We start from the raw sequence: 72,089 nt of genomic DNA, 5'->3' as shown, positions 1-72,089 counted from the left end.
CTCACCTGAACCGTAAAATTTTAATTTATGTATTCGATTCGAGGACATTCTAGAAGTATCCACAAATATCATGAATTATTGTGCTGGAATGTTCTGTTACTGTATATATACCGTACGTGTTCTTGCAGGAGTCAGTTCGCTCCGCTCTCTTGTATGTGCAAGTGCTGAATAAACCTTCGTTAAGTGAAGTTAGTGTTCGTCATTCATATAATTACACCTTCTTCTACGTGACATTATTCTGGTGGAAGCGCTGGGTATTGGAACTTGTGATAGCGCACTTTAGCGACGACACAGTGGCTCCCATCAGGCCACAACAGAGCCGTCGTTAACGTGGTGAGGAACCCGAGTTCGAGCCATATTCAGCAGATCGCAAACTATCGGAGACAGAACAAGACGACGTTACGATGACAGTAACTGTGTGCCACCACATGAGACATCCTTCTGGGTTCTCTGGTGACTATGGCGAAGATCCAAACAAGTGGCTGAAAATATATGACCATATAGCCAAATTTAACAAAAGGAATGACACTGTTTGTTTGGTTAACGTATTTTTCTACTTGGAGGGCACTGTCAAGCAATGGTATGAAAACAACGAGGAGAAGTTCACAAGCTGGGAAGTATTCCAGGCGGAACTGCGCAAGTATTTCGGCCACACACAACGACAGAAGTGTAAGGCTGAAGATAAATTAAAGTGCAGGGAACAGCATCCAGGAGAAACTACAGCATCCTACATTCAAGACGTCTTCGAGCTGTGTAAAATAGTGGATCCTAGAATGAAGGAGGAATATAAGGTTGCACATCTGATGAGGGCGTTGCTGAGGACATGTATCAAGCCTTACTCCTGAAGGAGATTTCGACAGCAGACGATTTCATAAAATGGTGCCAGTGTATCGAGACAATGCATCAAAAAGAATTACACGCAAGAAGTTTGAACGGCTTCCAAACGTCGTATCGATGTCTGATGGAGGAAGAAACTGATTTCACAAGTGTTCTTCGTCAGATAGTGAGAGAGGAAGTACAGAAGCGAACACGGCGAACAGAAAACCTGGACGCTTCAAGATGTCATAGGGGAGGAAGTGGAACAGACATTGAACCCAATCTCTCGTCCCTCATTTCCCTTTAAAACGGTGAACAAGTCGAGACCCAGGCGAAGTTACGTTCCTACAATCCCACATGAGGAATCTGTTTGGGCACCAAGAAAGACTGACGTCTGGAGGACCCAGGATAACCAACCAGTATGTTTCCACTGCGGACGACCGGGACACGTGGTGCGCTTTTGTCGAGAAAGGCGGCGGATATTTAATGACGCCCGCGCCAGAAGACAACAGACCGATCTTAGCTGACGCCAGCTCTGGGACGACGAAGAAGAACAAGAAGATGAGGACGACGTAGGTCACCATTGCCGCAAGCTAGACGCTGGAGAGAACGCTCCCCAACATGCCAATCAAGGTCTCCATTGCCGTTTAGAAGCTTCAGCCGATCACCTAGTCGCTGCAACCTGGAAAACTAAAGGGTGCGACTTTCCTTGGAGGTGAGGCCGCCGATGAGAAAAATCCTCCGCTTTCGATCAGTACAAAAATGATAGGAAACTTACGTCGATATCCGCATGGTTGGTCGACCAGCCCAAGCTCTTGTGGACTCTGGAGCATCATATTCAGTCATTTCGGAGAACTACCATCGCCATAGACAACCCTTAGAATCCATCGTCTTGCAAGTGTGTAGTCATGACGTCATTCTCGGATGGGACTTTTTGAAAGCTTCTCAGGCAATTATAGATTGTGGTCGGTCGAAGATTATGCTAGACGAGATGAGATACTGTGGACAGGAAGATGTGCATCCGAGTGTGTGGAGACTATGTGTGCTGGATGAAGTGATCATTCCTGCAGTCAGCACTAGAAAGGTAACTGTCATATGTCATGCCATCCATCAACCCATGGATCTTGTAGTGGAATGTAAGAGAAGCACCACTGAAGAATAACTTGGTCATCTCAGCCTCTGTCATCTCGTTTAAGAACGGATTCGGTGAATTGTGGATAGTTAACTTTCGCCAAGAACCGCAGATCCTTCCAAGACGCATGTGTGTAGCAAACGCTAAGCCGTTAATTGCAGAACAGCTGAGCGTCATAGAAACCTCCCATGCCGAGTCTGCCGGCGAAATTAGCACTGCCACTACGAGACAAGATCTAGCTCAACTATCACCAGATCTCACTAAGGAACAACAGAAGAATCTACTTGCCATTTTTCAAGAGTTCTCTGAATGCTTCAATCCACAGGTGAAGAGCAAATTAGACAAATCGACGGTGAAGCACCGGATCAGCACTGGAGGCCATCAGCCATTAAGCCAGAGAGCATACCGTGTGTCAGGAACGGAACGTCGATTAATTCGCGACGAGGTAGAGAAAATGATGAAGAACGACATCATCCAGCCTTCGCAGAGCCCACGGCCGCCACCAGTGGTTCTCGTCAGGAAGAAGGATGGCAGTTGGAGTTTTTGTGTTGATTACAGGAAGATTAATAAGATAACTAAAAAGGACGTTGACACTCTTCCACGAATTGACGCTACACTAGATTGTCTGAAGGGGACTAAGTTTTTCTCAACCATGGACATATACTCGGGATACCGACAAATCGAAGTAGATGAGGCTGATCGTGAGAGAACTGCAGTCATCACCCCTGAGGGCCTGTATAAATTTAAGGTAATGCCGTTTGGTTTGCGTAATGCACCAGCATTTGTGTTGATTACAGGAAGATTAATAAGATAACTAAAAAGGACGTTGACACTCTTCCACGAATTGACGCTACACTAGATTGTCTGAAGGGGGCTAAGTTTTTCTCAACCATGGACATATACTCGGGATACCGACAAATCGAAGTAGATGAGGCTGATCGTGAGAGAACTGCAGTCATCACCCCTGAGGGCCTGTATAAATTTAAGGTAATGCCGTTTGGTTTGCGTAATGCACCAGCAGCTTTTGAACGGATGATGGATAATCTTCTACGTCACCTGAAGTGGACGATGTGTCTTTGTTATTTAGATGACATTATAGTGTTTTCAGAGACATATGATGAACACATAAAACGACAGAGGGCCGTTCTTAAGTGTCTCCAAAAGGCGGACTGAAACTTAATCCAAGATAGTGTCTGTTTGGAGCAAAATAAATCAAAACACTTGGACACCTTGTGTCAAACGAGGGAATGCGGCCAGACCCAGAAAAGGTGATAGCTATAACGGAATTTCCTATTCCTAAAAGTATTGGAGATGTGAGAAGCTTCCTCGGATTATGTTCTTATTACTGTCGTTTTATGAAAGACTTCTGTATCAAATCCAGGCCACTCCAACAGTTGTTAAAAGCCGATGATAAATTTATCTGGGGTGGTGCTCAACAAGATTCTTTCGATGTGCTGCGAAAAGCTCTGACGACTGACCCTGTACTTAGTCTGTATGATGAGAGAGCACCTACAGAACTACACACAGATGCAAGTGGGTATGGGATCGGTGCTGTTCTGGTGCAGATTTCGGATGGAAAAGAAAAGATTATAGCCTATGCTTCTAGGACACTTACAAAAGCCGAGAGAAACTACTCAACTACAGAAAGAGAATGTCTTGCTGTGATCTGCGCAATGTGCAAATTTCGACAGTATCTCTATGGAAGGCCATTCATAGTTGTTACAGACCTTCATTCACTTCGTTGGTTGACAGGTCTTAAGGATCCAACAGAACGACTCCCCAGGTGGACACTACGTCTTCGAGAGTATGACATTACCATAGTGTACAAAAGTGGAAGGAAACACCAAGATGCCGACTGTTTCTCAAGAAATCCTGTGCAAAACCATCAAGACTTTAATGAAGATAGTGACTGTCTCGCTGCACTCCAGGATCTCTCCGCTGAGCAGAAGGACCAAAGATATCTCAAATTACGCTTGCCTTAAATCGGTCACAGGATGTGAAAGCACAATTTAAGATAGTTAATGGATTACTTTGCAAGAAAAACTTTGATCCATTTGAAAAGAGGTGGCTACCAGTGATTCCTAAACACATTCGCTTAGATGTTCTACAGAAATTCCATGACACACCTGAGGCCCGACATTTAGGATTTTTTTAAGACATATGATAGGATCTGCCAGAGATTTTTCTGGCCAGGTTTATTTGGGAGTGTCCGTCACTATGTGTCGCACTGTCGAGAGTGCCAGAGGAGGAAGGCAGTTCCTCAGAAACCATCTGGCCGACTCATACCAATTCCACCAGCCGAAATCCTTTTGCAGCGTGTTGGGATTGACGTCCTCGGACGATTTCCAACGTCTGCTAGTGGCCATAGATGGATTATTGTTTGTACTGATTATCTGAGACGTTATGCCATTACAAAATCTGTGAAAACAGCCGAAGAATTCGACGTAGCCAAACTCATCGTGGAAGACATTGTATTAAAACACGGTGCCTCAAGGTCGTTAATTACGGATCGAGGGAAAGTTTTCAATCAAATCTTGTGACAGAGATAAACCGTCGGTGCAACATTAGTCATCACATGACGACGGCCTACCATCCTCAAACTAACAGGCTTACTGAACGCCTTAATAAGACCGTGGCCGACATGATATCAATGTTCGTCAGTGTTGAGCAGAGCAACTGGGATGAGGTGCTACCTTGCGTGATGTTTGCCTACAACACCGCCAAACAAGACATCACTGGAACTACGCCATTTTTCCTGGTGCATGAGCGTGAAGCGTCTACGACGATGGACACTGTGTTGCCGTTACATTCTGATGACGGTGACGACGACTACAGGCGTTAACCAGAGCTGAGGAAGCTCGACAGTTAGTTCGACTGCGCACGCTGCAGGCGCAAGAAAACGATCGCCGAAGGTATGACGCAAGCCATCGCCCTGTTTACCAGCCTGGTGACCTCCTCTTCATCTTCACTCCTGTTCGGAAGGTTGGTCTCTCTGAGAAGCTCCTCAGGCGCTACTTTGGACCTTGTAAGGTTGTAAGGCAGTTGTCTGACGTTACTTATGAAGTTGAAGATTTCGACCCCAACGCAAGATGACGAAAGACCAGAGATACGGTCCATGTCCTTCGAATGAGGCCCTATAAGGATCCTGCAACCCAGGGTAAATTCGAAGGTCCAGCGACAGGCAACAAGCGGAAAGGCGATGAAGAGCGTAGCGGCAAAGGAAGTTCTAAGAAGATCACCGCCAGGGCGAACATCAAGCATCGGGAGTCGGAGTATGCAGGACTGAGACTCGTTCCCGGACTGGGACGACGTAACAATGAGATGCTGTTCTCTTAAGGAGGGAACAATGTCGCATAAGAAGCTCAGTGGTATCGTCACTGTGGTGTAGCGGCTATGATACTAGCCTGGTTCATGGTTGGTCGGGAATTCAAAACTCATGTGAATTGTTAAATCTTAATTCCTTTATTCGGTTCGAGGACATTCTTGTAGTATCCACAAATATCATGAATCATTGTACTGAAATGTTCTGTAACTGTATACATACCGTATGTGTTCTGGCAGGAGGCAGTTGGCTCCGTGCTCTTGTATGTGCAAGTGCTGAATAAACATTCGTGTAGTGAAGTTAGTGTTCATCATTCATCTAATTACACCTTCTTCTATGTGACAATACAGTATATTCAACACTATGGGAAATATGATGCATAAAGAAGGCGAGAACACTTGTCTTCAAAGTTTTGAGACTGTTGGTACACAACAACTCACTTTATTCAAATGTCCGCAGAACATCTAGTTTGGAATAGCTGCTTCTCGTTCCGTTAGCGAGAGATAACATCTTCAAGTACCTTGAACCTCTCTAATAAGATTTCGGACCCTAGCCAGTTTTCTGAATTTCTTCTCTGCTATATTAAACCCAAAGCAGAGATGATGAGAAATCAGTCATCCAGCTTATAGAACTTTTCTAAGTGCAAAAGGTAGTTAAACTTGAGTTTCTCTCAGCTTGCATGTAGTGTGGAGAACTCACATATTAGTCATAGCCCCAACACCGTATGTTTATGTAAGATATGGATAACGCTTACATACAGTTTTGAATCTGATGCTCTTGAAGGAATGCCAGATCACATAGTATTGCAGTAGCACTTCCGACACAAAATGTAGCAGAAAGAGGTAGAAGGCACCATGTTAAGACTCGTCCAAGTTTTCCAAGTGATTTATTGTTTCCAACTACAGTGCCGTGTTCCCCTCAGTCTGCGTCACCAGGTCCTGCAATGATGAGGATGCTACCTCAGCGACCCATGAAGCACTCTGCTAATGTGTCGGCCTTGTATGGCCGCGGTGATATGACGACGTCAGAGCTGCGCCGGCAGCCGACTCAGCAGCCTTTATTCTGCACTGCCTCAGTGCTGCCCACTAACAACTGCAAGGTGGTATGCACTGTGCATCCTCGACAGTGTGGCGACAACAAGCGCCCGCGATCTGGCAGCTGAATCTGCAGCCCTCGCCCTGGATGTCTCCAGTGCGTGTCAGGTGCCAAGACGACTACCTGTGGTAGCAAGCTGTGGAGTGGCCCGCCGTTGGCTGGCTAAGGAGCCCATGTCGGCCTAAGAGGGTCGAACCAGCGGCCCACTGTGGACTGGAACGCTGGCGCCCCATCTGCTGCTGTGTGTAGGCGGTGGTGTGACAGCCCCCGCCGTCCAGGAGAACTGCCACACTTGGAACCCCCGTGTTGGCCTCGGGGGGGTCAAATCAGTGACCCGACATGGACTGGAATGCTGGCGCCCCATCTGCTGCTCTGTATAGTCGGTGGTGTGACATGCGCCGCCGTCCAGGAGAACTGCCACACTTGGAACCCTCGTGTTGGCCTTAGTGGGTCGAACCAGTGACCCGACATGGACTGGAATGCTGGCCCCCCATCTGCTGCTGTGTGTAGCTGGTGGTGCGACAGCCCCCGCCGTCCAGGAGAACTGCCACACGTGGAACCCCCGTGTCGGCCTCAGAGGGTCGAACCAGTGACCCGACATAGACTGGAATGCTGGCTCCCCATCTGCTGCTGTGTGTAGCCGGTGATGTGACATGCGCTGCCGTCCAGGAGAACTGCCACACTTGGAACCCCTGTGTTGGCCTCAGAGGGTCGAATCAGTGACCTGACATGTTCTGGAATGCTGGCCCTCATCTGCTGCTGTGTGTAGCTGGTGGTGTGACAGCCCCCACCGTCCAGGAGAACTGCCACACTTGGAACCCCTGTGTTGGCCTCAGAGGGTCGAACCAGTGATCTGACATGGACTGGAATGCTGGCGCCCCATCTGCTGCTGTGTGTAGCTGGTGGTTTGACACGCGCCAGGAGATCTGGCACACTTGAATGTTTTGTTAGTGAACCGGCACCTATTTATATGCGGCTGTGCACGTCTGTTTTGCTAAACGCGCCACTCCACGTCACGTACTCGTAACAGTTACGTTGGCCAGTGGGCCCCTTCTGTCTGTGACATGCGCCATGCAAACTGCTGCGTCTACTTTTTCCGGCGGTTCTACGCCCCTGTGTCCTCTATTTTATTTCACAAATGTTAGTGAGCGTAACTCACTGTAAACAGGCCCATGCCTGGCTGTAATTTGCGCGCTCAGAAATGTTGCACCAAAACTGACTTTTCTTATGCCAAACGGTAGTGCCGCAACAGTATCTGAGCGATCTATACAGTGTGTTTCTTTTAACTCGAGGCAACTAAATATCTCGAAAACGATGCATTGTACGAAAAAAGATGGAAAGTTAACTTAAGTAAAGGGAACATCTCTCAGTGCTACGACTGGCCACCACCTAACCACGGCTCCTATATGAGCAGGCTCCACTTTGTATTTACAAGTAATAACCCCCACTGTCATTGCATATTCGGATTCTGCGCCAAAAAATAAGTACAGTTTACTCAAACCATTGTTGTCCATTCGTGGCAGATGGCGCTGTAATCGACGAACGCAGATGTCTGCAGTTAAGAACCGACGCATTTGATTCCACATTTCATTTACGATGTTAACATAAATCTTTGTGTTATAACTCTTGATAGTGATGTTCAATCGTTGCTTGAGTGCTGCAAATGTGATTTTACCTTGCAAATAACATGGCTAGACATTGAAATTTCTAGCAAATAAGCTGCTTATACGGCAATATAGTCTCCTGGTTCCTACCGTATTAATTGTGTAAGTCTCCTAACCATCGGAATGCTTGATTTCGGTGGTCGCCCTCGAACCCGGCCATCAGAATGACTGATTTCTGTGTGTGTTCCCATCCAACTCTCGCGCTGGCCGCTAGGCGACTGCCAGCGAAATACTAACCACAACCATTGTAGTAAGGTCAAATGTCCGTGAAGTGATAGTGACAGGCGCACCTTCCATGGACGCACAACGTCTCCGTACCACTCCTCTCTGGGGTTTGATTTGACACAGCTGGTGTAATGGATGTTGTATCTGTTGCAGAGAAGATCGAAATAATTTTAATTTATCGCGAGGCTGCAAGAAGCGCCCCAGTAGTGGAAGCAAGTGGACTCAAGCATGTCAGTGGTGAGAAGCAAGGAGACTCGCCCAAAACAAGCACCCCAATGGCGAGAGACAAGCGGACTCACCGATATCTAGCATCCCAATGGGAACAGAAAACTATTACACCCACGTTGTTGTTCCTTGATCACGATAAACGTAGTTTCTAACTAGACATTGAAACAGCAAACCATATTGTAAAGTAAATGAAATACGCAACACTAAAGTAAATTTCGAACATAAACACCAACAGTTAGAACGCAAAGGTTTACACTTACATTGTAAATGAAATGCAGAATCAAATGCCTCTGTTGTTAATTGAGAAAACAGGCACACTTGATATTTGTCTATTACAGCGCCATCTGCCACGAATGGAAAACAGTGGTTTGAGTAAACCGTACATATTTTTTGTAGTGTTGACAGATTGCCAACACTACGCACATTATTTAAGGGAGGCGGCCATTAAGCAAGCAGGTGGACTTGATGGTCTGAAACAGGATACTTCATAAAAGCTATAAAGAAAAGTACGTAGCTGCTGGAATACTTAACTTTAATCCACCATTTGTATACAGCGTTCTTGATGAGACATTTCATACGATAACTATCAAACTATCAATTGCTATGTAAGGCTAATGGCGCCTTGCTAGGTCGTAGCCATGGACTTAGCTGAAGGCTATTCTAACTATCTGCTCGGCTAATGAGCGATGCTTCGTCCATGTAGTCGCTAGCAAAGTCGTCCGTACAACTAGGGCGAGTGCTAGTCCGTATCTCGAGACCTGCCTTGTGGTGGCGCTCGGTCTGCAATCACACAGTGGCGACACGCGGGTCCGACATGTACTAATGGACCGCGGCAGATTTAAAACTACCACCTAGCAAGTGTGGTGGCTGGCGGTGACACCACATTCCTTCCCCGCAAATCGGCGAACGGTCGTGTTATAAAGCTTCCGCCCGCCGTGGGGAGGACCCCATGTTGACGTATGCGATGAGGTGGGGAGAATAAACAACAGGCGAGGCTGTGCCACCCGCACCCGGCCATTCGGTCCGAGGGGATCTAGGAAACACCTGAAAACCTAGTCCAGGGTGCACGTCAACATGCGGTGTATGCGCCCGTAAAGAGACAGGAGGGGCCGAAGGGTCGACCTCCATTGCGTCGGGGTACCCGACGCGCGAAGACGCCATGTGGTCCGGAGCGGGCAAGAGTTCCATGGCGGAGGACGGCTGGTCACGGCGGCGCGTGACCCAGGGAGGCGCTTGGCGGCTGCAGCGAAGCGTCCACTGCGGACGGCGCCGGCTGGAGGACAGGCGGCGGCGGCGGCGGCTGCGGCGGCGCGTCGCCATGGGGCAAAATGGAAGGCATCGTCGGTAACACCTGGGGATGAGGCGAGCCAGTAGATGGGTCCCCAGGGCGCTGACCGGACGGCACCATCGCTGATAGCAGACGGGGAGCGGCAGAACCCGTGCGACGACAGAGGCGCAGCTGATTGAGATGCCGACGCACCTCACCAGAGGCCCCCAAAACCAAATACATCGCGCGGCCGAGGCAGCGAAGAATGCGCCCTGCGAGCCAACGCCGTGAACCTCAATAGTTGCGATAGAATATAACGTCGCCTAGAGCAAAAGCAGAAGTCTGCCGCTGCACAGGAACCTGATGCGGCGGGTGCAGCAAAGACATCAAAGTTCGATGAGGACGACCGTGGAGCAACTCAGCCGGCGAGCGACCATCTCGGGGCTGAGAGCGATACGATGACAAAAAGAGCAACAACCCGTCCTCCCGAGAATGCGACTCTTTCAACTTCAACATCTGTGACTTGAAAGTCCGGACCAATCGTTCAGTGGCACCGTTTGACTGAGGCGAAAACGGCGCGGATGTCAGATGTTGAATACCATTGGCCTGGCAGAATGACTGAAATTCTGCGGACATGAATTGTGGGCCATTGTCGGAAACAATAGTCTGCGGAAGACCTTCAATGCAAAAGATAGCAGACAACGCGTGGATGGTGGCAGTTGACGTCGTGGAAGACATCCGGACAACAAAAGGAAAATTACTGAAGGCATCTACCAGAACCAACCATCGAGCATTCCAGAATGGACCAGCAAAATCGATGTGCAAGCGTTGCCAAGGGGAAGTGGCTTTTGGCCATGGAAAGACTTTCCGCAGCGGTGCGGATTGTTGTTCGGCACACGCCATGCAAGAAGAACACATATTCGTAATCGCAGCATCGATTCCGAACCAAGTACAGTGCTGACGAGCAAGTTGTTTCGTTCGCACTATACCCCAATGTCCTTGGTGAAGAAGCCGTAAAACAGAGGACTGTAACGAACGTGGGACCACGACTCTGGACTGATCATTATCAGAACGCAACAACAAAACACCACGTTGAACAAAAAGTCTCTCCTTGTGAGCAAAAAATCGGCGAACCAACGGATCCTCGATCCGAGACTTTAACAAAGGCCATTGCGTAGCAACAAAACGCAAAACGGTAGCAAGGACAGGGTCAGCAACTGTGGCTGTAGCTACACGACGAAAATCAATCGGAAACGAGTCGACCACTTCATCGGTCTCCGAATCAATGAACATGCAAGCAAGTTCGGAAGAATCGAATGCTCTATCCTCAGCAACAGGCAAGTATTTGAAAGCAACGCTGATGTCAACTGGCGAAAAGCGCGTTCGCATTCCGTCGTCCAGACGAACGTAACACCCGTACAGCGTAAGCGATGAAGCGGAGCTGAAATGGAAGAGGCATTGTGCACATTCACTCACACCTTGTGATTCTAAATCGTGAAATGTTCTTGCGACCTCATCACGCAATGCGTGAGGAACATTGTGCGCTCTGAAAAATTTCGGTTGCGCGTTTAATTTCAGTTCCAAATATGCTTCATAGTTCTTAGCGCAACCAAGGCCCGGTGCAAAAATGTCTGCAAAAACTTCACACAGACGAGAAACACTGTCTGAAGGCACAGTCTGATTCACTGAGAGGACCTGATTTACTATAGACATGTTAAACAACTGAAATAAATCTAAACCAAACAAGTTCACTGCAGAAGAAGAACGAAGAACGTAAAATGAAACAAGTTTTGTTTGTCCCTTGTATGTTGCAAGAAGAGTGCACTGTCCTAACACAGGGATAAGCTGTCCTGAATAACTTTTTAACTGAACATTTGCGGCACGCAACGGAGATTTGCCCAGTTGTTTGTACGTGTCGTGATTGAGCAATGAAACGGCAGCTCCGGTATCGAGCTGGAATGGTATGACCGTGCCATTAAAGTCCAAATCTACAAAAAGTTTACTGTCCTGCCGACGACAAGAGCGACTGTCTCGTGCAATTTGAACTGATACAGGTACAGCATCACTTGCTAATTGACGTGATTGCTGGCGACGTCGACGCACACTTGTTGTGGGACGAACACAGTCACTGTTAGAGAAAGTGGCTCTGGACGAAGTGGAATTAACTACATGAATGTCCATGGGCGAAGGTTCACGAGCCTGAGTATTCTTGGTTCGATTCCGGCGCGAAGCAAAGGGCCGGGAATGATTGTGATTGTCTGATCTGAGCTTTTTCTGGCAAACACTTTGAACATGTCCTTTCTTATTACAGTAAAAACAAATAGCTTGGCGTGATGGGCAATTTTCACGCGAATGTCTAGTAGCACACCGCGGGCATGATTTCACTGCATTTGTATGCTGTCGCGGCACACCTGGTTTAGAGCGTGGCGGCAGCTGCGCGGACGTGCGCGAGGGCAGTTTGCGGGGCCGTGCAGCGCGCCCGGCGGGCCGGTTAATGTTACACACAGCTGGCGAAGTTGCAAATGATTCCTCAGCAAAGTCAAGCGTGTCTTGTCTATCCAATATGTCTATCACTTGTTGAAGGGAGGGATTAACTAGTTTCAAAATCTGTTCCCGTATGCGAACATCAGAAACGTTCTGTGCTATTGCATCACGTACCATTGTATCTGAATAAGGGAGTCGACAGTCACACTCAAAAGCACAATCCCTTGTAAGGCCTTGCAATGTTGCAACCCACTCCCTATTAGTTTGACCGGCCGTACGTTTTGTATGAAAGAAAGTATACCTTTTTGCAACGACATTAACTGTTTCTTTGAAATAGGCGTCCAATGCCGACAAAATTTCTTCGTAGGACAGAGTTGCTACATCGCGTCGGGGAAACAATTTCACTATCACACGGTAGGTGGACACACCGACACAGGATAATAAGTGAGGCTGCCGCTCATTACCTTGAATTCTGTAGGCGGCGAGATGAAATCCAAATTGGCCTGACCACTCAGTCCATGTCTCCTGAGCTGGGTCGTAGGGCCTAAAAGGCGGTGCAACTGCGAGGTGTGGCTGCGGCAGCGGTGAAGCGGCGGCTGCCGCATCGTGTTGCAGTGCACATTGACCCTGGACGAGCTGTCCAAGGGCATCCAATAACGCCTGCGTCTGCTGATTCTGCAAGCGATAAAATTCGGACAGTACATCGGGAGATTGTGGCGAAGCTATGACACAAGTAAATCAATCAAAGAGAAAGAAGGCGGTTTGTAACGTCGGCGCCATACATTAGAGCAATACGAACGCGAAATCCTCTTTTTATCCCATCCTCGTCGCCATTTTTTGGCGTAAATTTGAATATGTAATAAAAATGGGGGTTCCCATTTGAAAATACATTGTTGACCACACTCACGCAGAAGAGGTGGTTAGGAGGTTGTCTGTAGCGCAGACAGATATCCCTTTAACAAATATTAATTTTTCACCTCTAACTTTCTTTTCGTACGAAGCGTCGTTTTCTAGAGATTTAGTTGTCTAAGTTAAAGCGAACGCCCTGTGTATGTCCAACTTACCTATGCCCAAAGGTCTGTAGAGTCGTGTAACAGTAGAAGTGTAATAGCTGGAGCTGAGATTAGCTTGTCCATACTTAACGGACTAGCAGGAGAACAATTTCACTATGTGCAGACAATAAGTAAAACCGGTGATACTTAGAGGAGTGTACACAGTTACTACAAGCGTTTTACACATCGATAGTCAGTGGAGGAATACGAGTGACAATACGGACGAGTCACCAAAAAGGAATTGGATTCATCTGCCGGTATAAACTGGCTCCAGACCCGTTAATTTCGATTGGCATTACTCTCTAATCTGTGCTAGCTGCTTCATTTTGTGTTGTTACGAAATTCATGTTGGTAATGTGTTATAGTAGTAGATGGGATGTAAATTGGCAGATATTTGCAAGAGTGCCTCCTTGGTAGATCGAACAGGGCGAAGTAACCGTATATGTAGATATAACGTAATAGGATAGATCAAAAAAATCTATTCAACAAGCAGCGGCGGGAGAAAACATAAACAAAGGTTAAAAAATGTGCAAGCTTTCGGAGCCAGTGGCTCCCTCTTCTGGCAGAGGGGTAAAAGGGGAAGGAAGAAGGATGAAGGAAAAGGACTGGCGAGGTTTAAGAAATGGGAATAGTTCGGAAAAGTCGCCAGGAACCCCTGGTCAGGGGAGAATTACCAGACGAGATGAGAATGAAAGCTTTTATTCTGGCAGAAGGGTATAAGGGGAAGAAATGGGGATGAAGAAAAAGTATTGCGAGATTTAGGAAATTGGGAGAGTTCGGAAAAGTCGTTCAGAACCCCTGATCAGGAGAGGTAAGTCTCCCCTGACCCAGGGTTCTGGGCATCTTCCGAAATCTCCCCATTTCCTAAACCTCACCAGTCCTTTCCCTTCATCCCTCTTTCTTCCTCTACAACCTTTCTACCAGATCGAGGAGGTTTCTGTAACCTTTATACCTGTTTTCTGATGCTGGTGTTTGGTGAGTAGATTTTTTTGTCTGTCGAATTATATTATCAAAAACAGATTATTTTCTTGACATATATCAAATAAATAGACGTAATAAAAAATGAGTTTAGTAATAATATGCATGTTGAGGCTGCAGAAACGTACAGTTATCACAGAAAGTTTTACGTGCCGAATAAGGGAGTTTATTTAATAGCAATAGTAAATATAAAAAAGTCAGAACCACTTTACGCAACACCTCCACACACATGGACTGTGATCACGTAATGGCGTGCCATAGCTGTCATTTGCACTCTCGCTGTTCCACGATAGTTAAGACTGCAAAGTGTCACCAAGATAGCGTATTTTTGTAAAATATGATGATCCCTCATCATAAAAACAAAAATAAATTACGATAAAAATACGGCAGTGGTTCGTCGTTCGCGTACTCCTCTACTTGACACCGCAGACGACAACTTTGCAAGCCCAGTCTGTAAATACGACTATAAGACATCCTCTCTAAATCTGTGCCTATTTTTCCTTCCAAACATTCCAAAAAGTACATTATTATGGCTTATATTCAACTGAAATGTTGTCTTATGTTTGTAAATGCCAACTGTAATCAAACTTTCTTGGTAAATTTTTAGACAGTGTATATAATAGAATAAATAAATCTCTTCAGCAGATTGTCTACTGGACGTAGCAACAGAGGTTACTAGTTATAAAATATAAATCGGAAATGGAGAAGGAAATCATGAAAGATGTGGCCGAATGTTTGGAATTCGTCGTCGAAGAGGTGTCTCGAGTCAGTGAAGAAAATGAACAACTTGTCGAGCAAAACCCTGCTGGGGATACGTCCGATCCTGAAGAGGTAAGTAGACAAAACGTATAAAGAAGGAGGCAGATTTTGGAATGACAACAAATGCACAGAGAGAGGGGCTGATGCAAACGGTATCTTTATTCGAAAGACGTACGGGATCTCTATTATTCACAAAGCAACATGAAGATGGTTATAATGCGTGCTCTAAAAAGTAGCCCGACAGTGAAGTGACGCGTAATTCAGTGATGCATGTACAAGGCATTACATAGAACCAGCCAGGTGCCGTTTATGGAACATTCCTTGCGTGATCTTTCTCCTTCATTGAGATGCAGAACGTCATTATGAAATGTACTGTCCTCTCATGCCGATAGTGGATGCTCAACAACTCCCCAAATTGCAAATCAGACCGTTCAGCTTGGCTTGTAGTGTGTGGTTGGATATTATTATCTTGAGTGCACCTTACTACGTTTTGAAAAAAATGAATCTAAATCTTCAGCAAGTGCTTTCCACCTTTCCTAAACTTTGATTATTGATATCAAAGACTGACATACAATGTATATGTACTACTTTGTCCATGCTTAGGGACTCCATATTAGGGTGTTGCAGCTATATCCTTTCGCTTCTGTATAGGACAATACAAAGTAAGTACGAAATTCATTTATATTCTACTACAATACAAAATTTTACATCTATGAAGCATCTATACGTTTTACTCAAGGTCTCTTTAAAAAAATTATACACTGTGTGATCAAAAGTATCCGGATACCTCGCTGAAAATGACTTACAAGTTCGTGGCGCCCTCCATCGGTAATGCTGGAATTCAATATGGTTTTCACCCACCCATAGCCTCGATGACAGCTTCCACTATCACTGGCATACTTTCAAGCAGGTGCTGGAAGGTTTCTCGCGGAATAGCAGCCCATTCTTTACGGAGTGCTGCACTGAGGAAAGGTATCGATGTCGATCAGTGAGGCCTGGCACGAATTCGACGTTCCAAAACACCCCAAAGGATTCATATCAGGATTCTGTGCAGGCCAGTCCATTACAGGGCTGTTATTGTCATGTAACCACTCAGCCACAGGCTGTGCATTATGAACAGGTTCTCAATCGTGTTGAAAGATGCAATTGCCATTCCCAAATTGCTCTTTAACAATGGGAAACAAGAAGGTGCTTAAAACATCAGTTTAGGCCTGTGGTGTGATAATGCCACGCAAAATAACAAGGGGTGTAAGCCCCCTCCATGAGAAACACAACCACACCATAATACCACCGCCTCCGAATTTTTCTGTTGGCACTACACACGCTGGCAGATGACGTTCACCGGGCATTCGCCATACCCACACCTTCCCATCGGATCCCCACATTGTGCACCGTGATTCGTCACTCCACACAACGTCTTTCCACTGTTCAATAGTCCAATGTTTACGCTCCTTACACAAATCGAGGCGTCGTTTGGCATTTACAGTCGATGTGTGGCATATGAGCAGCCGTTCGACTATGAAATCCAAGTTTTCTCACCTCCCGCCTAACTGTCATAGTACATGCAGTGGATCCTGATGCCGTTTTGGAATTCCTGTGTGATGGTCTGGATAGATGTCTGCCTATTTCACATTACGACCCTGTTCAACTGTCGGCGGTCTCTGTCAGGCAACAGACGAGGTCGGCCTATACGCTTTTGTGCTGTACATTTCCCTTCACGTTTCCATTTCACTATCACATCGGAAATACTGGACCTAGGGATGTTTAGGTGTGTGGAAATTTCGCGTACAGATGTATGACACAAGTGACACACAATCACCTGACCACATTCAAAGTCCGTGAGTTCCGCGGAGTGCCCCATTCTGCTCTCTCACGATGTCTAATGATTACTGAGGTCGCTGATATGGAGTACCTGGCAGTAGGCGGCAGCACACTGCACCTAATATGAAAAACGTATGTTTTTGGGGGTGTCCGGATACTTTTGATCACATAGTATACGTAGCTCTCAGCCACATTGCGTTTACTGGCCCTGCTGACCATGATGACTAGTTCGGCTCTCCCCTTTGTAAGGCAGATCTACGTAAAGTAAGTGGAAGATTGTCATTCTTGAATACTGGTGGGATGTCATACAGTAAGTCCGTAAGGTTCTTACATTGTATGTACTTTATCTTCTGCTGAAGATAGCTTAGGCGAGGAAGCACAACTTGCCTTTGCTTCCTTACTGTCATTAGATGAATTTCTTAAATTTATTTCCATTATTCTGATCATCATGTGCTTGTAAAACAGTTTGGTTAATTTACCTTTTTAGAAAATTATCCACGGCATGCTAAGTATGTGTTCATTATATTCCGTTTCTCTGGTTCTGTCGGAAGATTTAGCAAGTACCTGCTGCCAGTGTTCTGCACCATAAATTTCATACTGGCAGTGATATTAGTGTATTCGATGGTCTCGAAATCTGGGTTACACCAAAAGAATGTCCACTCAAGGAGTTCTTATGGTTGACTGTTTCAGCCCTCATATGGCTCACAACCCACAGACAGAACTTTATAACAATATGGCTCTTATTTTGCACAACCATTATAGTTGTAACCAGATGTTTCAGTGTGCTTCACACGAGGAGGTAATGTTTGTAGCAACTTCAGTATGCAATAAATTGCACTGGTGTCCAAATTAAATCACCAAACGGAAATTTTGCAAGGTCACTTATACTATGCCGCATAACAGTATAATCAGGTGATAGTAAAGTAGAAACAGCGGAAAGAATAAAGGACGTAAACAACTGCAACATGCACATCGGTAGACAATCATGTTATTCGTTTTCTTCCAACTTGTCGGATTTGCACACACATTCTGACGACTGGTTAATGTGTTCAGTATGGGATGTGGCCACCTCTGGCAGCAAAACAGACCTGACAACGGCGGGGCATGCTGTAAATGATGTCATCAGTCTCATGCTGACGCGATAAAGCCCATTCTTCCTGGCCGGCCGCTGGTGGCCGAGCGGTTCTAGGCGCTTCAGTCTGGAACCACGCGACCGCTGCGGTCGCAGGTTCGAATCCTGCCACGGGCATGGATGTGTGTGATGTCCTTAGGTTAGTTAGGTTTAAGTAGTTCTAAGTTCTAGGGGACTGATGACCTCAGATGTTAAGTCCCATAGTGCTCAGAGCCATTTGAACCATTTTGAACCATTGTTCCTGCAGAGCTGCTCGCAAGTCTCTGAGAATGGTTGGTGGATGTTGACGTGGTGCAACACATCTCGCTAATGCATCCCAGTCGAGCGCTGTGGGAATCAAATTGGGTGAGCGAGCAGGCTACGCCGTGGGTGCAATATCTTCCATTTCCAAGGAAGCATCAACCACCTGTGCTATACGAGGTCGAGTATTATCATCCTTCAGTGCGAAGTCTTGGCCCATAGCTCCTCACAACAACAGTACAGGAGGTCCCAATATTTTGTCACGATACGTGACAGCAGTTGAACCTTGATCATTCACCTGTACAATTTCATGGAGAGGTGATCGAGAGGTCAACAGAATCCCTGTCCACACCTACTCGATATCGGTCTGTATCCACAATGTTTGGGTCCCGAAATGGTGTTCCACGTTCACTCCAGATGCGAATCCGTCAAGAATCACTCTCCAGAATTTGTCGGGACTTATCTGTGAAAAGAACATTGCCCGACTCTTCGACCGTCCAGGTGGCATGTTGATAACTGCGCTACAGACGTTCCCTTCTGTGAAGACGCTTCAGGGGTGCACATACAGCAGGTCTCTGACAATAAAGACCATTCTGCCGAAGCCTTTTGTACGCGGTTTGCCTCGATACAACACGTCCAGCGGATGCTGCGAGGTTGGTTGGTTTGAGGGATAAAGGGACCAAACTACAGGGTCATCAGTCCCTTTCCTGTGAGGTCATATGCCACATGTCATGCAGTACTAAGGCAGTACCGACGTGTCCTTACAACCAAAACCGGTTCTGTCTTGCCGATGTCAAACGTGTTCGACTCTGGCCTGGTCTTTGGGATACAGTTTCGGTCTCTATAAACTGTCGCCACATCCGAGAAGCAACAGAGCGATTCACATTAAGCCATGAGGCCACATCAGTTTGCGACTTTGCTGTTTCTATTTTTCCTAGGGCCCTCCACCGCACAGAGTCTGGTAGGCGTCTTCTCTGTGCCATACTGCAACGTCTGTGATTGTGTACATGGCGATTGGAATGAGGGACAAACCTGCAAACACCACCCCGTTTGAGAGGTGTCTTCACGCCATCGTTGGCGTGCATGCCATCTTCCGTGCAGAACACAATCGTACGGACATCTGTTGACAGTTTGTTTGATTATATCGTGAATTTAACACAGAACAGGGAAATACCTGTTTGTTGCGTTAATTTTGGAAACCAGTGTATTTCTTGGTAGCCCCAGTAAAGCTCAATTGTGCTCTTCACCCAAATTATCTGACTCATATTGTTTGTGATTTCCCGAAAAACTATGGTTAAAAACCTTATGTTCTAAATCGTTTTCAGCTTAAGAGTTCATATTGGCATCTATATTTATCACTTTGGCATCACAGCGGACCGCCTCAGAGAGGTGATAGAGAACTATATTCTGCTCCAAACGCAGACACCACACTGTCCGAAACACTTCATCCACACACTTTCGTGGGCTCATTAAGGTGCCTCCTATCAGCTTGACACGTGTATCCGCATTATCCCGCCTCCGCTTAGTCCGGGCAGTGTCTCAGAGAATATTTTGTCGTGAATCACGGAGATTTTTAACTTGTTGTACTAAACTTGTGTCAGTGAGCAGCGCTTGAACGTCACTATCGCCCCCTCGCCCCCCCCCCCCTCTTTTCACTACTCCTTGATACTATAGAACCCGTTTTCATTCACAAAATTTGCTCAAGTCTAAAGAGCTGCTGCTGCTCCGTTAGCATGTTTACTTTACTTATCTAAATGATTTTCCAGTACACTCCACTGAAACATTAGGCCTTTTGTTCTATGTTATACTTATTAGCTTGAATCAAATTTGTTTTCATAAGTATTTAGAAATTATGTTCAGTATAAAAGCTAGTAACTTTGTTTACAGGAAAAAAGAGATGAAATCGTGCAGTGGTCATCAGCAGAAACGAGTGAGTTCGGCCTAACCGAAAGTGAATGGGAACTGCTGTCAAATATAATGCAAGAAGTTGTGGCGGAGATGGACGAAGCAGAGGTAAGCAAACCAAGATGCTAGTAATCAAGGTAGATTTTGGCATGACAACTTGGACAAATACGTTGCTGACCATCAAAATTGCAGCCCCATAAGAGCTCCATGCAACAAACATCAAACTGACAGTTAGTGATATACCTGTTTCCATAGTAAATGGTTAACAATTCAGGACAACGGCACAAACCAGGAATGAGTAACGCCGTCTACAGTCTGTATTTAAGAAAGATTACGCAGCATGTTTCTCATTCAGAAGTCGCATTTGAATTCAGGTTGTTCGTGAGACGATCGTGTCATGCATCATATAAGGAGGAGGAACGCCAATCAGCAAGTGTTGGAATAGATAGCGGTAGGATCGTGGGCTACAGACACCGCGCTTTATCGTTCTGCGATAGCGCTCCTAGCGTTGCTCAGGATCCCATGATTTCCATGTAAATATAGAACAGGTGGGTTCAGATGGGCCATACACAACACGATGGAGGGGGTTCTTCAGACGTAAAAGTGACTTCGGGCATACCCCAAGGGAGTGCGATAAGCCCATTACTTTTCACAATGGACACACATCAATAAAAGTTTTGCATCAGCCAATTATTTCGAAATTCACAGCACAGAAAACAAACATTTTCTCTGAGCGATGCGTATATATTGATTTTCCGTGTGTCCAGATTACCAAATCGGTAAAACAAACATGTGTAACAAAAACATCGTCTGTTGTCCACAGTTTTTTCTTTCACAGCACTCCTGAGCAACGCCAATACATGGAAGAACGTTCCACTGCTCAGCTGCAGGTTTGAATGGGTTGTGGCATACCGTCGATGAGATCATCAAGCCAACCCTGGCCCTAATTGTCTTACTCTTCAATAGCGTAGCGCAAATCCTCCCATTCACAGGCTGATGAGTCGACTAAATGCCACTCCCACTCTCTGCCCCTATGAGTAGGCCGCCAACCTGGCTGATTGTGTGTGGGCACACCTGCCTGCGCCAAGTCACCATACTGAAACAGAAGAGAAAAGGATGGAGGGTTGGGTGGCAGGTAGAGATTGGGGCTAGCAGGAAGTGGGTCACTGGTGGAGCCGACGCACTCGGAGCCAGGACCCGACCACTATAAAGTCATACACCACAAAGTCGAATGTGTCAGTGCAGGCCAGTTGGGTTGGGGGGAGTGGAGGGGGTAGCCGACGGGTCGTCCTGTGAATGGGTGGCATGCTGAACCACCATCTTATTGCACATGTGAGGCACAGTGTTGAATGTATTTGATATTAGCAGATTGTATCTAATCATGTTGTCGGTGATTATCAGGGTACAAAGAGATGCGAATTTCGTCCAAAAACAACACCTGACGCTAATCATGGGGCATGCATTCTGCATGATTTCTTGCTCATCTCTGGGTCAATGGTATTGTGGTGAACGATGTGGTGCTCATCATGGTCGTCAGAAATTGAGATTCGCATCATGGAACTATCTCCTAACAGTTCGATGCAATACATGACATCCTGTTGCTTCTTCGAACACTGAATTCAGTCCTGAAGCATTCAGCCCATGGTTCCTTTAACTCAAAAGTTGTAGATACCGATCATTCTGTGCACCTAGGAACGTGGATGTCTTGTGCTGTGTAAATCATATTCAATATCTGTCAATTGGAACCGATTTCAAGTCTGCGACAAATCACTTTGATTCTATTGCATGTATAGTGCAACTTCTCTGGTGGACAAGCCTTCTGCACGTAACGTAATGATTCGGACCTGAGCACTGGTCGCAATTGTCCTTCTGGTACTTTACCCTCAACTGAAATGCTGCAATCTATTCCCGAGTGTGGCGTTCTACCCGTAGACAGCACTCACGTTAACAGTGCGTATGTTTGCTAACAACTTCGGGGATGACCTAACGATTGTGGCAGAACACTCTCAATAGCAACACACTTGCGCGACATATCGGACTGATGCAACACTTTTTATTGGCGTGTTTTATATAAATGACAATGTACACACCACCATAACTTCTATGAGGCTTTTTGCGGATGATGCTGTAGTATACAGAGAATACGCAAGGCTAGAAAACTGTTGCGTAATACAGGAAGACCTGCAGAGGATCAACGCTTGGTGGTTTGGCAACTGATCCTCAACAAACAGGTGTACCATTTTTCGTATAAAAACGCAGGAGGGCCCATTACTGTTGTTGTAGTTGTGGTCTTCAGTCCAGGTACTGGTTTTATGCAGCTCTCCATGCTACTCTATTCTGTGCAAGCTTCTTCATTTCCCAGTACCTGCTGCAACCTACATCCTTCTGAATCAGCTTAGTGTATTCATCTCTTGGTCTCTCTCTACGATTTTTACTCTCCACGCTGCCCTCTAATACTAAATTGGTGATCCCTTGATGCCACAGAACATGTCCTACCAACCGATCCCTTCTTCTAGTCAAGTTGTGCCACAAACTCCTCTTCTCCCCATTTCTATTCAATTCCTTCTCATTCGTTATATGATCTACCCATCTAATCTTCAGCATTCTTCTGTAGCACCACATTTCGAAAGCTTCTGTTCTCTTCTTGTCCAAACTATTTATCGTCCATGTTTCACATCCATACATGGCTACACTCCAAGAAATACTTTTAGAAAAGACTTCCTGACACTTAAATCTATACTTGATGTTAACAAATTTCTCTTCTTCAGAAACGCTTTTCTTGCCATTACCAGTTTACATTTTATATCCTCTCTGCTTCGACCATCATCAGTTATTTTGCTCCCCAAATAGCAAAACTCATCTACTACTTTAAGTGCCTCATTTCCTAATCTAATTCCCTTAGCATCACCTGACTTAATTCGACTAAATTCCGTTATCCTCATTTTGCTTTTGTTGATGTTCATCTTATATCCTCCTTTCAAAACACTGTCATTCCGTTCAACTGCTCTTCCAGCTCCTTTGCTGTCTCTGACAGCATTACAATGTCATCGGTGAACCTAAAGTTTTTATTTATTCTCTATGGATTTTAATTCCTACTCCGAATTTTTCATTTGTTTCCTTTATTGCTTGCTCAATATACAGCCTGAACAACATCTGGGATAGGCTACAACCCTGTCTCACTCCCTTCCCAACCACTGCTTCCCTTTCTTGCCCTCGACTCTTATAACTGCCATCTGGTTTCTGTACAAATTGAAAATAGCCTTTCGTTCCCTGCCACCTTCAGAATTTGAAAGAGTCAAAAGCTTTCTCTAACTCGACAAATGCTAGAAACGTTGGTTTACCTTTCCTTAATCTACCTTCTAAAATAAGTCGTAGGGTCAGTATTGCCTCACGTGTACCAACATTTCTACGGAATCCAAACTGATCTCCCCCGAGGCAGGTTTCTACCAGTTCTTCCATTCGTCTGTAAAGATTTCGTGTTAGTATTTTGCAGCCGTGGCTTATTAAATTTTCACATCTGTCAACACCTGCTTTTTTGGGATTAGAATTATTATTTTCTTCTTGAAGTCTGAGGGTATTTCGCCTGTCTCATTCATCTAGCTCACCACATGATAGAGTTTTGTCGGGTCTGGCGCTCCCAAGGCTGTCAGTAGTTCTAATGGAATTTTGTCTACTCCCAGGGCTTTTTAATCGTCACGTTAGGGCGAACGCAATCCCGACTTCCAAAAATTATGCGCCAGAGGGACGCGCATAGGTCTTTCAGTGCTGTGTCAAACTCTTCACGCAGTATCATATCTCCCATTTCATCTTTGTCCACATTCTCTTCCATTTCCATAATATTGTCCTCAAGTACATCGCCCTTGTATAGACCCTCTATATACTCCTTCTACCTTTTTGCTTTTCCTTCTGTGCTTAGAACTGGGTTTCCATCTGAGCTCTTCATATTCATACAAGTTGTTGTCTTTTCTCCAAATGTCTCTCTAATTTTCCTGTAGGCAGTATCTATCTTACCCCTAGTGAGACTAGTGAGATACGCCTCTACATCCTTACATTTGTCCTCTAGCCATCCCTGCTTAGCCATTTTGCACTTCCTGTCGGTCTCATTTTTTAGACGTTTGTATTCCTTTTTGCCTGATTCATTTACAGGATTTTTATATTTTCTCCTTTCATCAATTAAATTAAATATATCTTCTGCTACCCAAGGATTTCTACTAGCCCTCGTCTTTTTAACTACTTGATTCTCTGCTGCCTTCACTGTTCCATCCCTCAAAGCTACCCATTCTTAGTCTACTGTATTTCGTTCCCCCATCCCTGTCAGTCGTTCCCTAATGCTCTCCCTGAAACTCTCTAAAATCTCTGGTTCTGTCAGTTTATCCAGGTCCCATCTCCTGAAATTCCCAACTTTTTGCAGTTTCTTCAATTTTAATCTACACTTCATAACCAATAAATTGTGGTCAGAGTCCACATCTGCCCCTGGAAGTGTCTTACAATTTTAAACCTGGTTCCTAAATCTCTGTCTTACCATTATATAATCTATCTGAAACTTTCCAATATCTCCAGACCTCTTCCATGTATACAAACTTCTTTCGTGATTCTTGAACCAAGTGTTAGCTATGATTAAGTTATGCTCTGTGCAAAATTCTACCAGGCAGCTTCCTCTTTCATTTCTTACCCCCATTCCATATTCACGTACTACGTTTCCTTCTCTTCCTTTTCCTACTGTCGTATTCCAGTCACTCATGACTATTAAATTTTCGTCTGCCTTCACTATCTGAATAATTTCTTTTATCTCATCATACATTTCATCAATCTCTTCGCTACCCCTCTTCAGGAACCACACGTTTGTCTGGCCTCTCAACAGATACCCCTCCGATGTGGTTGCACCTATGGTACAGCTATTTGTATGGCTGAGTCACGCAAGTCTCCCCACCAGCGGCAAGGTCCATGGTTCATGGGGGGACCCATTACTGTATGACTGCATAATTGCATAACAGCTACCAGACACAGTCACATACATAAAGTATCAAGCAGTATGCGTAAGGAGCGATTTAAAATTGAACAACGATATAAAACTAACTACAGATAAAGCAGATGCCAGACCGAGACTCATTGGAAAAATCCTCAGGAAGTGTAACCTACTCACATAGGATGTAGCTTACATAACTGTCGTGTGGTGAGTGCTTAAATGTTGCTCTTCAGTCAACGACCCATACCAAATAGAACTGACTGATGAAAAGAGCAGCGTGTTTGGTTATACAGAGCGTTTGGAAATTCCCTTTACAAATTTCAAAGTCTTGTAAAGTTGAGAGAGTACACAATATTTTGAATATGAAACTATGTCTGGAAGCTTGCTGTTTCCACTCTACGACGGTTTCAGTTCTGATGTTGCAAGCCGTCCCTTGCTTTAATTATAAATACGAGGGTTGGAACTTTAATAGTGGCTGGTCGTAGGTTGTGTTCCAAAAATGAACAGCATAGGACAGAAGTGATGACACTTTCTGCAGGACCTGACCATCATTTTGCAGGACAATGCTCAAGCATGTACAGTGCAAGCTGTTACTGATTTGTCTGACTGATGGGGCTGCTAAGTGCTATACCACCTACTGCACTCCCCTGACGTAAGCCCTCGTGAGTTCAACTCGATTTCTAAACTGAAGGAAACACTTCACAGCATTCGCTTCAGAACTGCTACAAATTCATTGGGCAATAGACCGTGCCACTCAAACTGTCAACACAACAGGCACTGCCAAGAGTATCCTACGACTTCCACATCGCTGGCAACAGGTTATACACAATGCTGATGACTACTTTGAAGATCAGTAAAACTTTGAAAAACGTATCTATTTTGTAAGAGGCGTAAATAAATAGTTGCCACTTTCAAAGTTCCAACCCATGTATATGTCTGAGTGAATCTAAGTGTTATTATTTTTATTTAAAGAAAAGTATAATCCTCTCAACAACCTTAAAATCGTGAGCTACACCCCCAATTTTTATATATGAAATAGTGAATTTACTCACGGCTCATTTGTTGCTTATGTCTGAGGTCACTTTCGGAACGCAAATTAATAATCACATTAATTAGTTTAATAATGTTGAGTCTTAAATTGCTGATTCACCAATGACCACTGTAAGGTGGCGTGGTCTCCTGACCATTTCTTACATATTCCGTCATCACAATCGTATTCTGCACATCAAGACGCTTCATTCGAACCCAAACTCGATAAGGTAGAGTCAATTTAATATGAATTCATGTAAGTGATATGCAAATCTGATAAGTAAATTGCAAGTGCGCACCGAGGTTGAAAAAGTCAAGGCTGGCGTACACAACCTGACGGCCACAGGAATTTTCGTTCTAAAGAGGCAATCCCTTCAGAGGGGTGAGCCAACACACACCTACTTTGGCCAGTGCGACTGCTCAGAGAGAGGACAGCTTTTGCCGGAGCAAAGGGATGACGACCCCCATGTTCAACTTAAAAGCAGTTTTTCCAGAAAAAGTGGCCATTCCATTGTTGCTCTTGCAGCGGGAACACATAACGAGAGCGTGTGCACTCGCACATGTACGCAAAGAGCAAGGAACAAAGTGTCTCCTCAGTACTTCACTGAGAGAGCGCCTCTGTCCTTAGCGAATTGGGGTGATACTCTACATTGAGTCACTCGCGATTAAGCCTTGTTCACTGTGTTGGCCACCACACTTATTGTGCCGTCTGAACATGGACAGAGTACTGGTTAAACGTCTGCAAGCGAATATTGAGTGGCATCGTGGTGGCCTGGTTACCATGCCGGTGTACCATGCCAATAGTTAGACTAGGGGCGGATAGGAGTTCTTGACTTCATCAAGCTGTAGGGAGAGTTTGACTGGCGAAGGTCAATCCAGACAGAAAGAGATAGTTGTGTTATTAGTCAGCAGCGAGCGACGCAGGCAGCAGTCGTCGCAGCTCACAGTATTGTGCGAAGCAACAGGATAGCTTCTGTGAATTTTGGAGGGTAGGAGACGAGGTACTGGCAGAATTAAAGCTGTGAGTACGAGGCGTGAGTTGTGCTTGGGTAGCTCAGTTGGTAGAGCACTTGCCCGCGAAAGGCAAAGGTCCTGAGTTCGAGTTTCTGTCCGGCACACACTTTTAATCTTCCTGGAAGTTTCATATCAGCGCACACTCCTCTGTAGAGTGAAAATTTCATTCTAGAAACATTCCCCAGGCTGTGGCTAAGCCATGTCTCCGCAATATCCTTTCTTCCAGGACTGCTAGTTCTGCAAGGTTCGCAGGAGACCTTCTGTGAAGTTTGGAAGGTAGGAGACGAGGTACTAGCGGAATTAAAGTTGTGAGGACGGGGCGTGAGTCGTACTTGGGTAGCTCATTTGGTAGAGTACATGCCCGCGAAAGGCAAAGTTCCCGAGTTCGAGTTTCTGTCCGACACACAGTTTTAATCTTACAGGAAGTTTCGTATCAGCGCACACTCCGCTGTAGGGTGAAAATTTCATTCTAATAGAACGAGAACACACAGTTCAGCAGAAGGCAGTGTTGCAGGACAGGACGCGATCATGGATATGTTACAAAAAATGAACGGTAGTATAACGAAACAGAATATACAGATGACGAAACAGAATCAGGATATTAATACACAGATGACGTTTATTAATACACAGATAATTAAACAGAATACACAGATGCGAAACAGCACCAGCAATTGAAACAGGATAATCAGAACTTGAGACAAGAGATGAAGACACAGATTCAACAGGTTAAAATGCAGATGGAAGAAGGTATCGCTAGAATTGATAGTCAGATCACACAGATAAATCAAGACGCGAAAGAAGCTAGAGAAATAATTCAGGTACTAACACAAAGTCAACAGCAATTTACGGACTTACGTGGATAAGGTCCAATTGGACATCGTAAACGTTGACAAAAAGGTGGAACGTTTTACGAAAAATGCCACTCGAACAGCAATACAGATTTCGGAAGAACAAGCAATTCAAAGCAAGGTCGCAAAAGCTGCACTGAAAAAATATGATCAGCGGATCAATAAGATAGAACTTAAAAACAAAGATCAGTTTGAAAAGCTTCGAATATAGTTGATACAATCTATTGAAGAAAAGATCGAGACGGATTACACCTGTAGCGAAACAACTGATACGTCAAGCATTAATTCAGTACACGAACACGCGCCGTCTAAGAAAGTTCAAGTAGAACTAAGGCCAGACACTCGCGCAGAAATCGAAACAGAAAACCCCGATTAAAGTAATACATGACATAACACAGAACCAGGCACAGTATCTAGAAAAACAGGACACATACAGTCAGCCGATACCAATAGAATGACAGGCGACTGAACCAGTAAATCCAATGACACAATATAACAGTAGCACAGGTACAGTACCGCGAATGACGAGAGTAGAGACAAACGAACAATACTTTTGTTCACCAATGTTACGATATGATGCAATTATGGGGCAGGAAACTGGTTCTGAGCACTATGGGACTTAACATCTGAGGACATCAGTCCCCTAGAACTTAGAACTACTTAAACTTAACCAACCTAAGGACATCACACACATCCATGCCCGAGGCAGGATTCGAACCTGCGACTGTAGTGGTCGCACGGTTCCAGACTGAAGCGCCTAGAACTGCTCGGCCACACCGGCCGGCGGCAGGAAACTTAGCATATGCAGACAGGCAGTAGATTACCAGAGAATAGGCAAGATGACACAAGCAGTGGCAGATTATTTGAGTCCATGAATCAGCCACAAACCGGATTTATGAGTAGATATGATACAGACCACTTCCTAACAGTTAGACAATTTCAACATTTCAAGAAAGAAGGCGGTAGCTTGCATGCACGCGCATGCATCGATCAGTTCCAAGTAGGCTTGCCAAACCATTGGAGCTTGGCTGACAAACTTGACTTCATTTGTGCACACATGTCAGGAACAGTAGCGGAGGTGATGCAAAAGATTGCTGCTACCTGTACGTCTTACCTACAGTTCAGAACAGCATTTCTCGAAAGATACTGGTCAAAGGAGGCGCAAAACAAAATTAAATACGAGTTACTTCTGATGACACCATATGAAAACTCAGGGGAGAAAAGTATGGTAAAATTCTTTGACACAATGGACAAAAAGAATAAATGCCTAGACAAACCATACAGTAACGGAGAGCTGATACGTCTATGTAGAATGAAGTTACGGGTAAAATATCAACAGGCGACAGTAGAAAAAAATGAAAATACCGAAGCATTTAAAGAGGTCTTAAGGGAACTTGAATTCATGTTTAAAGAAGACGAGGTGAAAGAAAAAAGAAAGGAGAGGGAACAGCAAAAGGAGAGGATTAGGAACGAATATTCCAATAATAATAATCGTAATCCTAATACCAATAATTTCAGGCAATTTAACAGACCAGGACAGTGGTATAATGAAGGTAATTGGCACAGAAGCGAGAACCAGAATAATTGGTACCGAAATTGGAACGATAATGGACACTCATACAGTGGTGGATATTGGTTTAGGAATCAAAATGCCAACGGTCAAGGGTACTTTGAAAGAGGTCACGATGTCAGGAGCAGCAACTGGCGAGACCAAGGCGCGAATAATTACAGAGGAAATTATGGTCCATAAAGACAAGACAACACAGCAAAGAGAAACCAGAAGTAGAAGTTAGGCCACCGAATACTGCAAAACGTGAAGATTGACGTGAAAAATGCGGAAGAGGTTAGGCGAACTACCGTCCACCCTCTCTTATACTAACCACTAAATAAAAGTTGAATTAATAGATCAACAGCACAACATAATTTAAAGAAAAACAGGAACACAAAACAGACTAACAATTTCTTGTAGTACTGAGTATCTTGCAACATGCACACAAACAAGAAATGACACACAACGCATAAAAGGATGAAGAAGTGGTAGGACATAATTAGAATAAAGAAAAGAAATCATATATATATATATATATATATATATATATATATATATATATATATATATATATATATATATATCAGAAAATTTTTGCATTATATAAGATCAGAATCTTTTTTGTAAATAACAATAACAAATATATGTAAAACAAAAATTGTAAATATTTCTATGCGTCAGAGGGACATCACCACCAACATCAATTGCCTGCTGCCTCAACATCAGATGCTTCGAGATAGCGACAGAGAGGGTATAGACATGTTGAGAAAGCACTTTGGGCAATGACAACAACATGCAGACCAACGCCACACTGGAAATGCAGGTTGCAACAAGGTTGGACTTCAGAAGAACAACGCATAGCATGGACATGTCATATGCCACAATACTGCTACTTCATGGACAAGTGTGGCGAGAATCATGATACGACGAGACTACAAAGAAGGTACAAGAAATAAACTCATCAATTTATATTTGCAAAGGCAGTCAGATCCTACAAATCCTATATCTCTCCCACATTAAAATTCACATATTCCTAGCACAAGAAGAACAGAAGAATGCAAGAAAGAAGAGAAGAACAGAAGATTCAAGATGAAGAAGGGCAGAAGACAGCAAGATACCGTTCTCTCCTATCATACAAAGAAAATTGTTACAAACGTCTTTCCATGAACTTTGAGGCATGGTAACTACTACAACCACATCTACAAAAATAAACCTTGAATAGTCAAAGAAATACAAACGAACAGCAAACGGAATATTAAGTGGTACTAAGAAACGTTATCCAGAAATGGATTCAGCAAAATGAACATAATTCTCCCTACCACATCACCAAATTGCCATACAGAACCAGGAGTGGAGTACCAAGACGTCACAGCACATATATTAGGTGACGATCGACGGTAATAACCAACTTACTACAATCATAGAACTGTCACACCATCCCAGGTGTGACAGCAAAGGAGTACCAAGACATCACCATATACTCAATAAACCCCATTCATCATCATCGGTTAAAAAAACCATTTTATGATGACAACATCAAGAAATAAGACCTGGCATCGCATGCTAGAGTGCTTCTACATGATTTGTGACACCCATATATATGAGTTGACACCTTCCAGCACTTCCATGGGAATCATCGAACAAAGAAACGGACAGAGTAAATACAGTCAGCGTAGATTATAAAAATTAGACATATGCGAATAATACTTACCTTCTTTCTATTTGTAAAAGAAATTACTTTATTAAATATGTAAAATCCCTAATTTATACATACCTCAAAATTTTTGAGAAAGAAACGAAATTAGGATAGTCTTATTTTCTTTATATGTAGAATTAGAAAAAGAATTATGTAGAATTTTACTTCTGTAAAGAATATTCATAAATACATTTTTGTTGCAATCATAACATTAGTACCAAGGATAGAATTAAGAGAAAAGTTTCTTCATTCTAAAAAAAAAAAAAAAATCTGTGACACATAAAAGAAATGACACGACACAGCTTTTGCGAACATTCACGCAAAGCTTAACTAAAGAAAAGAAATAATCACACTAAGACATGATACACTGTACACTAACGAGTTAAGAAAAATTAATATTGTAAAAGCAACTTCTGGAAATGAAAAAGAAAAATAGACACGTAATGGCAATGACAAAGAAAATCAACCTTTGTAAAGTCTATGTCTGCCTAACAAAAAAACGTAAATTGTATAATTAAAAACTAGAAACAATAGTTATAAAGAAATAATTACAAAATTGTAAGAAATTCTTAGAAAGTATATTGGAAAATCTAAAAGAACAAATTTGGATGACTTTGTCAATGTTTTCTTACACATTCCATCTTCACAATCGTATTCTGCACATCAAGACGCTTCATTCGAACCCAAACTCGATAAAGTATAGTCAAATTTGTATGAAATCATGTAAGCGATATGCAGATCTAATAAGTAAATCGCAAGTGCGCACAGAGGTTGAAAAAGTCGTGGCTGGCGTACTCAACATGACTGCCACAGGAATTTTCGTTCTAAAGAGGCAACCCCTTCAGAGGGGTGAGTCAACACACATCTACTTCGGCTGGAGCGACTGCCCAGAGAGAGGACAGCTTTTGCCAGAGCAAAGGGATAACGACCCCCATGTTCGACTTACAAGAAAATTCCGCTTCGTTGTGTGGGAGTGCCCAGAAGACGTATTTTTTGATGGACTGACTTAGTAGTTACAGATTTCTCACAGGAGCATAGTATACGCCTAACAGAGATGCTATATATTTCTGCATTGGTCGACTTAAACGAAACGTCATTCTCCCGTTTAAAAGTGCAACGCTGATTGGCGGAAAATTTCTGACGCAAAGAGCCAGAGGAGTGTGGGAAGACAGCAAATGATATACCCTTGCAATTTGTCCAGAAAAAGGGGCCATTCCGTTGTCGCTCTTGCAGCGGGAACACGTAACGAGAACGTGTGCACTCGTACGTGTATGCAAAGAGCAAGGAAAAAAGTCTCTTCTCAGTACTTCACTGGGAGAGCACCTCTGTCCTTAGCGAATTGGGGTGATAGTCTATATTGAGTCGCTCTCGATTAAACGTTGTTCACTGTGTTGGCCGGCACACTTATTGTGCTGTGTGAACACGGACACAGTACTAGTTAAACGCCTGCGAGCGAATATTGAGTGGCATCGCGGTGGACTGGTTATCTGACCGGTGCACCATGACATTTGTTTGACTAGGGGCAGATAGGAGTCCTTGACTTCATCAAGCTGTAGGGAGAGTTTGATTGGCGAGCGTCAATACAGATAGAAAGAGATAGTTGTGTTATTTGTCAGCAGCGAGCGATGTAGGTAACAGAGTAAATAACATTCTTAAAGAAAAGGGAGAAAAGAATCTTTCCATACACTGTAAAATAATAGCATTCCTATCCATACAAAAATCCTAAGAAATTTTGGTCTTATGTCAAAGAGGAAGGTGGCTCAAAACAAAATGTCCAGACACTCTGTGACCAAAATGGTACTGAAACAGAAGATTGCAGACTAAAGGCCGAAATACTAAATGTCTTTTTCCAAAGCTGTTTCACAGACGAAAACTGCACTGTAGTTCCTTCTCTAGATTGTCGCACAGATGACAAAATGGTAGATATCGAAATAGACGACAGAGGGATAGAGAAACAATTAAGATCGCTCAAAAGAGGAAAGGCCGCTGGACCTGATGGGATACCAGTTCGATTTTGCCCAGAGTACGCGAAGGAACTTGCCCCTCTTCTTGCACCAGTGTACCGTAGGCCTCTAGAAGAGCGTAGCGTTCCAAAGGATTGGAAAAGGGCACAGGTCATCCCCGTTTTCAAGAAGGGACGTCGAACAGATGTGCAGAACTATAGACCTATATCTCTAACGTCGATCAGTTGTAGAATTGTGGAACACGTATTATGTTCGATTATAATGACTTTTCTGGAGACTAGAAATCTACTCTGTAGGAATAAGCATGGGTTTCGAAAAAGACGGTCGTGTGAAACCCAGCTCGCGCTATTCGTCCACGAGACTCAGAGAGCCATAGACATGGGTTCACAGGTAGATGCCGTGTTTCTTGACTTCCGCAAGGCGTTCGATACAGTTCCCCACAGTCGTTTAATGAACAAAGTAAGAGCATATGGACTATCAGACCAATTGTGTGATTGGATTAAAGAGTTCCTAGATAACAGAACGCAGCATGTCATTCTCAATGGAGAGAAGTCTTCCGAAGTAAGAGTGATTTCAGCTGTGCCGCAGGGGAGTGTCGTGGGACCGTTGCTATTCACAATATACATAAATGACCTTGTGGATGACATCGGAAGTTCACTGAGGCTTTTTGCAGATGATGCTGTGGTATATCGAGAGGTTGCAACAATGGAAAATTGTACTGAAATGCAGGAGGATCTGCAGCGAATTGACGCATGGTGCAGGGAATGGCAACTGAATCTCAATGTAGACAAGTGTAATGTGCTGCGAATACATAGAAAAATAGTTCCCTTATCATTTAGCTACAAAATAGCAGGTAAGCAACTGGAAGCAGTTAATTCCATAAATTATCTGGAAGTACGCATTAGGAGTGATTTAAAATGGAATGATCATATAAAGTTGATCGTCGGTAAAGCAGATGCCAGACTGAGATTCATTGGAAGAATCCTAAGGAAATGCAATCCGAAAGCAAAGGAAGTAGGTTACAGTACGCTTGTTCGCCCACTGCTTGAATACTGCTCAACAGTGTGGGATCCGTACCAGATAGGGTTGATAGAAGAGATAGAGAAGATCCAACGGAGAGCAGCGCGTTTCGTTACAGGATCATGTAGTAATCGCGAAAGCGTTACGGAGATCATAGATAAACTCCAGTGGAAGACCCTGCAGGAGAGACGCTCAGTAGCTCGGTACGGGCTTTTGTTAAAGTTTCGAGAACATACCTTCACCGAAGAGTCAAGCAGTATATTGCTCCCTCCTACGTATATCTCGCGAAGAGACCATGAGGATAAAATCAGAGAGATTAGAGCCCACACAGAAGCATACCGACAATTCTTCTTTTCACGAACAATACGAGACTGAAATAGAAGGGAGAACCGATAGAGGTACTCAAGGTACCCTCCGCCACACACCGTCAGGTGGCTTGCGGAGTATGGATGTAGATGTAGATGTAGACGTTGCAGCTCACGGTATTGTGCGCTAGAGCGTATGCGAGCCTCATCTGTCCTCCATAACAATACACTCCACTACATTTCTCACATGACAGCCTTGACCGCACCTAGAAAAGTTATTCAAGTTGTGTAGGCGCGGCTCTCAGCCATTCTGCCGATTAAATAACATTCTTAAAGAAAAGGGAGAAAAGAACCTTTCCATACATTGTAAAATAATAGCATTCCTATCCATAAATTACAAGCTCTAGAGATGGACTTTTGGAGAAGATCGGCAAGAATCTCCAGGAAAGAAAAGATAAGGAACACCGAAGTAATAAGGAGAATGGAAATAAAAGAAAGAATATATGACGTAATGGATAGGAAGAAATTACAGTGGTACGGGCATGTACGACGAATGGAGGAAGCCAGAATACCAAAATTGATACTGGAGTGGGAACCGGAGGGGAGAAGAAGAAGAGGACGACCTGTGACCACCTGGCTCCAAAATGTACAGCACACAATGAGGAGAATGGGCGCAGAGGAAGAGGACACGCAAGATCGAAACACCTGGAGAAATATTTTGAGAGTATAGTTTAAGAACGTTTATTGTTTGTATTGTCATTTCCAGGTAAATTATTATGTTGGAGATAAGCCTCTGTAATGAGGAAAAGCTCAAAATAAAAAAAAAATCCATAAGAGGCATCCTACTGTTCAAAAAAGAAACCGGAAATTTATTATTTTATAAGAAAAAGTTTCACTTGATTTCTCAGAATTTTTTTGCAGTAAATAATATTTTTCGTTCGTTTAATGTTTTTCTTACACTAACTAGCAATACTCCAGTACCCAAGTATTCCACTAGTTACGTAAGAATATAGAATATTTTTGTGTCTTTTCCTTACAGCGGACGACTCCAGAAGATATTTGTTGCTGGATGTTTTCCAAGCAGTTCTTGTTGGTACATTGGGAGCTTCTGTCTGACTTCTGTAGTAGTGTGAGGTGGAAATTTTTTCTTGCAGGAGCCAAAGGCTACTTGTTGTATCAATCCATTGTGCAACTTGACAAAATAAAACCCACACATTCACACCACCACAATAAAATAAAAACAGTGGATAGCTGAGGGAATATGATTGAGAAAGTCTACAAAATAATGACAAGTTTTATTAATCCTTTTGTAACTACAAATAGCTGATAAATATTACACAAAAATAACAAACACATATCAGGAAAGGGTGGAAGCTATAAAAAGTCTCCTCTGAATTAACTCTTTTTACAACGCAATCTGACTTTCTTTACATGAATCCACTTTGAGCCCCGACTCTATTCAAATGGAACCAGCTAAAAAAAAAAAAAAACTGAAAGCTAAACTCCTCCTGAACAGGCCATTAAAGCCCAACGGTACTGACCGGCCGCCGTGTCATCCTCAGCTCATAGGCGTCACTGGATGTGGATATGGAGGGGCATGTGGTCAGCACACCGCTCTCCCGGCCGTATGTCAGTTTCTGGGACCGGAGACGTTACTTCTCGATCAAGTAGCTCCTCAGATTGCCTCACAAGGGCTGTGTGCACCCCGCTTGCCAACAGTGCTCGGCAGACTGTATTGTCATCCATCCAAGTGCTAGCCCAGCCTGACAGTGCTTAACGACGGTGATCTGATGGGAACTGGAGCTACAACCAAGTATACCACAAACTGTGGTTCACGTGAGAAGAGTGAGCGGTTAATATCATTTAACAACCCTACGCCAGTGCAGCAGACTTCTAAAAATTCATTCACATGTGCCGAAAACCTGTAATCACCTCACCCTGATTTCATTTCATGATCAACTCCCACTGAGCTACAGGAGTATGTCCACGTCGGTTTTGTGGGACCATTCCTTAAAAAGACCATGTTTCTTAGAATACTTGATTACTGTCAAATTTAACTTATGTTACTTATTTAACTGGCGATCGGGGACCTAGCAGAACATGTACAAACCTTACAAACTGCTTCCAGCAGATCCTGTGCTAAACAGCTTTCATTACAATGTCGTATGAGTCCTAGATGTTTTAGTTTTTTCTCTAATCGATCATCTCATCTTGTTCTTGGTGTTCCTGGGGACACTTCCCCTCTAGCCTTCCTACCAACACTACTTTTGGGACAGAATCATCTGTCATCCTCTCAACATATCCAATCCATTATAGGCGGTTAACCTTTGCATTTTCTATAATATTGAGTTCCTTCATCCTAGCATATATTTCTTCGTTTTTCAGTCTTTTCCATCCTGTTTCTTCCTTCACTGGCCCAAACATCTTTCTCATTATTTTTCCCTCAGATACAATTCAGTTTTGGAACTTCATGCTTACGTGCCATATAACGGCATTTGGGCAATTATTGTATGATATTCCCTCATTTTAACTTCCGTTAAGATTACTTCTGATTTCATGATTGATTTTAAGCTGTTGTCCGGAAACATTATCAGTTCATAGGTTTACTTGTAACTGGACATTGTTCCGCCAGTTGAAGTATGATCCCAAATATTTGAAGTTCCCAGCGAACTACAACTTCATGTCTGCCATCGAAAATCGCCAGGCACATCTCTCTACTTAGCTCCTTCATTTATACCTTTTCTAGGTTTATTCTCAATCTCAGCTTCTCTGCACTGCTGCTCAGGTCCGCCACTGCTTTTTATCATTTCTTCTGGTGGCTCAAATATAGCTGTCATATCGTCTGCCTATGTTAGCATTTGCACATATCTGTTCAGATTGATGCTGTTTCATACCCTTCGTCTTCGGTTCATTGATAGAATTTTGGAAAGATGTGGTTCATCTGTAAAGGAAACCGCTTATAAAACACTAATACGACCTATTCTTGAGTACTGCTCGAGCGTTTGGGATCCCTATCAGGTCGGATTGAGGGTGGACATAGAAGCAATTCAGAGGAGGGCTGCTAGATTTGTTACTGGTAGGTTTGATCATCACGCGAGTGTTACGGAAATGCTTCAGGAACTCGGGTGGGAGTCTCTAGAGGAAAGGAGGCGTTCTTTTCGTGAATCGTTACTGAGGAAATTTAGAGAACCAGCATTTGAGGCTGACTGCAGTACAATTGTACTGCCACCAACTTTTATTTCGCGGAAAGACCACAAAGATAAGATAAGAGAGATTAGGGTTCGTAAAGAGGCATATAGGCAGTCATTTTTCCCTCGTTCTGTTTGGGAGTGGAACAGGGAGAAAGATGCTAGTTGTGGTACGAGGCACCCTCCGCCACGCACTGTATGGTGGATTGCGGAGTATGTATGTAGATGTAGATGTAGATGAACATGCCGTCCCCAATTTGTACTTCCACTTCCTTTGACATTCCTCTTTGATATCTTACTTTAGATGTCGTTTGTATAGTACACTCTTACACCAGGTAGATTAATTTCTCAGGTACTCCAAAGTCTCTTAGAATGCTGCATAGGCTACCTTATGGATATTAACGTGTCTTTGAAAAGTCTACGAAGGTGGGTGAATACTGGTTTTTAAATTCCCAATATTTTTCCCATACATGCCTCATTGTAAATATATGGTCCATTGTACACAACTGCCCATTAAAATTGCTACACCAAGAAGAAATGCAGATGATAAACGGGTATTCATTGGACAACTATATTATACTAGAACTGATATGTGATTACATTTTCACGCAATTTGGGTGCATAGATCCTGTGAAATCAGTACCCAGAACAAACCACCTCTGGCCGTAATAACGGCCTTGATACGCCTGGTCATTGAGTCAAACAGAGTTTGGATGACATGTCCAGGTACAGCTGCAGATGCGGCTTCAACACAATACCACAGTTCATCAAGAGTAGTGACTCGCATATTGTCACGAGCCAGTTGCTCGGCCACTATTGACCAGAAGTTTTCAATTGGTGAGAGATCCGGAGAATGTGCTGGCCAGGGTAGCAGTCGAACATTTCGTGTATCCAGAAAGGCCCGTACAGGACCTACAACATGCGGTCGTGCATTATCCTGCTGAAATATAGAGTTTCGCAGGGATCGAATGAAGGGTAGAGCCACGGGTCGTAACACATCTGAAATGTAACGTCCACTGTTCAAAGTTCGGTTAATGTGAACAAGAGGTGACCGAGACGTGTAACCAATGGCATCCCATACCATCACGCCGGGTGATACGGCAGTATGGCGATGACGAATACACGCTTCCAATGTGCGTTCACCGCGATGTCGCCAAATACGGATGCGACCATTATGATGCTGTAAACAGAACCTGGATTCATCCGAAAAAATGACGTTTTGCCATTCGTGCACCCAGGTTCGTCGTTGAGTACACCATCGCAGGCGCTCCTGTCTGTGATGCAGCGTCAAGGGTAACCGCAGCCATGGTCTCTGAGCTGCTGCAAACGTCATGCAGATGGTTGTTGTCTTGCAAACGTCCCCATCTGTTGACTCAGGGATCGAGACGTGGCTGCACGATCCGTTACCGCCATGCGGATAAGATGCCTGTCATCTCGACTTCTAGTGATACGACGCCATTGGGATCCGGCACGGCGTTCCGTATTACCCTCCTGAACCCACCGATTCCGAATTCTGCTAACAGTCATTGGATCTCGATCAACGCGAGCAGCAATGTCGCGATGCGAGAAACCGCAATCGTGATAGGCTACAATCTGACCTTTATCAAAGTCGGAAACGTGATGTTACACATTTCTCCTCCTTACACGATGCATCACAACAGTGTTTCACCAGGCAACGCCGGTCAACTGCTGTTTGTGTATGAGAAATCGGTTGGAAACTTTCCTCATGTCAGCACGTTGTAGGTGTCGCCACCAGCGCCAACCTTGAGTGAATGCTCTGAAAAGCTAATCATTTGCATATCACAGCATCTTCTTCCTGTTGGTTAAATTTCGCGTCTGTAGCACGTCATCTTCGTGGTGTAGCAATTGTAGTGGCCAGTAGTGTATATTTTCCTGACCTGGAACTTCCTTGGCCATTCCCTACCCTATCCGTAATATGTGGCTAAGACCTTTTCAGCTCGTATTCCGCAGTGAGGCTCCTCTGTAGTTACTATATCTCTCTTTTATTTCTATTCTTATGGATTGGTACAATGACAACTTGCTTCCATTTTGTGGATATCTCTTCATTCTTCCATATCATTTTGATTCGTCTGGTCAACTCTGTAACGAGATCTTCTCCTCCTTCCTTGATCCCATCTGATGTTATTTGAACTTCTTCTCGTGCCTTCCTCTTCTTCAGATCCCTTTTTATCTTTCACACATCCTCTTCAGTAACGAGAACTGTTTCATAGTTTTTTTTCCTTGTGCTGTTTAATGGAACATCTCTTCTCGGTCTTCCGTATTTAATATACTAGCTAAGTGTTTGGCCCATCTTACTAGGATCACTTCTTAGTCAACTATCATCTGCCCATCTTTACCGCTAATTACTGGAGACTCGCCTTTTATACTGCTTCGCACTTGCTCGATATTTTGGAACATCTGTCTACTGTTGTTTCTTTGATCTGCTTCCTCAATTTCTTTTAGCTTGAAAGTCAGGTATTTTCCCATTACTGATCTCTGTGTTCTTTTTGTCTCTCATTTCACTTTCATGAATTCTTCATGACTGTTTTCTTTGTTTATGTTATTTATCCGTCTTTCTCTTGCTTTTCTTCTCACTTTTAATGCTTTCTCACATGTTTCATTAAATCAATTACTTTTCGACTACTTCGTTTTACCTCCTTTACTGCATCTGTCACCCCTTTCTTTATTCTGGTCCACTTCATATCAACATCCACCTCTTCGCCATTTTGTTCTGTTGTCTTAAGTGTCTTAAACTTATTTTGCACAGCCACATAGTATCTTCGAACTGTGTTAGTTTGATATGCTGTTTATCTACATTAAATGTTGTGCTGCTGTTGCCAATTTGTTTCCTTCAATATTGCGTTTGTAGTCTGACCTTCCCAACCAGTAGAAAGTGATCTGTGATTCCATCTGCTCCTCTATATGACCTTACATCTGGTATGCTTTTCATATGCTTCATCTCTACCAACAGATGGTCAATTTTATTTATAATTTTCCAATTTTGTTATTTGTAAATCCTTTTAAGAACCTTCTTCGGCGGAGAAGATTGTTGAGCTGATTATTAGATCTTGAGTAGTCACAAAACAGATCGGCCTTAACCCATTCTCATTCGATTTCTGGTGTAAACTCTCTTTCCCAGTATCCATCTGTATACACTTTCCTGTCCCACTTAATCATCGAAACCTCCAAGTACAAGTTTTACATATGTGTTACTCACTCATCCCACAGCGTTTTCCAGTTCCTCATAAAACTTGTTCTTTTTCTTCTTCACTCACTTCTGTCAGGTCACGCGCATTCACAAGAGCTATGTCCCTGTATTTGTGTTTAATAATGAAGCATGATAATCGTTAAGTAACTGCGAAAAAACTCTTCACTTGTGTTACCAGGTGGTCAGCTATTACAAAGCCTGTTCCATACTCATGTTTGTCATTTTCCCCACATGCGCCATAGAATATTATCGACTTACTCTTTCTAAGGATGCCTTCACCATTCATCCTTATTTCTTGTAATGCAATCACATCAAGTTTATACGTCTCTATTTCTGATATTACTCCCTTGGTAGCCCCCAGCCTATATAAACTTTTAATATGCCATGCCCCAACTTGTTTACCAGTTCGTTTAACAGGTCTTGTCTTATGGGGTAGCAACCTGTTCTGATGCTCATTTGTACAGTTTTTTGTGATAGGGTTATTTCCCCTGACTGCGTTACTTGTGCTGTGGAGGGTAAGCTTAGTAGTGCGACTGCCATTTCACTGCTTCTCTCCTAGTAGAATTTGTAATCAGCGTTTTCTCCCATTGGAGAACAGACCAGGTTTCACCTCGTCTCTTGAGGCAGCCCCCCATCCTCCACCTCCAGCCCTATATTGTGGAATACTGTAGGTTATGTTGGACCTCTTGCTAATAATAATGACCATTTATTTAGAAAAGGCACTTCTGACAGTCAATCGTATTCATAGTAGAGGTAGAATCGTAACCGTCCCTTAAGTACAACCTGTTGATGCTTCTTAACCTCAAAAGTCTCTTTTCTAAATAAACAATATTTACCATTAGCAAAAGATGCAACATAACCTATACTGCCCTTGGCCTGATACTGCGAAAAGACGTCTACACTCTTCACCAACACCAGCTGTGTAAATAATCAATTCCCCATCTGAATATTTTGTTGTGAACGATCGAAACGCACAGTGGCTAAATATACAAGTAACTGTCGCAGAAACTGTTTGTTTTTGTATTAATCAATAGTAGCAGCTACGGACGAAATATTTATTAATGTTTTTGTTGTTCTGCGAGCAGGCAGACAGTGCTGCCCAGAAAGTGGCCCCTAGATGTTGTATGTGATGACCAGACAGGTGTCTGATGTCTTCTGTTTTGCCACTGCTGTAGATAGAAGGCGTGACAATTGTATGAAGTGGTAATGAGTGGCGTTACAATAAGATACACTGACAGAGAGAGAGAGCTATGTATGAATGCAGTAATAAGGTCGTATTGAGGGTATGAGGACAAGAAGTATATCCTGCTACACTCTGTTTTTCTGCCCGGCAACGCCATATAAGGTGTATTTGTTCTTTACGACTTGGAGTACTACACTGAAGCAGTTTGGTTCCTCAGATCTTCTTGTCGAATGAATACCAGACTGGCACTAAGGACTACGAACAATATGTGGCGGATCTTGCTCTGTTTGAGAACTTATGTAACTCATTATCGGGTGTAGTAAGGCGGTACTTCATTCACCAAATAGATCTTGAACGTCTGATACTCTTTTTCAAACGTGCATAAGGGGTCAATATTTGTACGACAATGCCGAGAGCTGCGGGTGTTTGTACACTAAGTAGTTGAACTGTGTAACACATTTGTACTTTTTGAAGTACAGTAGTAGTTATAAAGTTAGTGCAAATCTCATCTCTTTGTTCCCAATTCGCACCATTCGTAAGTTTAATTAACTGAAGCATCACTTTTGTCAGATAGCAGAAGAGAGCAAGCATTAGGTGTAGCCCAGTGCCTAAGTGGAATTACTTCAACTAAATAATCCCGTACCTAATCGAAGTCGGTTTTTTCAACCAAAAACCCCATTTCTGCTCGTAATAGGAACTTACAAATAACATTGGGCCTTACTCATTTTCGAAAGGAAACTGACAGAACAAAATCGCAACACCAAAAATTAATTAATGTAGAGTAATGAAATTTCGGGAGTACATTTGTGTAGGTAACATATTTCATTTATTGACATTGCAAGATCACATGTTCATGTAAGCGCGAGATGTGCCACTGCAAATGTAAAATGCTTCCACATTAAGCCGGCCGCGGTGGCCGTGTGGTTCTGGGCGCTTCAGTCCGGAACCGGGCGACCGCTACGGTCGCAGGTTCGAATCCTGCCTCGGGCATGGATGTGTGTGATGTCCTTAGGTTAGTTAGGTTTAATTAGTTCTCAGTTCTAGGCGACTGATGACCTCAGAAATTAAGTCCCATAGTGCTCAGAACCATTTGAACCATTTGAACTTCCACATTAATAATCGGTGTAACCACCAGAATGTTGAGTGCAAGCATGCAGACGGGGATGCATTGTGTTGTACAGGTGACGGATGTCAGTTCGTGGGATGGAGTTCCATGCTTGTTGTACTTGGTCGGTCAATACAGGGACAGAGGACGCTGAAGCTCTCGTCCGATGATGTCCCATAAGTGCTCGATTGCAGACAGATCTGGCGATCGAGCGGGCCAAGGCAAGGTGTCGACACTCTTTAGAGCATGTTGGGTTACAACCAGTGCGTGTAGCACGCAGAAAGGTGATTGTAGGCCTTCAACTGGCCTCCTTCTAACCGACACACCGCCATCACTGACGCCAAGGCAGAACCAGCTTTCATCAGAAAACACAACAGACCTCCACCCTGACTTCCATTGAGCTCTAGCTTGACACCACTGAAGTGCAAATGGCAGTGGTATGGGGTCAGTGAAGTGCACGCTACAGGGCGTTTGGCTCGGAGCTGTCCTTGAAGTAAACGCTTTCTTACAGTTCGTTGTGTCGCTGTGTGCCAACTGTTGCTCAAATTGTTGCTTCAGATGCAGTGCGATCCGCCAGAGCCATACCCCGAACACGATGGTCTTCGCTCTCAGTAGTCCCACCTGGCAGACTGGAGCCTGGTCTTCTTGCGACCGTATATTCCCGTAACCACCATTGCCAGCAATCATGTACAGTGGCTATATTCCTGCCAAGTCTTTCTGCATTATCGTAGAAGGAGCTTCCAGATTCTCACAGCCCTATTACACGTCCTCGGTCAAACTCAGTGAGGTGTTGATAATGGCACCTTTGTCGCCTTTAGCACAGACGTTGGTGTCAGACAGTGGACCCGAATTCATGTCACAAGTATTTTACGAGGAGTGGCCACAAAGTTTTGTTATCACCTCGGAAAAGTAAAGTTACGCAATGAATTGTTTGTTGGTATGCAAGTACATGCCTGCAGTCGTTGCACGCACTGAAATGTCGGCGCCATAGTAGCATAGCTGTCCGTTTCAGGAGCCAGAACAAAATGACAAAGCTCATTAATAAAGTGCGGTGTGATGGAGCAATCGGCTTACAGCATTTGAAGGGAAATAACGATACAATAACTTATTTAGAATCGGTGGAAGTGAGCTTCAACAGTGACACAGTAGTTAGCTGGCGCAGACGCCTCCAGTGTGATCAAAAAAGTCTGAGTGTAAGAGTCCATCCCCCTGTAATGAACAGGGAAGACAAGAAGGGGCTCTGGTGCTCAAAGAGGATGCATCACAATCGAGGCGGTAGTGAAAAAAGTGAAAACCAGTCATGGATCTGCTTTCAACGTCTTGCATGACATTTTGAACGTGACAAAGGTCGTCGCCAGCTGGGTTCCGCTGTATCCCATATCGCTGAACCTAATCAGGAACAAAAATGTTGCGAATATGTCATTTCAGTTCCGATGACTTCCTTCTTATGAACCACGGACGATCGCTGGGTGAATCACTGTCACCTAAACAACGGAGCAAAGTAAGCAGGGGAAACATGTGGATTCACCACCGTCAAAAATGGCGAGGGCCCAATCGTGACCAGGCAAGGTGATGTCGAGTGTTTTTTTTTTTTTTTTTTTGAGAGGGGGGGGGGGACTGCTATCGTGTAGGACTTATAAATTATTCTCGTTGTGTGCGAAATCGTCACATGAACATATCGCCAAATTCTCCTGAAGAGGTTGGGGAGACAGTGAATATGCAGCGTCGTGAGAAGCTGACCTGCAGAGTCTTTTTGTTCCATGACAACGTCCCAGCTCATTCTGTACAGCACAGTGTCACACATGCTGGTCTTTGGGCTGTCATATTTTGTCACATGCTCTTTGCTCTCCTGGCATGGCACCCAGTGACCACTGTTTCTGTGGATGAAAATACCTCTGCAACCCAGGCATTTTCGCAGTGACATGGTGATTTTCGAGGTGAAACATTTCCTGATAAGCCAAAATCCATACTTCCGTAGCAAAGGTCTCTGTCAAGTCGACCACAGAAATATGTGTGCCAAGTAAATATACACTCCTGGAAATGGAAAAAAGAACACATTGACACCGGTGTGTCAGACCCACCATACTTGCTCCGGACACTGCGAGAGGGCTGTACGAGCAATGATCACACGCACGGCACAGCGGACACACCAGGAACCGCGGTGTTGGCCGTCGAATGGCGCTAGCTGCGCAGCATTTGTGCACCGCCGCCGTCAGTGTCAGCCAGTTTGCCGTGGCATACGGAGCTCCATCGCAGTCTTTAACACTGGTAGCATGCCGCGACAGCGTGGACGTGAACCGTATGTGCAGTTGACGGACTTTGAGCGAGGGCGTATAGTGGGCATGCGGGAGGCCGGGTGGACGTACCGCCGAATTGCTCAACACGTGGGGCGTGAGGTCTCCACAGTACATCGATGTTGTCGCCAGTGGTCGGCGGAAGGTGCACGTGCCCGTCGACCTGGGACCGGACCGCAGCGACGCACAGATGCACGCCAAGACCATAGGATCCTACGCAGTGCCGTAGGGGACCGCACCGCCACTTCCCAGCAAATTAGGGACACTGTTGCTCCTGGGGTATCGGCGAGGACCATTCGCAACCGTCTCCATGAAGCTGGGCTACGGTCCCGCTCACCGTTAGGCCGTCTTCCGCTCACGCCCCAACATCGTGCAGCCCGCCTCCAGTGGTGTCGCGACAGGTGTGAATGGAGGGACGAATGGAGACGTGTCGTCTTCAGCGATGAGAGTCGCTTCTGCCTTGGTGCCAATGATGGTCGTATGCGTGTTTGGCGCCGTGCAGGTGAGCGCCACAATCAGGACTGCATACGACCGAGGCACACAGGGCCAACACCCGGCATCATGGTGTGGGGAGCGATCTCCTATACTGGCCGTACACCACTGGTGATCGTCGAGGGGACACTGAATAGTGCACGGTACATCCAAACCGTCATCGAACCCATCGTTCTACCATTCCTAGACCGGCAAGGGAACTTGCTGTTCCAACAGGACAATGCACGTCCCCATGTATCCCGTGCCACCCAACGTGCTCTAGAAGGTGTAAGTCAACTACCCTTGCCAGCAAGATCTCCGGATCTGTCCCCCATTGAGCATGTTTGGGACTGGATGAAGCGTCGTCTCACGTGGTCTGCACGTCCAGCACGAACGCTGGTCCAACTGAGGCGCCAGGTGGAAATGGCATGGCAAGCCGTTCCACAGGACTACATCCAGCATCTCTACGATCGTCTCCATGGGAGAATAGCAGCCTGCATTGCTGCGAAAGGTGGTTATACACTGTACTAGTGCCGACATTGTGCATGCTCTGTTGCCTGTGTCTATGTGCCTGTGGTTCTGTCAGTGTGATCATGTGATGTATCTGACCCCAGGAATGTGTCAATAAAGTTTCCCCTTCCTGGGACAATGAATTCACGGTGTTCTTATTTCAATTTCCAGGAGTGTACAAAGAAACGACTTACACCACTACCAGATTTTACAGTTGCAGTTTAATTTTTTCAAGGTGACAATTGTAAACTGTATGCTTAAACCCCCCCCCCCCCCCGAGCGGTTCTAGGCGCTTCAGTCTGGAACCGCGCGACCGCTAGGTTAGTTAGGTTTAAGTAGTTCTAAGTTCTAAGGGACTGATGACCTCATATGTTAAGTCCCATAGTGCTCAGAGCCATTTGAACCATTTGAGTTCTCCGAACAGAATGGAATAGTTCATCTGAAATCAGTATTTTTCATCAGCAAATGAAGGTAAAGATGCACCTCATACTTATTTCTAAGCCCAAGATGACTAAAACAAACGTAAGCATCCACATCACTCATGTGTCACAAATCTTATTTTTAAAATCGCACAGCATATCAGCGAACTGCAAGAACCTGGTAAAGATACTCCATAGCGCGCAATCACATATACAGGCGTTGCTGTTGTCTCCAGCAATATAGCAGTGTATTCTCCCGCACTTGCCACCTCTTCCCCCACCAGCCACTGGTGTGGTCACTGATAAGGGCAGTATCAGTGCTACCAGAACCTTCTGAGGCCACGTTGGCTGCACCAAACGATACCACCGTCACCAGCGGTAAGACCACAATAGTCCAGAATTCGAATCACGAATAACTGTCAGCATGAATTACTTAGAAGTAGAAATCCTCGGTGTAGCAAAGCAGCTTCAAACAATTAAGAGAGGCAAGGCCTCCACTCAAAATCGTATACCAATCAGGTTCCTTTCGGGATGCGCTGATACAATTGCTCCATACTTAGCCATCGTATACAAACGATCGTTCGTCGGAAGATCCGTACATGAAGAATGGAAAATTGCACAAGTCACACCAATACCCAGGAAAGGAAACAGGAGTAACTTTTTAATGTGTGTGAAATCTTATGGGACTTAACTGCTAAGGTCATCAGTCCCTAAGCTTACACACTGCTTAACCTAAGTTATCCTTAGGACAAACACACACACCCATGCCCGAGGGAGGACTCGAACCTCCACCGGGACCAGCCGCACAGTCCATGACTGCAGCGCCGTAGACCGCTCGACTAATCCCGCGCGGCAGAGGAGTAACCCATTGCATTACAGACTCATACTGTATCACTAACGTTGATTTGCGGTAGGATTTTGGAACACTTACTGTGTTCGAACATTATAAATTACCTCGAAGAAAACGACTTATTGACAAACAGCCAACACGGATTCAGAAAATATCGTTCCTGTGAAACAACTAGCTCTTTATTATCACGAAGTAATGAGTGCTATCGACAGGGGTTGTCACCTGATTTCACGTTCTTAGACTTCCAGAAAGCTTTTGACAGTGTTCCTCACAAGAGACTTCAAATCAAACTGCGTGTCTGTGGTTGTTGTGCAATAGGATTCGTGATTTCGTGTGAGAAAGATTATAGTTCGTAGTAATTGACGGAACGTTATCGAATAAAAACAGAAGTAATATCTGATGTTCTCCGTGAAGTGTTACAGGCCATCTGCTGCTCCTGATCTACATAAACGAGTTAGGGGACATTCTGAGCAGACCTCTTAGATTTTTTACAGATGATGCTGTCATTTTGCATCTTGTAAAGTCACCAGATGACCTAAACCAATTGCAAAATGATTTAGACAAGGATATCTGTATGGTATGAAAAGTGACAAATGACTCTAAATAATGAAAAGTGCGAGGTCATCCATATCCGCTAAATTTCGGTTACACGATAAATTACACAAATAAAGGCTGTAAATTCGTCTAAATACTTAGTTATTACAGCTATGAATATATTTAATTGGAAGGATCACGTGGGGAGAAAGCAAACAAAAGACTGCGATTTATTGGAAAAACACTAGGAAAATGCAACACGTCTGCTAATGGAACTGCTTACACAACGCTTGTCTGCCTCTTTTGGACTATTGCTGTCCGACGCGGAATCCACATCAGAGAGGATTGAAGGAGGACATTGAAAAATTTTCTATGTTATGGGACTTGCAGCACATAATATCTCACAGTAGGGCGTTATGCAGAGAATTCTCTCTCTGCATAACGTCCTACTGTGACATCGAACAAGTTCAAAGAAGGACAGCTCGTTTTGTATTATCGCGAAATCAAGGTACGTAAACTGGAAAGGTAGGCCATTCCGGCAAGTACGCTGTCACTGGTCAGCAACATGCTACGTCACTGTCAAGGCTGGCACAGTCGCGCACTCGCTGGCGGGAATCTCATACAGTAAAACAATTTTTCATGTCTTTTTTCATTCGATTTTGAGAATCTCGTCGATGACATGCAATATGATTAGAAATAATTACTATTTGAAATATTCGAAAGGAAATGTTAAGCGCCAAAAGCACTGATGACAACTTTTGTCAAGAACCAAAACTAGCTGTAGATGCTCGTCACTAATACTAACGGTTTAAGAACGTGCTGTGCTGAATATTTTACAGTTTTACTTGCTACTTTAGTTGAGATAAATTTAGAAAATATTACATACATCAAAAAAAGTTTTTCATCATCTCGGTTCCGAGAGTTCCGGAATCTGTACAAAAACCGGAATACAGATCACAATAAACATCATTTCCACCCTTTTTATTGCTCATGAAAACCACACATTGCATGTTGTACCACCATACACCGAGACATACAGAGGTGGTGGTCCAGACTGTTGTACGCACCGGTACCTCTAATATCCAGTAGCACGTCCTCTTGCATTGATGCATGCCTGTATTCGTCGTGACATACTATCCACAAGTTCATCAAGGCACTGTTGGTCCAGGTTGCCCCACTCCTCAACGGCGATTCGGCGTAGATCCCTTAGAGTGGTTGGTGGGTCATGTCGTCCTTAAACAGCCCTTTTCAATCTATCCCAGATATGTTCGATAGGGTTCATGTCTGGAGAACATGCTGGCCACTAGTCGAGCGATGCTTTCCTCAAGGAAACCATTCACAAGATGTACACGATGGAGACGCGAATCGTCGTCCATGAAGACGAATGCCTCGTCAATATGCTGCCGATATGGTTGCACTATCCGTCAGAGGATGGCATTCACGTATCGTATAGCCGTTTCGGCGCCTTCCATGACCACCAGTGGCGTACGCCAGCCCCACATAATTCCACCCCAAAACAGCAGGGAACCTCCACCTTGCTGCACTCGCTGGACAGTGTGTCTAAGGCTTTCAGCCTGACCGGGATGTCTCCAAACACGTCTCCGACGATTGTCTGGTTGAAGGCGTATGCGACACTCATCGGTGAAGAGACCTTGATGCCAATCCTGAGCGGTCCATTCGGCATGTTGTTGGACCCATCTGTACCGCGCTGCGTGGTGTCGTGGTTGCAAAGATGGACCTCGCCATAGACGTCGGGAGTGAAGTTGCGCATCATGCAGTCTATTGCGCACAGTTTGAGTCGTAACACGAAGCCCTGTGGCTTCACGAAAAGCGTTATTCAACACGTTGGCGTTGCTGTCAGGGTTCCTCCGAGCCATAATCCGTAGGTAGCGGTCATCCACTGCAGTAGTAGCCCTTGGGCGGCCTGAGCGAGGCATGTCAGTTCATGTCTCTTTGTATCTCCTCCATGTCCGAACAACATCGCTTTGGTTCACTCAGAGACGCCTGGACACTTCCCTTGTTGAGAGCCATTGCTGACACAAAATAATAATGCGGACGCGATCGAACCGCGGTGTTGACCATCTAGGCATGGTTGAACTAAAGACAACACGAGCCGTGTACCTTCTTCCTGCTGGAATGACTGGAACTGATCGGCTGGCGGACCCTCTCCGTCTAATACGCGCTGCTCATGCATGGTTGTTTACATCTTCGAGCGGGTTTAATGACATCTCTGAACAGTCAAAGGGACTGTGTCTCTGATACAATATCCACAGTCAACGTCCATCTTCAGGAGTTCGGGGAACCGTGGTGATGCAAAATTTGTTTTGTTGCGTGTATAATAGGGATGACGAAACTTACCTTATGATCTTGATGCGAAAAATTGAACTCGTAATTACTGAAGTTGACGCAGACCAGAAAAGATTTCTTTTCGCTAAAGCCCGCTTCGTTGCATCCCATTTGACTCTATTATTCAAAAATCTACTTCGGATGGAAGTCCTCGTTCTTACATATAAATCCTTATTTTCTTTTCGATTGCGAGAAATCTTGAATCTACTAATGCTGCTAACGGCCTCATCATGCGTTTGCAATATGAAATATTTGCTCCATGAAAAGATGCAAAAATAATTTCGAATTCTGGTATTGTAGCAAACTATTCAGGTGATGGAGAAGTAAGCCTATCTTTCGAAAGTACAATTATCCAGTCTTGTTTAGCTCTTAATTTTGCATCGACATGGGATTTTGTTGTTGTAATTCCTAATTCTTTAGTAACCTCTTTACTGGAGTTCGCTGAATCACTAAGATCGCAATCTCGAAGCAAATCTTAATCTGAAATATCGTAACGTGACGTGTCAGCTAACCGGCTGCTGTGACCGTGTGGTTCTGGGCGCTCTAGTCCGGAACAGCGCTGCTGCTGCGATCGCAGGTTCGAATCCTGCCTCGGGTATGGATGTATGTGATGTCCTTAGGTTAGTTAGGTTTAAGTAGTTCTAAATCTAGGGGACTGATGACCTCAGATGTTAAGTTCCATAGTGCTTAGAGCTATATGAAACAGTTAACGCAGAACAGGGAATCAGCGATCATAAAACGGTTACTGCATCAATGATTTCAGCCGTAAGCAGAAATATTAAAAAAAGTAAGAAGATTTTTCTGTTTAGCAAAAGTGACAAAAAGCAGATTTCAGAGTATCTGACGGGCTCAACACAAAAGTTTTGTCTCAAGTACAGATAGTGTTGAGGATCAGTGGACAAAGTTCAGAACCATCGTACAATATGCGTTAGATGAGTATGTGCCAAGCAAGATCGTAAGTGATGGAAAATAGCCACCGTGGTACAACAACCGAGTTAGAAAACTGCTGCAGAAGTAAAGAGAACTACACATCAAACATGAACATAGCCAAAGCCTTGCAAAGAAACGAAAATTACGCGAAGTGAAATGTAGTGTGAGGAGGGCTATGCGAGAGGCGTTCAATGAATTCGGAAGTAAAGTTCTATGTACTGACTTAGCAGAAAGTCCTAAGAAATTTTGGTCTTATGTCAAAGCGGTAGGTCGATCAAAACAAAATGTCCAGACACTCTGTGACCATAATGGTACTGAAACAGAGGATGACAGACTAAAGGCCGAAATACTAAATGTCTTTTTCCAAAGCTGTTTCACAGAGGAAGACGGCACTCTAGTTACCTCTCTAGGTTGTCGCACAGATGACAAAATGGTAGATATCGGAATAGACGACGGAGGGATAGAGAAACAATTAAAATCGCTCAAAAGAGGAAAGGCCGCTGGACCTGATGGGATACCAGTTCGATTTTACATAGAGTACGCGAAGGAACTTGCCCCCCTTCTAGCAGCGGTGTACCATAGGCCTCTAGAAGAGCGTTGCGTTCCAAAGGATTGGAAAAGGGCACAGGTCATCCCCATTTTCAAGAAGGGACGTCGAACAGATGTGCAGAACTATAGACCTATATCTCTAACGTCGATCAGTTGTAGAATTGTGGAACACGTATTATGTTCGAGTATAATGACTTTTCTGGAGACTTGAAATCTACTCTGTAGGAATCAGCATGGGTTTCGAAAAAGACGATCGTGTGAAACGCAGCTCGCGCTATTCGTCCACGAGACTCAGAGGGCCATAGACACGGGTTTTTTATTTTTATTTATTTATTTATTGTTCCGTGGGACCAAATTAAGGAGAAGTCTCCATGGTCATGGAGCGAGTCAATACATGGAATTATAACACGATAGTAGAAACAGATAAAGTGAAATATAAAAAACATATTCAGGCGATAAGTCTTAAGTTTAAATAAAGAAAATCAACAATGTAACACTGGAACCCGCTTAATTTTTTAGTTTTTCCGGGAGCTCCTCGACAGAATAGAAGGAGTGAGCCATGAGGAAACTCTTCAGTTTAGACTTAAAAGAGTTTGGGCTACTGTTAAGATGTTTGAGTTTTTTGGTAGCTTAATGAAAATGGATGCAGCAGAATACTGCACTCCTTTCTGCACAAGAGTCAAGGAAGTGCATTCCACATGCAGATTTAATTTCTGCCTAGTGTTAACTGAGTGAAAGCTGCTAACACTTGGGAATAGGCTAATATTGCTAACAGCAAACGACATTAAAGAAAATATATACTGTGAGGGCAATGTCAGAATTCCCAGACTATTGAATAGGGGTGGACAAGAGGTTCTCGAATTTGCACCACATATAGCTCGAGCAGCCCGTTTTTGAGCCAAAAATACCCTTTTTGAATCAGAAGAATTACCCCAAAAAATAATACCATACGACATAAGTGAATGAAAATATGCGAAGTAGACTACTTTTCGTGTTGAACTGTCACTTATTTCAGATACTGTTCTAATGGTAAATAAAGCAGCATTTAGTTTCTGAACAAGATCCTGGACGTGGGATTTCCTCAACAGCTTACTATCTATCCGAACGCCTAGGAACTTGAACTGTTCCGTCTCGCTTATAATATACCAATTCTGTCTGATCAAAATATCGGTTCTTGTTGAACTGTGAGTTAGAAACTGTAAAAACTGATGTCATTGTTTCCTTCCCTTTCCTTTCCTTTCTCCCCCTCCCTCCCTCTCGCCCTTCAATTTACATAATACGTATCACAGCTGCTTGTGCCTGTTCTTTCGGACATGACGCATTCGTGTAACCAGCTCGCTCTGTTCGTACGCGAGACCCAGAAAGCAGTAGATACAGGCGCGCAGGTCGATGAGGTGTACCGTGACATCCAAAAGGCGTTCTAAACAGCTCCGCACTGCCGCCTAATGAACAAAATATTGGCATACGGAATATCAGACCAACTGCGTGACTGAATTGAAAAGTTTCTAACAAACAGGTCACGGCATGTCATATTTACCGGAGAGAAACCTTCAGCCGTAAAAGTAACTTCGAGCGTACCCCAAAGGGGTACCATTACTTTTCACACAATATATAAATGATAACGTCGGAAGCGCCACGAGATTTTTCGCGGAGGATGCTGTTGTATACCGAGGAGTTGCATGGCTAGAAAACTGCAGTGTAATACAGGAAGACCTGCAGAGGGTAGACGCTTAGTGGACGGAGTGGCAACACACAAATGGAATGTATTGCATACAAGAAAGACTTGTTACTACATGATGGCAGGATTGCAGAACAGTGACTGGAAAGAGTCACATCCATAAAGTATCTAGGAGTAGGCGCACGGAGCGAATGAGTGGAACGACTATGTAAAACTAATCGCAGGTAAGCAGATGCCAGACTGCGATTCATTGGAAGAATCCCCAGGAACTGCAGTCCACTCACACATCAGATAGCTTACAAAACGCATTCGTATACAATTATGCCGACTGTTGATCTGGACGGTAAATCGGTAGAAAAGTGATTTATTGTGCTGCGAGAGTTGGAGGTGCCCCGCCCTCTACGATTCTTTCCTGTGTGCGTGATCTTGCAAGTGCAGTAAGGAATATCTACGCCAGAGCAATCAAGAGTGGGAAAATAGGCGTAAGAGAACTACGACTATGGATGAACACTCCTTTTGGCCAATAGCTGGTCAAAATAACCTGCTTTTGCTTGATTCCTGATCTGTGTATAAAATCATACTCCTTAAGAGCAAACTTGCTTACTGAAAAATGTGTGACATTGCAGTTCATACCACCTGGAACCACTGGACAAATTCAGTCTCTGGATGTTTGTTTTTTCCGTGTCTATAAAACACATTATCGCATTCTCTGCAGCTACGCCTTAAACGACAGCCAGTTTCACGATAAGCTACACGACATGGTTTTGAATTCGGTTGCTTGCCATCGCATTTCATTAGTTATCGTCACCCCATTACACCAGTATGGTTCTATATTTAAGAGTGGATACCTCGCTGAACGTCCTGTACGGTGTGTAACTCCCAAAGAGTTCGCCTTCCATACTGACGGTGCGAACCTTTGTGATCACAGTGGCGGGGCATTTTTCATTCAGTGTTCAGGACGCAAGTTAATGGTTTGTTTTGCCGGCCGAAGTGGCCGTGCGGTTAAAGGCGCTGCAGCCTGGAACCGCGAGACCGCTACGGTCGCAGGTTCGAATCCTGCCTCGGGCATGGATGTTTGTGATGTCATTAGGTTAATTAGGTTTAACTAGTTCTAAGTTCTAGGGGACTAATGACCTCAGCAGTTGAGTCCCATAGTGCTCAGAACCATTTGAACCAATGGTTTGTTTTGGACATTTCTTCAATGTCGACGATGTCCATTTTGTGAAGTGTAATACATACATCCCATAGAAGGTTGATCTCTGCACCTCCCGTGACACTCGTTTTCTGTCGCCCTTCTGACGCACATGGTGAGTCAATAGCAGCTAATATTTTTCATGTTATAATTGTTAACACAACATTTTCAAATGAGCCTTAGTAAAGATTGAACTTGCCACCTGGCACTCATAATGTTCCTTGTTAGTTCCTGTTCATTGTGCACTCAACACCTTTCCTTTTCTGATTTACCCCTTTTTAGCTTTTCAGAATCTCCTACACTTTTTAATCACAACTTGATAAACTGTATGAAACTAGACAGAAACTTTAAAATTAAAACGAATACAGAAATAAACTTAGAAAGCGCACAGATAAAACAGCAGATTAAGGAGCACAGTGATGCGAACAGGTGGCAGTAGAGTAGTATGTCAGAAACGCGTGCGTGATGAGCTTGATTCAGACGGACACCTGCTGTGGCGGGAGTAAAGAGCGATCGATAACACTGGCATGCTGTTCGTCGCGGAGCACAGGCCGAAGTCTTCTACCTCCTTCCTGTCAGTGTATCCACTATAAAGGATCGTATTGCTTCACTTGCTTGATGTAAGTATGAGATGAGTGAACAACAGCACAACATCGGTAGAGGACGATCTAAAAAGAAGAATTATTTCCATCTTTTAAGTGGCCATCTTATGTAAAGTAATCAACGACAAACTTGAACGGGTGTCATGTGACGTCTGCCCTGACTAAATGCAACGGAAAAAAGCGCAGTGAGATGGGGCAATGCCGTGGGGAAACGGATATGCAGATTTGCTATATTCGAATCGTCTTCGTAACAAACATTTTTTTCTTCAGTTAAAGTATCAAACTGTATCCAATTTACACCTCCAGAATGCGGTATTTCTTTCTGTTACTGTCTCTGTTATTTAAAAATTAAGACGTAATATGAAATCCTTACAGACTTAACGACCTTTTTGTTTCGTTCATGACGTAAATAATAGTGGATACAGTAAGATAGTCTGCATCCAATGAGGTGAAAAAAAATGTTGTGGACTGGCAAGACAGCCAATCCACAGTGACGGGAAGCCAGCCAATCCACAGTCACGGGAAGCCGAAAGGCACGCGTTAAAGCTCACGTAGGCTGGCGTGAGGTCTGGAACAGGTAAAGTAATTATACTAGCAAGTAAAGTACGTAGCTTCTTGAATATTTAACTTTAATCCATAATTGGTGAACATCGGTTTGCCGGTACATGCATCACAAGATTAATAGCGAATGATAATGGCGCCTTGCTAGGTCGTAGCAAATGACGTAGCTGAAGGCTATGCTAACTATCGTCTCGGCAGATGAGAGCGTAATTTGTCAGTGAACCATCGCTAGCAAAGTCGGCTGTACAACTCGGGCGAGTGCTAGTAAGTCTCTCTAGACCTGCCGTGTGGTGGCGCTCGGTCTGCAATCACTGACAGTGGCGACACGCGGGTCCGACGTATACTAACGGACCGCGGCCGATTTAAAGGCTACCACCTAGCAAGTGTGGTGTCTGGCGGTGACACCACATTCACCACAAGGGGATACAGTGAAACTAGCTTAGGTAAGGGTTCGTCTGCTTACCGGTCGGCGTGTTTACTTACTGCTTTATAATTATTGTTCCATAACTGCTTGGACAGTTGGTGCTTCGGTACCTGTCGTTAGGTCAGTACTGTACCTCGTCTGCTCCACTGGGTTATCCTCTCTGACAGGTTCCGATTCATCATTGCTTTTCTGGAAAAAGGACTAGTGCATTCGTAAGTCAACACAATACCACAATACCACAGTTCATCAAGAGTAGTGACTCGCATATTGTCACGAGCCGATTGCTCGGCCACTATTGACCAGAAGTTTTCAATTGGTGAGAGATCCGGAGAATGTGCTGGCCAGGGCAGCAGTCGAACATTTCCTGTATCCAGAAAGGCCCGTACAGGATCTACAACATGCGGTCGTGCATTATCCTGCTGAAATATAGGGTTTCGCAGGGATCGAATGAAGGGTAGAGCCACGAGTCGTAACACATCTGAAATGTAACGTCCACTGTTCAAAGTTCGGTCAATGTGAACAAGAGGTGACCGAGACGTGTAACCAATGGCATCCCATACCATCACGCCGGGTGATACGGCAGTATGGCGATGACGAATACACGCTTCCAATGTGCGTTCACCGCGATGTCGCCAAACACGGATGCGACCATCATGATGCTGTAAACAGAACCTGGATTCATCCGAAAATATGACGTTTTGCCATTCGTGCACCCAGGTTCGTCGTTGAGTACACCATCGCAGGCGCTCCTCTCTGTGATGCAGCGTCAAGGGTAACCGCAGCCATGGTCTCTGAGCCGATAGTCCACGCTGCTGCAAACGTCGTCGAACTGTTCGTGCAGATGGTTGTTGTCTTGCAAACGTCCCCATCTGTTGACTCAGGGATCGAGACGTGGCTGCACGATCCGTTACAGCCATACGGATAAGATACCTGTCATCTCGACTGCTAGTGATACAACGCCATTGGGATCCAGCACGGCATTCCGTATTACCCTCCTGAACCCACCGATTCCATATTCTGCTAACAGTCATTGGATCTCGATCAAAGCGAGCAGCAATGTCGCGATACGAGAAACCGCAATCGTAATAGGCTACAATCCAACCTTTATCAAAGTCGGAAACGTGATGTTACGCATTTCTCCTCCTTACACGAGGCATCACAACAACGTTTCACCAGGCAACGCCGGTCAACTGCTGTTTGTGTATGAGAAATCGGTTGGAAACTTTCCTCATGTCAGCACGTTTTAGGTGTCGCCACCGGCGCCAACCTTGTGTGAATGCTCTGAAAAGCTAATCATTTGCATATCAAAGCATCTTCTTCCTGTCGTATAAATTTCACGTCTGTAGCACGTCATCTTCGTGGTGTAGCAGATTTAATGGCCAGTAGTGTAGGATACACTAGATTGCACTGCACAATAATTCTATTCTGTATGACGTCTAGGCTTATGTTCCCAGACCCGGTACATACACGGACGAGGAACGTTCATTGAGGGAAGATGTTCAAAGCGACCACCTTTCATTTGTAAACAGTTCGCCACTCACTGGATCATACTTTGCTGGGCTCTACGCAACACAACTATTAGGTCGCGTACAACCATGGGTGGAGTAATACAAACTTGTCCCACAATAAAAGCCTCGTGGATTAAGGTCCGGGGAACGTGGAGCCCAGAACACTGGACCTCTGCGACAAATCCATTTCCGTGGAAACGTTTCATTTAAATAATTACACACATTCAACTTGACTGGCAATAGCTAAGGGCCCAAAAGTACTCTGCCAACGATTCCAGCCCACAGGTTTATGCCAAAGCGTGCCTGAGAGCCACGTTCACGGGTGACATTGTGCGTTGTTTTCCGAGCTCTAATGGCTGTTTTGGAGGTTGAAAATACCTTCACGAGTAAAGCTGAATTCGTCGGTCCATATCACGTTATTTATAAAATGTTCGTTATCTTCCACTTGGTGCAAAAGCCATTCACAAAACTGTACTCGTCGAATGTAGTCTTCTGGCAGCTGCTGCTGAGTTTCAGTTCTTCATCGTGCGAAACTTGAACAACCAGTCTTTCAGATATCTGGCACGACCTTGCAATATCACGGGTACTTCACCGAGGTGGTCAGTGAACAGTTTCAAGAATCACGTCCTCTTTTTGTGGAGTACCTCTAGTCCTAGGACAACCTCTGTTAATTACTTGCGGACGATGATTACCGGTTCCTTGAAGGTGTTGCTCCAAGCGACGAAAAACATTCTTATAGGGATGGCGCGTTTGAGCGTACCGTGCAGTATACGCAGCAGCAGCTTAGTTATCGGATGCATCCAGCACCAAAAGCATATCGACGTATGCGTCGTTTGTGTACTCCATCGAGGAACTGTTGCTCTACATGAACTTGACAGGACCAGTTACGATTGTGCACTGAGTGGTTACTAGACGCATGCACATCACGTCAAGAGAAAGTTTTACACGTTGACCACGACCTGTTAGCCAGGAAGTTTTAAGTTATGTCAATACCGGCGGTGAAAGTTTACATTGTTTGATGCCAAGCATGCTGTTTAATGGATACCACTGTCATGTGGTAGGCTATTGTAACGTGACAAAACGATGTCCTGCTTATAAACGACGAGAACTAGAGATCTGACGTCTAAAATATAAAAAAGGAACTTGACGAGGATTCGAACCACTGCTCTTCGGTGGATGTGGGTTTGATTTCCCAGCACTCTACTCACTTTCTCTAAAATTAACTTTTATGCATTGACTAGAAATTACAGAATACAGGTAATTAAGGAACCATTCTGTGTGTTTTTCATTTTTAGGTATAGAGTGTAAGAAGAATAACAGAAAACTCCTTTTTTTAATATTGGAAACAGGGAAAAAAATAACTCAAAGATCCTTCCGGTGTGTGAAAACGAGTCGGCGGCCGTCCGTTTCGAAGACGTCGGTTACGGACATGCTTTCGAAAAGCAACGTCGAACCTTTCTGCTCATGAGAACTGAGCTTCACCTGTCATCCCGTCTCACCGGGGAGGTTCCAACTGCGGGAGGAGGAGAGGAGGAGGGTTGAAAAAATGCTCCCTAGTTATCGAAACTGGACTGGTATTTAACGTGTCGTCTCATTATGTGGTGCCGTGTTATCTAAAACGTCGAAAAATCGATCACGTTATTGGCTCCATTTTTGGAAAGATAAAGGACAGCCATACCCTTTATCCAAGTGACCACATGTATGCTGGATGGTGGAAAATACGTCTCGTACGGTTAGAGAAGCGTACTGGGACGATCATGTGCGATGCGCTGCACATTGTGACAGTGTTGCCAGCTCCTCGTTTTCATACATATGTTTTCAAAATGCATCCCATCTGATTTGCTAGACAACTTTCGTCTTGAATCTGGATGAGAAACCACATGCCGATTTTCAAGCGTGGCATTTTTTCTTCACCCACACGTGGTAGGAAGCAATATTTTGGTTGACTTTGTAGGTTTGTACGCTCCCGGAACTTTTACAGTAAACCACGCCGCGATGCAGAACGCCTCTCTTGCAGCGTCGGCCACTGAAGCTGGCTGATCATCTCCATGACGCTTTCGCATTTACTAAATTAACCGTAACGAAACGCGCTCCTCTTCTTTGCTACTTCTCTATTTCCTCCATTTGTCCTGTCTGGTACGGATCATAGACTGACGAGCAGTATTCAAGTACTCGTCGTACGAGCGTTTTGTAAGCTATCTCCTATGTGAGTGGACTACAGTTCCTGGGGATTCTTCCAATGAATCGCAGTCTGGCGCTGATGTTAACTGATCTTGATACATTTCACTTGATACCTCTAATTTCCAGGGTTTCTTTCATATGCATTTCCTCTTCAAATCCCGATTGGTCGGAGTTAAATACAAATCCCTTACTGAGCGATGAGATAATTTTTTTCCACATCTATAAATGTTCGGGCCGATTCCCCAGTTTGTTATGCATTATCAAGTTGACGCTTTGTTTGAAATTTCGTTACCTTACGTCTTCCAATCCTGTAGCACTGTTTGAAGTTGTGCAAACACCTACTGCTTTCGTTGAACTCACTGGAATCTGTATCGCACGCAATTTGATGCGCATAACTTAGCAGGTCACTATCATGCACATCTAGTCAACTGCATCTAGAAACCTCGAAACGCGCAAACGCCAGTTTTTGTAACAAGTGCGCCTTGCCCTCCCTTGATTATCCGTAGTTTTTCTTGTGCTCTAACGGTGATATGGCTGCGGGCTTATACGAAATCTGTTCGTAATTTTTTAAATTGATGAATTTATTTATTTTCTCTATGCTGCGGATGCTTTTCCATGTAAGTAATTATGTTTAGTACCCGCTCCATGGACAACGATTGTTCTTTGCTGCGTTTCACTGGAGACGAGACTTGTGACTCCCTGTCCGACAAGGATAATGAACTACATGCCTCGACACCTGTTTCAGTATCACTTACACTTGTTAAGCTCGTGCCGTCATCATTGTACTCCGCATGTACATTGTTCGCACAGTCGGGCGTATGCTGACTCGTCTTGTAGGAACGCTAATATGTCATCTGTCACTTCTCTCTCACTCTTCGAAATTCCTTGGGTTTCTTCCTGATGAAGTGTCAATTTAGGCAACTGTTATTTTGTTTATTGCTGCCATTGGTCTGCTCTGTATCAACACCACTGACACGGTAGTACTATTGTGAGTTACTCGTCGACTAGGGAGCTCAACGACGCTCCGTAGCCTCATACACTGCTTACCATTATATACCTCCAGTCCCGCCCCGTGACGTCAATAGCAGCCAATATTGTAGTTGCATGTAGACAATATGTGGGAGGTCGAATGTCGTAAACATCATTGGCCCGTTGTGACCTCTTACTCGATGGGTTCCTTTAACAAAGGTGAATCACTTACTAAATTAACCTTTCAAATGGGTGTTGGAGTTATAACCATTAAAGACCAAAAAGATCTTGAAGCTTTTTTGTAAGCTGTAGGTGGCGAAAATGCTTTAGAAATCGTAAACCGGTAAAAAAAATAAAAAAAAAACTTTAGCTCTTGGATGACGCAGTGTGAGTTTGGTTTTGTCAGGAAAGACGTACATGGACCCCAATTAATTGAAACGCTTTTCAGTTACACCAAAAACTAGGGGTTGAAGAAGACGAAATCCTAGCAAGTGAAGATTGGCTTCACCGGTGAAAAAATCATGTCGTTAGGCAAGTTGCTATTTCAAGTAAAAAACGTTCTACTGATGATGATGACGCACGTGTGGAGTTTGTTGAAAAATTTGAAAAAAATAGTTTCGGAAAATAAACTGGTAGCTGATCATTCATACAACATTGAAGAGACGCGGCTAAACTATAAAATGCTCTCAAAGACACCTTTGCTTCAGAGAATAAAACACTCACAGGCACGAAACAAAGAAAGGACAGGCTGACCATTGCAAAATGCAGCAATGCAAGTGGTGAGCAAAAATTGTCTTTCTTTGTAATTGACTAATCAAAGAAACCAGGAGCCTTCGTAACCATAAACATGTTCGAACTTCCTGATTATTATGAAGCTCAAAAAAGTGCAATTTTATTGTTAGACAACGTCCTAAGCCACACCTCTGAGTCTGAACTTCAACAAGGTGTTCGCTCACCCCCCCCCCCCCTTTCCCACGTACTTCAATAATCGATGGTGTTACTGAGTGGTTAAAACGAAGTTACAGGAGAAAATAAGTCTGCGCTTTTTACAGAAAACAGAAGAGGGTTGTGATCTTTTTGCAGCGATGAAAAGCTTCGAGGTAAAAAATGCAATTTACACAATTGCTCAAGCTTAAGAAGAAATTAACATAACCAATCTACAGAAATCATAGAAGAAGGCTTGTCCTACCCTAAACCAAGAGCAGGATCGTCCACAAACTAATGAGTCAGTCACTGCAAGTTTAGTCGCTCATTTGCAAATTCTTCAGATTGATATCCAGCCTGCTGATGTAGAGGAATGGCTAGCAGAAGGTGACGTTGCTGGTGTTACCAATGGAGAACTTGAAGATGATGAGATCACGATCTTGCTTTACAACAGTATAGTGTAGGGAGCAAGAGAAATCAGATGATGAAGAAAAGAAGAAAGACGAAAAGATTAGGCACTCTGCAGCAGTGGATGCGTTCCAGACTACCCTCTAATATTTGGAACGGCCAACTGCTATAGCTATGGACATATTGTGGGCATTGAATTGGCGTGATGCAGCGGAAAAGTCAAGGCTTAAGAAACTGAAAAACATTGCACTTTTAAATAGATTTTCAGCATTTAAAATTTCTTTTTCCATTTCTCTTCCTTATAAATGTAATTTTTTTACTTAATTTTGATTTATTAAATCGTTTTGTTTCATTCTCCTCTGATTATCCGACCTTTTTAGAGTTCCAACCACCCCGTGGTCCCAAGAATGACGGTTAATATATGTTCTACTGTAGGTCTGTAGGTCATAAGAATAGTTATTGGGCATCGTAAAATACAGTGGAATTACTGACAGCAGAAATAAGCATTTCAGATCTCATTAAAAATCGATCGTATCTTCACAAACCTTATATCAGTAACTCTCCTCACCCTCTCTGTCCGAGCAGGCCTCTAAAGGCCCAACACTACTGACCGACCGCCGAGCCATCCTCACTCAGCCTATAGGCGTCACTGAATGCGGATATGGAGGGGCATGTGGTCAGCACACAGCGCTCCCGGCCGTTGTCAGTTTTCGTGACCGGAGCCGCTACTTCTCAATCAAGTGGCTCCTCAATTTGCCTCACAAGGGCTGACATTTAACAGTAATTGAAAATTAACGATATAACAGTTCTAGTATTTAAATTTTTGGTTTGATTTTCAATTTTGTGCTTTAAAAGGACCAGTGTAGTCATAAAAGCATTCGGAGCATAAAAATTCGGAGCACTACGAGCAACGTGCGAAGGCACATACCATAGTCACATTTTCTTGTGTGAATGTCATTAGGAAAACAACCTCACGATCTGGTGATAATTTTGCGGCGAACCATTCCTTTCGAAGCATTCTATCAAAAGCTGGAGCTTACAGTTTATTATGGATCAAGATGATATTTTAACTGCATCGCTTCTACTTGTGATTTCCCTTTGCTGTGCGATGAGATTAGGACACATTTGTAATCGACGAATGTAATTCTTCACCTGTCAGTTAAAGTATTCGTCGCAGAGTTTACATAACGGCCTACACTTTGACGGAATTACTTTTAATGACCATGTCGGTACCCTGGTTTCATCGACAAACAGCCCATGGCATAAGGAGGGATCATTTGCTCACCCCACGAGTCAGCAATGCACACAAACGGCTCCATTTTTACGTAACGTCGCAAAAACTTTCACTAGAAGTGATCATAGAAACGGATCCATTTTTACATAACGTAGCAAAATCTTTCGCTAGAAGTGATCATAGGTTTCTTTTGCGAACTTTCAGATCTTGTGGCTGTTGCTTGCACATTCTTATGATGTTCCATTCATTGGTTTACATCTTGATGGATTCGAGGACCAAATTTGTCACTAACTTCTTGGAAACAAACGAAAACTGTTGGTAGCAGTTTTCTGGAAAGTGTTGTAGCGGCACCACAGCTTAAGATAGGGAAGTTAGATTTGGTGCAATATTTCGGAGCGCAGCCAGGTGCGGGCCGGATTGCAGTAAGTTACTCTAACCAGTGGTTGCAAAGTGGAATGGAGGAGGCCACAGGGGCCATCGAACTACTGAAAAGAGTAAATGCAGCGGTTCGCACGTCGCCAGCTATAGGCTGAAGGAGCTCATTGGTGCAGTCGGGGTGTGGGGCGTATGTGACTCGGAGCGATACGTTTGCGAAACTGAGGCGCACTGCCGAGTATAAATAGTTGCCGTTTTCTAACGAGATTCATTCAGGTGTGGCAGCTCTCCTGGACGGCGGCACGTGTCGCTGCAACTGATGGGGTGCCAGCGTCCCAGTCCACGGCAGGTCGTCGGTTCGACCCTCCGAGGCCGACGCAGGGTCCGCAGCCAGCCAGGGTGGGCCACTCTTCGGCTCGCTACTGCAGGCAGTCGTCTCGGCTCCCGACACACGCCGGAGACTTTCGTGGCGAGGGGCGGCAGATTCCGACGAAGGATTGTGGGCAGTCATTGCCGTCGCGTTCCCAGCTACGCCAGCCGAGGAAGAAGCAGCAGTGGAGACGAGATTGGAACTCTACAGCTGGCAAACCAGGCCAGCACGACACAGCGTTGCGTTGCACAGGTGGCTGGGGCAGTGGCCTCGGGATTGTGGGGTCTGTGACGCGGACCGAGGTCAAAGAAGCACTGTAGTGGAAACGAATAACTCATTTGAAAACCTGTCAGTGGTTGATCGGTTCGCCTACCTCTCGAACACCAGTCTTCATCATCTGGCACATCCGAATTTGCTACTAAAACTCCTTCCCTCAAATTCGCGTCTACAGCGCTAAAATAACCCACGTTCACGGGAACTACTCGCCCGTCGTTCCCCTCCTGTACGCGTACAACACTACGTTTCATAAAACAACCCAGTGAACCCAAATCTTCATTATCCTCCAGTGGTTCAATAACACATATTGTATCCACAGGTAGATTTGACTCCACACTTAGCCAAAGTGACTTCACGGTGCCACTAGACACACACTCATGCGAATTAAGCCTTAATGCTAATGTAAGCTGTTCAATTGGTTTGTTCATTACGTTGAACGCCCCTCGTGACAGTTCTGCATTGACAACAGTTTACCCTAGCGGAAATAACATTCCACCAAGTTCCACAGTTCGTTGTCCAAGGCCAATTTTGGCATGATGTTGATGCAAGAAATCTACTCCTAGGATCATGTCGTGAACCTCGCTCACCCATGGTACCACCTCCATACATGTATTAAATCAGACTTCCTCTATGCGAAAGTCAACTGTCACTGACCCCAAAGGCGCGACCTTCTTATCCCCCACTCAAAAATGGTTCAAATGGCTCTGAGAACTATGGGACTTAACATCTATGGTCATCAGTCCCCTAGAACATAGAACTACTTAGACCTAACTAACCTAAGGACATCACACAACACCCAGTCATCACGAGGCAGAGAAAATCCCTGACCCCGCCGGGAATCGAACCCGGGATCCCGGGCGTGGGAAGCGAGAACGCTACCGCACGACCACGAGCTGCGGACAGCCCTCACTCCACGCAGCTTATAACGTGGTGACTCTAACTTCCTTCGACCCATTACATTCTTAGTAGCCACTGACACTTGCGCCCCTGTGTCTAACAAAATCTTAAACTTTTTAGTTCCTGCGGGTCCTACCACTGAACATTCCACCTCTGCATACGTATTCGTAGCATTGAAATTAAACGGGAGCTCCTTTACGTGGGTCTTGGGCCCCCTCTGTCGTTTAACGATTCACCACCTCTCCTGTCTCCACTTCTCCATCCTCCACGCTGCTGATTTCCACCCCTTCCTCTATTGCTTTGTGACTGGGTACATTGCCTCTGCACATGTCCCGTACGACCAGACTTATAACATTTTATACCCGCTGCAAATACTGTTTCTCCTCTCGTGCATTCCTGTTGCCACGTCTATTTCCTCACCCTGAATTGCCAGCTGAATAGCCGAATAGAAATCTTTCGGAGTCCCTTCACGCACTTCCTGTGACATATGCGCTGGTAACACTCTCAAAAATACATCAAGTGCCCTTTGCTCGGTCTCCTGCAACAGAACACTATTCGCTTCATTGCTCCGACCCAACTCGTAAGTGTACTCATTAATTTCCCTTATCCTGTCCGCAAATTTCTCCACCGTCTCCCCCTGTCTTTTTGTCATTGTACTTAACCTCTCCCTAAAGTACCAAGCGCTATTCTGTTTCTTGTACCTTTGTAAAAGCCCTTCCTTAACTGCTTAAACTGTTCTGCCTTCCTTAAGGCCTCAGAACACCTTACGTATGTTTTTGCTTCACCCGTTAGTCTAATCTTGGCTATATGTAACAACTGCTTATCAGGCCAACCATTCATCACTACTGACGTCTCCAAGTCTTCCACGAATGAATGCACATCCTTAGATCCCTTGCCAGAAAACGGAATAATCAAACTTGCGGCGGCTGGATCAATCCCCTGCACCCTCGGCAACAACGACTGATCACTTGCGGTTTCCCGCTTACTTCTAGATGTTAATTCATTTCTCAACTGCATATTGTCTGCTATCAATTGTGCTACCTTCTCCATCAAAATCCGCACCGCTTCTGATTCCGACACACCTTGCGTCCTTGACTCTGCCATTGTGTTGCTTTCGTTCCCAGTTAGTCCCGACAAAAACGTATAAGTACAAGAACAATCTGACCTCCTACAACTCTATATCATCATACTCAGTAACATCATACTTAGAGTAACACAAAAGTAATTAAATGCCACGAAACCGTGTTACTTCCTAAACATACTAACACTTACTCTGACAAAAAAATAATATGCGCAAACAAAACATCTAAAAATGGGGCTTCTGGCAAGCCATACTCAAAACACCAGCAAGAAAGAAAACGTCCAATACTCAAAAGAACAATTTTGACAGCACTCACCACATCTTATGACTGTACTGTAGGCGGTGGGCTCGAACGTCGTACTGGACAGAGAACATCCGCTATTCTGACACCGAATGTAGTGGATGGGTGCCAGGAGGTGCCGTATTAAAACTCGGCAGAGCTTTTCAAATGATTTATTCGTTTCCACTACAGTGCTTCTTTGACCTCGGTCCGCGTCACAGGCCCCACAATCCTGAGGCCACTGCCCCAGCGACCTGTGCAACGCAACGCTGTGTCGTGCTGGCCTGGTTTGCCAGCTGTAGAGTTCCAATCTCGTCTCCACTGCTGCTTCTTCCTCGGCTGGCGTAGCTGGGAACGCGGCGGCAATGACTGCCCACAATCCTGCGTCGGAATCTGCCGCCCCTCGCCACGAAAGTCTCCGGCGTGTGTCGGGAGCCGAGACGACTGCCTGCAGTAGCGAGCCGAAGAGTGGCCCACCCTGGCTGGCTGCGGACCCTGCGTCGGCCTCGGAGGGTCGAACCGACGACCTGCCGTGGACTGGGACGCTGGCACCCCATCAGTTGCAGCGACACGTGCCGCCGTCCAGGAGAGCTGCCACACCTGAATGAATCTCGTTAGAAAACGGCAACTATTTATACTCGGCAGTGCGCCTCAGTTTCGCAAACGTATCGCTCCGAGTCACATACGCCCCACACCCCGACTGCACCAATGAGCTCCTTCAGCCTATAGCTGGCGACGTGCGAACCGCTGCATTTACTCTTTTCAGCAGTTCGATGGCCCCTGTGGCCTCCTCCATTCCACTTTGCAACCACTGGTTAGAGTAACTTACTGCAATCCGGCCCGCACCTGGCTGCGCTCCGAAATATTGCACCAAATCTAACTTCCCTATCTTAAGCTGTGGTGCCGCTACAACATTTTCCAGAAAACTGCTACCAACAGTTTTCGTTTGTTTCCAAGAAGTTAGTGACAAATTTGGTCCTCGAATCCATCAAGATGTAAACCAATGAATGGAACATCATAAGAATGTGCAAGCAACAGCCACAAGATCTGAAAGTTCGCAAAAGAAACCTATGATCACTTCTAGCGAAAGATTTTGCTACGTTACGTAAAAATGGATCCGTTTCTATGATCACTTCTAGTGAAAGTTTTTGCGACGTTACGTAAAAATGGAGCCGTTTGTGTGCATTGCTGACTCGTGGGGTGAGCAAATGATCCCTCCTTATGCCATGGGCTGTTTGTCGATGAAACCAGGGTACCGACATGGTCATTAAAAGTAATTCCGTCAAAGTGTAGGCCGTTATGTAAACTCTGCGACGAATACTTTAACTGACAGGTGAAGAATTACATTCGTCGATTACAAATGTGTCCTAATCTCATCGCACAGCAAAGGGAAATCACAAGTAGAAGCGATGCAGTTAAAATATCATCTTGATCCATAATAAACTGTAAGCTCCAGCTTTTGATAGAATGCTTCGAAAGGAATGGTTCGCCGCAAAATTATCACCAGATCGTGAGGTTGTTTTCCTAATGACATTCACACAAGAAAATGTGACTATGGTATGTGCCTTCGCACGTTGCTCGTAGTGCTCCGAATTTTTATGCTCCGAATGCTTTTATGACTACACTGGTCCTTTTAAAGCACAAAATTGAAAATCAAACCAAAAATTTAAATACTAGAACTGTTATATCGTTAACAGGCGGCTCCGGTCACGAAAACTGACAACGGCCGGGAGCGCTGTGTGCTGACCACATGCCCCTCCATATCCGCATTCAGTGACGCCTATAGGCTGAGTGAGGATGGCTCGGCGGTCGGTCAGTAGTGTTGGGCCTTTAGAGGCCTGCTCGGACAGAGAGGGTGAGGAGAGTTACTGATATAAGGTTTGTGAAGATACGATCAATTTTTAATGAGATCTGAAATGCTTATTTCTGCTGTCAGTAATTCCACTGTATTTTACGATGCCCAATAACTATTCATATCTACATCTACATCTATACTCCGCGAGCCACCTTACGGTGTGTGGCGGAGGGTACTTATTGTACCACTATCTGATCCCCCCTTCCCTGTTCCATTCACGAATTGTGCGTGGAAAGAACGACTGCTTGTAAGTCTCCGTATTTGCTCTAATTTCTCGGATCTTTTCGTTGTGATCATTACGCGAGATATATGTGGGCGGTAGTATTATGTTGCCCATCTCTTCCCGGAATGTGCTCTCTCGTAATTTCGATAATAAACCTCTCCGTATTGCGTAACGCCTTTCCTGAAGTGTCCGCCACTGGAGCTTGTTCAGCATCTCCGTAACGCTCTCGCGCTGACTAAATGTCCCCATGACGAATCGCGCTGCTTTTCGCTGGATCATGTCTATCTCTTCTATTAATCCAACCTGGTAAGGGTCCCATACTGATGAGCAATACTCAAGAATCGGACGAACAAGCGTTTTGTAAGCTACTTCTTTCGTCGATGAGTCACATTTTCTTAGAATTCTTCCTATGAATCTCAACCTGGCGCCTGCTTTTCCCACTATTTGTTTTATGTGATCATTCCACTTCAGATCGCTCCGGATAGTAACTCCTAAGTATTTTACGGTCGTTACCGCTTCCAATGATTTACCACCTATGGCATAATCGTACTGGAATGGATTTCTGCCCCTATGTATGCGCATTATATTACATTTATCTACGTTTAGGGAAAGCTGCCAGCTGTCGCACCATGCATTAATCCTCTGCAGGTGCTCCTGGAGTACGTACGAGTCTTCTGATGTTGCTACTTTCTTGTAGACAACCGTGTCATCTGCAAATAGCCTCACGGAGCTACCGATGTTGTCAACTAAGTCATTTATGTATATTGTAAACAATAAAGGTCCTATCACGCTTCCCTGCGGTACTCCCGAAATTACCTCTACATCTGCAGATTTTGAACCGTTAAGAATGACATGTTGTGTTCTTTCTTCTAGGAAATCCTGAATCCAATCACAAACCTGGTCCTACAGACCTACAGTAGAACATATATTAACCGTCATTCTTGGGACCACGGGGTGGTTGGAACTCTAAAAAGGTCGGATAATCAGAGGAGAATGAAACAAAACGATTTAATAAATCAAAATTAAGTAAAAAAGTTACATTTATAATAAAGAGAAATGGAAAAAGAAATTTTAAATGCTGAAAATCTATTTAAAAGTGCAATGTTTTTCAGTTTCTTAAGCCTTGACTTTTCCGCTGCATCACGCCAATTCAATGCCCGCAATATGTACATAGCTATAGCAGTTGGCCGTTCCAAATATTAGAGGGTAGTCTGGAACGCATCCACTGCTGCAGAGTGCCTAATCTTTTCGTCTTTCTTCTTTTCTTCATCATCTGATTTCTCTTGCTCCCTACACTATACTGTTGTAAAGCAAGATCGTGATCTCATCATCTTCAAGTTCTCCATTGGTAACACCAGCAATGTCACCTTCTGCTAGCCATTCCTCTACATCAGCAGGCTGGATATCAATCTGAAGAATTTGCAAATGAGCGACTAAACTTGCAGTGACTGACTCATTAGTTTGTGGACGATCCTGCTCTTGGTTTAGGGTAGGACAAGCCTTCTTCTATGATTTCTGTAGATTGGTTATGTTAATTTCTTCTTAAGCTTGAGCAATTGTGTAAATTGCATTTTTTACCTCGAAGCTTTTCATCGCTGCAAAAAGATCACAACCCTCTTCTGTTTTCTGTAAAAAGCGCAGACTTATTTTCTCCTGTAACTTCGTTTTAACCACTCAGTAACATCATCGATTATTGAAGTACGTGGGAAGGGGGGGGGGGGTGAGCGAACACCTTGTTGAAGTTCAGACTCAGAGGTGTGGCTTAGGACGTTGTCTAACAATAAAATTGCACTTTTTTGAGCTTTATAATTATCAGGAAGTTCGAACATGTTTATGGTTACGAAGGCTCCTGGTTTCTTTGATTAGTCAATTACAAAGAAAGACAATTTTTGCTCACCACTTGCATTGCTGCATTTTGCAATGGTCAGCCTGTCCTTTCTTTGTTTCGTGCCTGTGAGTGTTTTATTCTCTGAAGCAAAGGTGTCTTTGAGAGCATTTTATAGTTTAGCCGCGTCTCATCAATGTTGTATGAATGATCAGCTACCAGTTTATTTTCCGAAACTATTTTTTTCAAATTTTTCAACAAACTCCACACGTGCGTCATCATCATCAGTAGAACGTTTTTTACTTGAAATAGCAACTTGCCTAACGACATGATTTTTTCACCGGTGAAGCCAATCTTCACTTGCTAGGATTTCGTCTTCTTCAACCCCTAGTTTTTGGTGTAACTGAAAAGCGTTTCAATTAATTGGGGTCCATGTACGTCTTTCCTGACAAAACCAAACTCACACTGCGTCATCCAAGAGCTCAAGTTTTTTTTATTTTTTTTACCGGTTTACGATTTCTAAAGCATTTTCGCCACCTACAGCTTACAAAAAAGCTTCAAGATCTTTTTGGTCTTTAATGGTTATAACTCCAACACCCATTTGAAAGGTTAATTTAGTAAGTGATTCACCTTTGTTAAAGGAACCCATCGAGTAAGAGGTCACAACGGGCCAATGATGTTTACGACATTCGACCTCCCACATATTGTCTACATGCAACTACAATATTGGCTGCTATTGACGTCACGGGGCGGGACTGGAGGTATATAATGGTAAGCAGAGTATGAGGCTACGGAGCATCGTTGAGCTCCCTAGTCGACGAGTAACTCACAATAGTACTACCGTGGCAGTGGTGTTGATACAGAGCAGACCAATGGCAGCAATAAACAAAATAACAGTTGCCTAAATTGACACTTCATCAGGAAGAAAATTAATTTAAAAAATTATGAACAGATTTCGTATAAGCCCGCAGCCATATGACCGTTAGAGCACAAGAAAAACTACGGATAATCAAGGGAGGGCAAGGCGCACTTGTTACAAAAACTGGCGTTTGCGCGTTTCAAGGTTTCTAGATGCAGTTGACTAGATGTGCATGATAGTGACCTGCTAAGTTATGCGCATCAAAT

Source organism: Schistocerca serialis, chromosome 3 (assembly GCF_023864345.2).
Source record: "Schistocerca serialis cubense isolate TAMUIC-IGC-003099 chromosome 3, iqSchSeri2.2, whole genome shotgun sequence".
In the NCBI taxonomy this organism is placed as follows: Eukaryota; Metazoa; Arthropoda; class Insecta; order Orthoptera; family Acrididae; genus Schistocerca; species Schistocerca serialis.
The sequence above is the reverse complement of the archived record's forward strand: the minus strand, read 5'-3'. Positions refer to the sequence as shown.